At 38.7% G+C, this 72089-nt stretch overlaps 3 protein-coding genes across 7 annotated transcripts in view; all 3 read right to left on the reverse strand.

Annotated features, from left to right (window-relative positions):
* Positions 1-7471: 7471 nt before the first annotated feature.
* Positions 7472-48015, reverse strand: LOC149820503 (VIN3-like protein 1). Its single transcript, XM_089982742.1, has 5 exons — positions 47775-48015; positions 31927-31991; positions 10714-11347; positions 9081-9391; positions 7472-8979 (listed from the first exon to the last, which is right to left on the reverse strand). Exons 2-5 carry the CDS (start codon positions 31955-31957, stop codon positions 7814-7816), a joined length of 2142 nt encoding a protein of 713 aa, XP_089838868.1. The 5' UTR covers positions 31958-31991; positions 47775-48015; the 3' UTR covers positions 7472-7813.
* LOC149820504 (uncharacterized) lies at positions 41951-42544 on the reverse strand. Its single transcript, XM_089981813.1, has one exon. The coding sequence runs from the start codon at positions 42542-42544 to the stop codon at positions 41951-41953; it is 594 nt and encodes a 197-aa protein (XP_089837939.1).
* Positions 48016-71940: 23925 nt separating the features above from the next.
* The window catches only part of LOC149820505 (protein MLN51 homolog), an 8457-nt gene continuing 8308 nt past the window's right edge, over positions 71941-72089 (reverse strand). For all 5 annotated transcript variants that reach the window (XM_089983026.1, XM_089983025.1, XM_089983024.1 and 2 more), the window contains one exon: positions 71941-72089. This exon is cut by the window's right edge and continues 72 nt beyond it. The gene's annotated coding sequence lies outside the window, so the exon portion shown is untranslated.

Genomic DNA, 72089 nt, shown 5'->3' on the forward strand with positions numbered 1-72089 from the left:
ATGTTCCAAAGCTATAATCTCATCTTCATGAGCCCTTCTTGTATAATCGCAATCTATTTCAATGTTCTTAGTTTGCTCATGTAACTCTGGATTCTTTGCAATATGAATAACGCTCATATTGTCACAATATAGTTGAATTTTCTTTTCACATGAAATTCTCAATTCCTTTAATAACCATCAAATCCAAATAATCTCAGCTACAACTTGAGTTATCACTTTGTATTTAACTTCTGCAATGGACAATGCAACCTTTTGTTATTTCTTGCTCTTTCACAAGATTAGGGAGCTTCTAAGGAAAATATAAAACCCTGTAGTGGAAAGTCGATCTCTAGTGGAGCCTCCAAAATCAACATCACAGAAAGCGCTCAAATATTTATCAAACGAATATGAGAAAAGCATGTCATAGTGCATAGAATCCCTAACATACTTGATGATTCTGAGTACAACTACCCAGTGAACTGATTTGGGAGCACTCATAAATTGACTTACTACATAAACTATATGAGTTATATCTAGTCTAGATATAGTCAAATATATAAGGCTCTCAACTAATTATCCGTATACTATAGGATCCTCTAGCTCAACACCATCAATTGCCGTCATCTTCAAATTTGCCTCCATAGGAGAATTTACTTGTTTGGAGTCATCTGTCAATCTTTCTTTCACAACCAATTCTATGGCATACTTATGTTGGGACAAGTATAGTCCTCTGGGGGAGTGGGCTATCTCAAGCCCAAGAAAATACTTTATACACCCTGAGTCTTTCATCTAGAACATATTAGCCAGCTTTTTTTTTGTCTCTTCAATCTTTTTTTATGTTATCTCCAATGAGAACCATATCATCTGCATAAAGAAGCAATATGCATCTTCCAAGAGTAGGGGAAGACAGAAACAAACTAGGATCATGACTGCTCTGCTCAAAACCAAGTGACCTCACTAATGAACTGAACTTCTCAAACCAAGCTCGAGGTGCTTGTTTGAGACCATATAGAGCCATGTAAAGCCTGCATACTCTACATTCTGGAACTGAGTATCTTTGAGGTAATTCCATATACACTTCCTCTTGTAAAGCTCTATTCAAGAATGTGTTTTTGACATCCAACTACTAAGGATCTCACTATTACATAGCAGTTGTTGCTAGCAGTATATGAATTATGGTCATATGAGCCACATGAGCAAAAGTTTTTGCATAACCAATTCTAAAATGTTGATTGTACCCCTTAGATATCAATCTGGCTTTATACTTTTCTACTGACCCATCTGCCTTTGTCTTTACCTTATATACCTATTTGTTGCCAATGATATTTTTCTTGAGAAGACGCGAAACAAGAGGATGGCAACTCTAAGTTTTGTTGTTGTTGTCCCAAATCATTTGTCATAGGAATGGGATCAAGATTGACCTCTTCACTTTCATGTTCTTTCACTTGATCAAAAAATAAAATTCCAATCACACCTTTATGTCTCCTTGAATAGGTCTGACCAAAACTATCTTTTCTAACTAGAGCTTGCTCTCCTTGACTCTCCATCCTCTCTCTCCTACCTTCCCTTTCTTCAAAGGGACCAAAAAGGATAAGTCACTCTCATTTTTCAATTTTCTTCCATACTGACTAAAGTATAACACATTCTCTTGGAACATGACATGCATGTATACCTACACTCTCTTTCCAACCAAACTATAGCACATGTATCCTTTTTTACTCTTAGCAAAACCAAGAAAGCAACATTTGACAACTTTAGGATATAACTTGTCCATGTATCTTTCAGCTAGCAAAACAAAACATACACAACCAAACACCTTTAACATGTCATAGTTTGGAACTTTTTCATATAGTTTCTTAAAAGAGGATATGCCTATAAGTACTCAAGAAGGTATACGATTTATCTGATAAATGCATAGTTGAACTACATCTTTCGAAAACATTTTGGATACCTCTCCTCTAAACAAAAGAGCTCTTGTTGTTTCTAAGATATGCTTGTTTTTTCTCTCAGCTACATCATCTTGCTCAGGAGTGTAAGGACAAGAATTTTAATGAACCACACCTCTCTCTTGCAAAAATTATTCAAACACATAGCCAATGTATTCACCACTAGAGTCACAACGTAGAGTTTTGATATTAGAAAGTCATAAAATAGGATGATTTTACTTTTGGTACAACTCGAGAAGAACCCCATACATCTGAATGTACCAAATCAAAATAACTTTCTAATTCTCCATCACTAGACTTAAATGGTAGAGCATGGATCTTAGCCAATCTATAACTCACACAATTTTTAACATGATTTGACACAACTAGCTTGGATTTTTTAAAACTTCCTTAGAACACTAAACTTTGCAACCTAGAATTGAAGCTCCATATCCAGTTTGAACTTCCTTTTGCTCCCTTATATCAATCCAATCTAGATAGTATGAATCTCAATCTTCTTCCCTGACAATTGATCCTGTACAACACAACCAACATACGAGAAGATGATATTATAATTAATTTTGGTAATTTGACCTACAAAAATAAGGTTCATGATAATAGATGGAACATAATAAACTTGAGAAAGATTGAATTTACTACCAAGATAAGAGTCACAAGTAATAAAGCCTACTTTTGAGACAAATATAGAAGAACCATCTGTAGTGTGAAAAATGCTATTGTAGTGACAACAGTTGACTAAGACAGACTCATAAGGTGTCATATGGCATGAAGCTTTAGAGTCTATTAGCCAACTAAATTAAGGACCTGAGATACCTGAGAAAACAATACCAAAAGAGGAGGTTGGAGTAGTAGATGAAGAAGGGTCAACAGTTAACTGAGGAAGAAGCTGCAATTTGCTAGAGATAGAGATGAAGCAAAATCCACTTATGATTATATATTTATGTTAAGAGGTGAGGCAATTGCATGGTCATGCAAGAAGAATGGGTGTGTGAAACAATATACCCACAAAGCTGAGTATATTACCTGTAACATGGCAGTCACCTTTGTTGTATAGATAAATAGCTTCTTATATGATTTGAAATTGCATATTTCAAGAGATTCGATTCAACTTTATCATGATAATAAAGTTGCTATAAGATTGATTCAAATAGGAGTATATAGCTTTAAGAGTAAACATATAAAAGTTAAATATCAATATATTCATAATATGCTTATAAAAAATGAAACAATAGTTGATTATGTTCCTTAAGGTGACATGATAACATATTCGTTAACCAAGACAATCAATGATGAGGATGTTTTTACTAGACATGTGAGTCAAATGAGACTCAAGTATGTATAAGTAGAGAGTGAATAAATATCACTCAAAGGTGCATGTGCAAGGTTCGTGTTGAGAACAAGCATGGAAACACAGGGTGTGCATGCAAGGTTTCTATTGAGAACAAGCATGGAAATACAGGATATCTCTTATGGCCAAGTGAGAGATATAAGGTCATGTGGTCATAAGAGAATCGTTGGGAGGTCATCCCAATGACCACTCTCTCACAATGGTTGTATATGTTCATACATGTAATAGTTATGGATAAAGCTATTTTAACTCAATTAATCAAATAATAATTTATATTAATATACAATTACATGTATATCAAGAGATGTATCTCTTGGGTTGAAGGGATTTTTTCCAGGGAATGTCCCAAAATCAATCCCTTACAGGATTATAAGAATAGCTAAGAAAAGTCTCAATTTTTTTGGTTTACAAAAAATCATAGTGTTTGTGTAAGAGTGTTGAAAAGTCTGACCATCCTCGCCAATTCTGAGTGTAATTGTGCATGCTTCAGTCCACTGAATTGACACTTCCATATCTTCAATTTCCAACACACCCCAGCTAAAGGCCAAAATGTTGAGTCACGTTAGCAGAAGTCTTCCAACTCAAATCAAGGGTTCACCTTTGATGTTTGCCACTCTAGGGCCCACAACTAGGGGTGGGCCTGATGGGCCAAGATTTTAGGCCCGGGCCAAAACCCATCCCATTATATATATGGGTCCGTGGGATGGGCTTGAGTTATTTATTAATTTTTTAATAATATAAAATTTTAAAAAATTAACTATTGCATAGTAACTTGGTAACTATTACTATTTACCTAATTAGGTGCATTAATTTTATGAAAACTAGAAAGATAATTAGTTGGGTACATGGAAAGTTGAGAACTTGTTAATTATTACTATTTATAAATGGATTTGGGTCAGGGCAAAAACGAACTCAGCTGTCTTCACATTGACCTGTTGGGCCAATGGTCCGGGTCATGAGCTGCTCTTAAAACCAGAGTCCGTTAAGAACCGAGCCAAAACCAAGCCCGTTAGTGGTAACACAATGCAGGAAAGGGACCATTTTGCACCAAGTTATCAGCATAGTGGTTCCACCATGAGATATCCATTTGGATCAAGTTGCCAGCATAGTGGTACCTTAGGAATGGACCCCTTTTCACCATATGATCATCAGCCTAGTTTTCTTAAAGGTGAGAGATCTAATTGTGTCTAATAGCCAGGCTGGTGGTACCATAATGTCAATGCCCCAGTTGAGCAGTTTTGCACCAACTAATCAGCTTAATGGTCCAATAATGCCGAACCGAGTTTGATCCAACCATCAGCTGAGCGGTTCGATAATGGCGGAGCGACCTGCACCAGATCCGGCAATCTGGAGCGGCCTACAACCTGCACAGCCTGTATCAACAACCATTGAGCTCCCCAGGCTGGTTGACCCTGCAACAACTATGCCGAAGTTGGAGTTGTGTTCTGATGATGGTTTGTATTGATGCCTTAGAAGCATCTGTCAGTCATTTCAACTGGGGTGATCCTTAAATGTTTTCTTGCTTCCTTTACTACTCGAATATCACAAAGATTTATTTTAGCTCCTATTAGTTTATCTTATAGTAGTATTTAGCTCCTATTAGTTTCTCTTATATTATTATTCTCCTCTAGTCATGTAGTCCCATTAGTTTCTACTGTTCTTTTTTTGGTCTTGATGTAAGTTAGAGGACTTTGTGTTTACATTTGCTTCTTAGTTTCAACAGTTAACTAGGCCTTCCTAAACCAGGGTCTTCTTTTCTAGGTTTCCACCCCTCTTGGGTCTTATGCTCGGAGTTACCATGGCATAATTCATAGTCGTGATTAACGGGAGCCCCGGCAGCTGTTTTGACAGCTAGAGGGGATTAAGGCAGGGTGACCCATTGTCTGTTTGTAGTTGTCATGGAGATGTTTGCATGTGCCGATTGAGAATAAGGATATGGAGGTCCCCCGACTGCACAATTTTCCAGAGGTAATCCCTTCATTGCTATATGCAAACGATGCGATCCTTTCACGAAGGCCTCTCTACTCGCTCTATATCCAATATATCAAAGTCATTCTTAAGAAAAATGAGGATAAAACCGGGCCTTAAAGTGAACCCCAGAAAATCCCAATAATCTGGCTGGAGAGAGAGAGAGAGAAGAGAGAGAGAGAGAGAGAGAGAGAGAGAGAGAGAGAGCTAATCATCTGCCTTCAAACCTTGCTTGGTCTAAGTATGAATTACCAACAAGGTATCTTGGGCTTCCACTGGTTCGGGGAAGACTCAAGTCCGAACATTGTCAGGAGATGGTGGCGAGTAGGGTGCAATCCAGCGTTGCTTGCTGGAAAGCCAAACTCATCTCATATGCAAGCAAACTCTTCTTACTTAATAAAAACATGTGTTGCAAAGTCTCCTGCTCTTTTGGATGCTCGACTTTAAATTACAGAAATCAATCATATGTTCCCTGGAAAAGCTGTTTAGATATTTTCTATGGGCTGGTAATAATGATAGAGGGACCCAGCTAGTCAAATGGGATGAGTTGTGCCTTCCTCAGGCAGGAGGAGTCGGTCTGCGGAAATTGGAAGAATGGAATAGGGTGGTTTTGGCGTTTCTTTGCTGTTCAGTGTTCTCAAGCAAATCTCTCTGGGCTGATTTCCTCCGGGTAACAAAATACCTGGCCAAGAAGTCCCTCTGGTCGTTCAAGGTGCGATCTAGAGATTCGTGGGCACGGAAAGGAATTACTTCTCAGTTGGAAGGCTGGTGATGGTCGAAGCTGCAAGTTTTGGGAGGACCCTTGGAGACACCCCCATCCATCAGCGTGATCAGTGAAGGCATGTTGGGAGAAGCTCTTTCCCAAAGAGGTGTTACAGTTGCGGAGGCCGCTTTGCTTTTCCACCATATCCAAACGCTTTCGGCTTCACCCTTCCTAACAGGTGCCACCTATGTAACAATTCGCACATTTTCTTATCCTGTTCTGCGGCTGATGCTATTTGGAAAAGTATTTGCAATCGGTTCCTAGTTCATATTATTCCTTACAGAGATATTGGCGGAGAATTGCAATGGTGGATGAAGCAAACCATGGGGCCCAAATGGATGTGCAGATGCTGGAAATTGGTTTTCAACACACTGCTGTGAAAGATTTGGTGCATAAGAAATAGGATCGCTCACGACTCTGACATCTATTCTTATGGTAAGATGGTCTCAGAGGTGTAGGCAGCCTGTGCATTGAAGATGACGAGTCTCCCATGGTCCAAGGAAGAAGCCGTAGTGGTCAAGGCTTGGATAAAGTTTGGCATTAGACCCGACACTTGCCCCCGAGACCAAGCTCAAGGCACAGACATTCAGCTTCCAATTTGAATGGGTGTTTGAAACTGTCGTTCTGTGTGAGCGATGCCTCAGGTAACTATATCTTAGCTGGTGTAACTTATGAGAGGATGGAGCTCCTTGTGCCAGATGTGCCGCTTCTAGAAGAAGTATTGGGCAGGTTGGAAGCCCCATTGGGAAACGTTTCCATCTCCTGCTCAAATATTGCCAGCAGAAGATGGCTCAAGGCCATCTCCATTAGGAGATGGCCCCCCAGCAGGGACCATACTGTTCTGGCGGCTCTTATGCCCAGATGCAGTCTTTAATGGAAACCCCATCGTTGGAAGTGTGTCTCCTGCATTTTGATGTAAATATTGGGGACCGGATTTTTTGGTAGAATAGCTGGCCCCCGTCCCCCCCACACCCACACACACACACTCACACAACCGGTTTTTGTTGTTTTGTATTGCTCATGTTTATACTTTCCAATAAAGGTAAGGGGCCTTCCCCAAACAATTTCCTATGAAAGAAAATTAAAGAGTTTCCTTAAAAAACAATGAGAAAAGCTATCATATGTGAAGGGTAACCACTTGCTCTTTGTAAAGCTCTTACTCATCAATCGCTTTTGCAGAGAGAGAGAGAGAGAGAGAGAGAGCTGAATCTGAAGTTAGCCTGCTATTACAGAAGGGAACTATATCTATACATATAATGGGGAAGGCATGCCAACCAACACCACCGTTTCTGAGTGAGATGGCATTCACCACATATTCATGAGTATTTCTGGGGCCAGCTACAGGAGAAACGCGCTGTTGTTGAGGCACCACAATATACAAATTGAAGCCACTCACTATTTGCTATCAGCACACCAATCTGTGTGATGCATTCAACAACATTTCACATGATCCACGTGCAAGTACACTTTCATGCAAATGCCAATTTGAATGAGAAAAGTATTAAGGAATATTAAGAATAATTCACAGCATAAACTATTTCAATGAGCCAAATGACAGTAAAAAAGCATGGACAAATCACTTGGGGTGGTACTGTCAATTTCAATTTCAGTGAACCACTCCAAGACATTGAATAATTGAGGAACCTTCTCCACAGGCAGCAAGCAGGGAAATCCAGTGAAATCATTAGCAATGCTTGTAGAGAGCAATAAGAAAAGCAGCTGGAAAATGAGGGGAGGAAAAAGAATCACCCTGCTGGGAAAAAGAATTGAAAGCTGGCAACTTTCTATCCAGCTCCGGTTTATCTGGTGTTAATGCCACAGCTTGCTGCAGAACCCATTACGGGCTCGCTTGTTAGAGATGATGTCTAAAAATGAGTCCATCAATTGACCAGCCAAGCTGCTAGGATCATCAATGAGAGTCTGAATAAATGTGCTAACCACCCTCCTTTCCTCTTCGGTCGACCTTAGGCTAAACCATGTCAAAAACTTCATTCTGAAATCCTTCTCGAGGTGACCTCCTCGTTCCAACCATCTAATAATTTTCACACAATACTCATAGTTCCCATCCAGAAATCCAGACCTACCAGCAAATCTCAACGGTGAACCGTTAATCAGAGTACTATCACAATCATACGCTTCTTCATTCCCATTAAGCATTTGTTTATTGCAAAACCTTGTCTGTAACTCAACAGCTGGAATTTCCTTCAGTGGCCTTATTAACCAGTGTGAATCACCACTTCCATTGGCTCCAGCCCGTGAATTCTTCTCCTTCCCATGAGAGAGATCATCTTCTTCAGCTTCAATCACCCGCTCTGAGCTGCCTTCATCCCTTGAACAATCCAATGGTGGAGACAGGTCAGCATTCAGATCTGGGACGCAGACAACATTTAGATCAAGGGTACAAGAACTAAGGTGTGGTTCCTCTGCAGTTTCTTGCTTCATCGAATCAATCCCATCATAAATTTCTGCACAGTCCTTATCTGCATCACAGAACTCATCATAGCAGCCCTGTTCTTGTGCCCATGCTACTCGCAAGATCTTGCCTAGGTCTCGGACCTTAAACCCGGAGGAAGCATTCATTGTCCTAGAGTCTCTTTTTGATCTGGTGGAACTACCACCAATCCCCAAATTGTCAGGGGCCACTGCAGGGTCAGAATACTTGTGGATTATCTCCACACTCTTGGTAAAGCACTTAGATTCAGAGTGGCCCAAGTCTCCAACCTCTGTGAACGAAATTATTCTAAATGTGTACTCTGTGCATGGCTGCAAGTTTGAGATTAGAATCCTTCTCTGAGATTTTGGGAAGATGCAGATGGGTTCTTTTTGGTGTGTCTGCTCTCGACTTTTGCAGTACCATAGCTTGTATCCGTGGATGTTATCCGATGAACCTGAGCATGGATCTTTAAGGATAATCACCAGAGACGATGATGTAACATCTTCAAACTGGATCCTGCAAGCCGCAGGAAGCGAATCTTCTGCAGTGCAAAGGGGAAAAGCCAAAATCAAGCTTCGCAGTCATGTTGATAAAGCATGAAAGTTGTTCATATAGACAAATCAGACAGAATAAAAGTATCACCGCTTTGATTTGGGCGAGAATGACAAGCAGAACTAAGCCAAGCTTCAGCTTTCTCAATAGCAACAGCACAGAGTTTCTGAACATCACCAGCAACTGATAGCCTGCTAACGATGCCACGAGCCATCCTAGCAGACATTCCATTCACAGGACCAACCTCAGTTTCGAGCTTGCTTTTTGCATCACTTGCAATGTCATGCAGGTCTTTGAAACAAGATGTTCCGTCAAGCAGCCTGTAACTTAAGGATATACGGTAGCAAAGAACATCAACACGACGTGCATCTTTTGCAATAGCCAATTGTTTCTTCCAACACCTTCACAGAAGCAAAGAGAAGACAAACAAATCACATTCTGTAGAACCTTAGTAAACAATAAATGAAAAAACGAGTAAAATTTGGCTCTTGGTGACCTAAACAATCAGTCTGGGTTCAAAATATACATATGGGATAAAGTTGAAAAAGCCAATGGACAAACCAGAATTTGCCAGAAATCTAAGGTTTGATGAAGAAAATGCAAAATGGATGCCCATCACATGGATACCACTAAAAAGGCATAGAACTGTTTTTGCATACTTTATCATTAAATAGATAAGGCGACACCTCACAAGAGCAAATTGGGTTCATATAAGGGAACAAATCACAGAAGTAAACTGGAGCATTACTGTGACATAGATTAACATGCACGTGAGATTTTTCATTTTTGGCTCCGCCCATTTTTTTACTTTTGTATGTTTTACATAAATTTATTATTTTCCTAGGGCAACATAGATATATTTGAAATGAGCAACATTCCCTCAAACTAAAAGACTACTGCATGGATGTTGCAATAGATGTAACAAGGAAGAAAAAAGAAAAACAGAAAACAAGACTGAGATAGACTCTGAATTACACTGCTTCCAAGACAAATCATTTAGATCTGCAAAAATTAATCTAAGCATTTTGACATGCCTAAACCCTCAGGACATCCAACTCACAAAAAGCTGATGAGGAATCAAAATGACATAATGACACAGCAAAACAAGACAGGTACATAGGCATCTTCTGTTCAGTTGAGAGAAAAACATATCTTAGTTCGAATGCAACTGAAATTCCAAGGATGCCTTTGTACTCTTGGTGGAAAATTTGAAGTGGAAGTTCCAAATATTTTTCAAATGACTCTGATTTCAAAACTAGGTTTAGCCTTCATATAGTGAGACAAGGAGGAGGTTACATTTAATATGAACAGTAACCACATGCAAAAGAGATGGGCTTGAAAGAGATTATTTGTTATTTCTCACATATGTAGTGCTTTTACATGTTCTGTGCAGCTAGGTGTTTCATGGGTCTTTGCTAGCGTAGGTAGCTTCCCAGTGTATTCAATGTTGCAGACAGTTTTCAATAATCCTTTATTCTATTAATTTACAAAAAATCAAAAAATCAGTGTAAAGGCATGAAACCAACTCTAAAAAGAAATGATCTTTAACTATGCATGGCTAATTAGTTAACCAGAGAATACAAACCGCACTGAAATGACACTAGTTCAAATTGGCTGATGAAGTAACAATGCTTTAATGTATAAGCAACTTCAATTAAGCGATGCAAAAGGAATTGCATAACACAGAAGGCATAAGGTCGCCATAAGGTACAAGAACAGTCACCCAATTATTCCCGAGACTTTTCCGCAGGATGGGCAACAATAACTACCATCCAGTTGCATCAATTGCCCAAGATCAACTATTCCTGCTTTTTGGTGCTGAAGAGCGCATTCAATGTGGCATGATAAACCGCATGAATCTCCTCCACTGGATTCAGATGAACAGACAAACCAAAGGCTTGGATCCTTGTTGTCATCAAACAAGTGGCAGATGCAACATGAGCACCTCTTACAAAATGTGTCATCTAAGCTTAAAGTTGCTCTGCAAGCAGAGTTTTTACAGACCCAACTACTGGTACCACTGACATCAGAGGACACATCTATTATGGATGGAAGGTGAACAGGATTTTCCCCTTTCCTCTGCTGTTTTTTTGAAGCAATCTGATTGCTGTTTGATATTGTCTGACTTGAAGTTTTCCGGTTTTCTTGATTCTTGCATCCTTTGGTACCCATTGATTTAGATGCAAGTTTTGAAATGCCTGAAATCTTCTTATCCTTTCCAGAGTGTGCAAGTTCCTTCTTGGTACAAGACTGGAGAAACCCTTGAATAGTTTCTTGACCTTTTGAAATTTCTTGCACATGTCCACTTTTCTCTGGTGTGCTCAGACCTCCCGAAGACAAACTCTCTAATTGCAAAGCTGAAACAGAATTGTTCATGAAAGATAAAGCACAATACATAGGAAACATATCAAGCTTACTAGACGAAGCAATAAGCACCTTGTATATGCATCTAGCATGGTTTTAACATCCACAAACATCAAACTTATGAGGAACAAATCAAATAGGTATCCATAAAATGCTTAGATACAAAGGAAAACTAAGATAGAACGAGATATTTGTATTTCAAGGCAAGGTTCAAGCTGTCCTGTAGTAATTCTTGTGATACGTCAACACATGCATCTAGACCCACCACCAATTCTGGTAATTCTGGGGTTTTATCATACTTGAACCACAATTGTTTTGTAAACAAGTTTGTTTCTTTACCACCTCAAGTGGACGAAATGTTTGAATCTTTGGTGTATGGATACCATGGTCATTTCTACTCACTAGTCATGATATCGGGGTGCTTAATGAGCCAAGCTTCTCATGAGAAGCTCCAGCTCAGCTCAGTAAAGTTCAGTTGGAGTTTTTTTGTTAGTAAACAAGCTGGCTCAATATAAAATAGATTTATTTATATAAACAAGATTTGAAGCCTAAGCTTAGGCCCACTAAAGCTCAATAAGCTCAACAATATTGGCTAGGGATTATTACAATAGCCACCACCATTTTGCCAGTGTTGCCTCCTACAAAGTGTGTGTTTTTAACACCCAGGCCTCCAAAATCAATAGGTGAGATGATTCAAATTCCACTTTACTTTTGGAACTGTCACTATTACTTAAAGGACCCTTCAATAAAAAGGCCTTCATGTGTTCTGAAATTTTCTTTACAATTATGTCAAGAATTTTGTAAATATCCATTAAAAATGATAGAATTGTTGCCAAAACATACTTGACGAGTGCGATACAACTCAAAAAGGATAGGTAATTAGCAATCCATCCTTGTTACTTTCTCACCATTCTTTCCTCTGCCAATAACCACCCTTGCACAATGCTCCATCAGAGACATCCTAAGGTAATGAAAATTGGATGAGATTTTTATTCAAACTGAGGTTAGAAAAGCCCTCTGGTCTTTAGCCAAAGGCAAAGCCGAAAGACCAAAAGTGTTGGCACTGAAAATTTTCAAGTTTTTTCTAGGACTGTTAAAAAGGACTTGCTGTAATTTGTGGAGTTCTACCCAAATGGCAAAATGCTTAAGGTGTTCCCACTCCGACTTTTTCACCATGTTTTAAGGCATTAAGTGGAAAATACAACAACAACAACAATGCCTTCATCCCAAACAATTGGGGTCGGCGATATGAACCAAAAAGAAAATCATTTTGGGTCCTCCACATGAATCCTTCTCCTCCAATCATTTCTATCCAATGTCATGTCCTCGGTGAGGTTCAAAGCATTCATATCCTTTCTTATCATCTCCATCCAAGTCTTCTTAGGCCTACCCCGACCTCTTTTAGCTAATAGATTTTCCCATTTCTCCATCCTTCTAACCGGAGCATCATTAGGCCTTCGCCAAATATGCCCAAACCATCGTAAACGATTCTCACTCATCTTATTTTCAATGGATGCAACGCCTACCTTCTTACGTATTTCCTCGTTCTGAATCTTATCTTTTAGTGTATTTCCACACATCCATCGAAGCATACGCATCTCAGTAACACTCATTTTTTGAAAATGATGTCTCTTGGCAGCCCAACAAAGAAGTGGACAATTTTGTTGCATTTGATGGCATGCATGTGACCCACATGAAAAGCAAAAGTTTATCCGCAGTGGAGAAATTTTCAGCACCATCAAATGCACCCTAATAGATACAGGCCAATTTCATCATTGGGGAGATTGTACAAATTGGTGACTACAATCCTAGCTCTAAGGCTTAACCAGTGATGAATGATAATATTTCACCATATCAGTGTGATCTCAGAGGTGGCAGTCAAGTATGGATAATTGCATTCCCTCAATCAAGATATCTAAAAGGCATGCATTCCTTCTCAAAGGTGATTAGTTAAAGCTTTTGACTCTATATGTTGGGAGTATTTGTTTTCCAACATGGTGATGGGGTTCAATGACACGGATTAGAAGGTGAAAAATCTGGTAACAAATGCCCCTATTGTGTTAATAGTGATGGCATTGGTGGCGAGTGTTTCAGAATTTTCAGACTGAGACAAGGATACCCTCTCCCATTTAATACTGCATTAGAAGGTTGGCCAACATTATTTAAGAAAGCTAGAGAGATTGGTTTCATAGAAGGACTAGACTATCAAGTACAAACCTGCAGACAGTCATCCAATTTGATGACAATATTCTTGTCTTCTGGACGGCTTTGATTCCAAAAAATATGCAAGACCTGGTTACATTGAAGGTCTTTGCAATAGTCTCACGGTTGGACATCAACAAAGAAAAGTGTGCAATTGTTGCATTTAATTCTGATCAGTAAGCTTGTTTTAGATGTGATTAATATGTGCACCATAAAATACATGTTAACATAGAAAGGATATAGAGCCTAATGGTTAGAAAGTATGGTTCCTCTGGCCACCTCTCCATAAAGTTACACATATACTTGCGCTTACATACATGTCTCTGGGTATGTGTGTGTGTTTGTTTTATAAACCTGGCAGATTATGTATTGAGCTTAGTTCCAAACAGCCCACACTTGAACTTAAGGGTGCACATGAGCCGAGCTCGAGCTGAGCTTTAGCTCTGTTGAGCCAGGCATGAATTTTAAGTGTACAAACTCGTCTTGGGTTCGAGCTCGGCTTGGCTCAAGCCGAATTGATTCACTTAAAAAAATAATTAAAACAAGGGATAGAAGGCGGTATTTGAACCTCAGACCTCCTACACAAATGACCAACACCCTACCCACTTGATAAAACCTCTTTTTATACTTATTATTCAACAAAAAATCTACATATCCTAGATCTAGCCTCTATATCACTCTATTAGCCAAGCTTAATCAGGCTAATTGAGCTTAATAGAACAAGAGTGATCATACTCGGCTTGTTTACTTACTCGGACGAGTCTGAGCCTGTTTAAACGAGTCGAGCCCGAGCTAGCTCGGCTCGTTGTGCAGCCCCACTTGGACTAAGCTGACATGCAACCCTAGTATTTGCAACTTCTCAATGAGGCATTCCACAAGAAAAAATTAAAACAGCTGCTTTTCTTTGCAAAAGAAATTCAGAATACTCTAAGTTTCTTTAAGAAAAAAAAAATCGAAAATAATACATTGTTATTGTAATTTCATGAAAAATTTAAAACGTAGTAAATATAAAAAATAGAGGATTCTTGAATCCTAGAAAGGAGTGTATTAAATTGGAAAAACTAAAGGTCCAAATAGTTTGATAGTTTTTTAATTTTTATCATACATTAATGATAATATTAAAATATACTGAAAAGGACTTTTTGAAATATCATGATGAGTTATCATCAATCTTGCTTACTGAAAATATCATGACATTATCACATTTCAAAATATAGTAGATATTTGTGACCGGTCATAGTGTGTCATTGTTAAATTATGTAAATCAAGCTTGTAATTTCATATATATATTTTATATATATAAGGTAATACATATACATATATTATATATATGTATATGTATTTACCGATGATATATATATAATATATATATTCCTATCTTTAGTCTTAGGGGTAGTTTAGGTATTTTACACATTATTTTTACGAATATGTTTTGTATTTTCCTTTTCTTTTTCTTTATTTCCTTTTTTTCTTTTTATTAAAGCATTGTACTTACCTTGGGAGGGGCCCAACACACTAGTCGTTGGACCCCCTCCAACGGTCACATTTGTGACCGTTGGAGGGGCTCCAACGACTATGTGGAGCCCCCTCCAAGGTCTCCTAATGCCCTATAAATATGGGCACTCCCTCTTGTATTTCTCTAAAGGGTGTTGGGGATTATTGCCCAACCTTTTTATTGTTTATGAAACTTATGAGTGCATTTGCACATTTGTGATTTCGTGATTTGTGCTTTTGAGCACAAGTGTTCCAAGTGTTCTTGGTGTGTGTATGTTCATACATTTATATCGTTCCATCGATTATAGTATCTTGTTAAAGATACTTTTACATGGTATCAGAGCCTCGTTGAAGAAGAAGAATTGTGATTTTCCTCCGTTTTGAGTATCTTGAAAAGTGTGCCTTTAAGCTTTTTGAGATTGAAGTGGATCATCTTCTTCGGGCAATATTTTAGAAGCCTCTTTTATCAAGAAAGACGCGGAAAATACTTAAGGTACGTATTGTTTCTTGTCTTCTTTCCTCTCTAATGGGCGAAAAAGACTCCCATTTCTCTCTTGGGTTTAAGCTTAATGGCTCAGACTATCATATTTGGGCCGGTAATATGGAAGCCCACATTAAAGGAAAGGGGCTTTGGGGTTACATTCATGGGTCAATACCGGAACCGGAACCCAAAATCACCATCATTGAAGGAGGAGATATTAAGATCCTTGAAGAGGATGAGAGACAAAAGGCTCTTGAAGAATATTCTAAAAGGCATGATGATTGAGAAATGAAGAACTTCAAGATCTTATCTTGGATTTTTTCATCCGTTGAGACCAAGATAAACGCCAATATCATCAAATTTAAAAAAGCTTTCGAAGCTTAGTTGTATCTTGAGAAAATGTACACTTCAAGAGACTTATCTCACAAATACTTTCTCCAAAAGAGGGCTTTAACCCTCCAACAAAATCATATGACCATTCGGGAGTACTTTGCCGAATTATCCTCTATTTGGGACGAGTTTGCCATCCTTGAACCAAAATGGAGTGGAGAAGCTATCGAATTAAGGCACAAACAACTTGAGGAAGACCGGTTCTTCAATTTTTTAAACGGTCTTAGACACGAATTTGAACAAGTTCGGTCCTCTCTTCTTTTCGCTTTTACATCTCCCTCCCTTGAAGATGTTATCACCAAGCTAAGTGGTGAAGAAACCCGTATGGGGATTAGCAAGAATAATCCTAGCATTCTTGTTACCTCTTCCACTCAAGAAGATGGTGAATTGGTTAATGTCGTGTCAAGACCCGGGAATAACATGAAGACCTATAGACCTCCTCATTTCAAGAATCAAGGAGGAAATGATCGGTATGGCAAAAGGGACTATAGCAAACTAACTTGCCACTTTTGTAAAGAACCAGGACATATCAAACCTATATGTCCTAAATGGAAAAAATTAATTGCAACGGCTATGGCATCCTAAGCAGAAGAACGACCATCATCAAGTGAGCCTCTTTCTCTTCAACAAATCGTAGATGCTTTGCAACCTCTTCTCAAGGGAGGCATTTCTGGAGCCACTATGTCCTCTTCTTCCCTCGGTAAGACATCTTGGCTTTTAGATTCCGGGGCATCCTTTCATATGACCCCAAGTACTTGCTCTCTTTCAAATTTTTCTAAAAATTCTCTTCCATCCTTTGTCTCAACCGCGGATGGAACACCTCTTGAGATTAAAGGAATAGGCAATTTTGAAAGACAAGATTTTTTTGTTCCAAAAATTCGTCTTACCCCAAAACTTAATTTAAATCTCATTTCCGTCTCCCAACTCTCGGACCATGGTTGCGATATAAAGTTTTCTTCTAATAAATGTTGGATACAGGATCGCCAGTCCGGGAGATTGATTGGGGAAGGCTCTAGAAGAGGAGACCTCTATTACGTTGATTTTCTTCAAGTTCCCAAGAGTCAATTTTGTAATGTTGTTCAAAACAAAGATATTCATGTATGGCATAAGAGATTGGGTCATCCCAATATTGTTAAAATCTCCTATTTGCCTTTTATTAAACATCTTTGTAAAAGTGATTTTATATGTAATGAATGTATTCTTGGGAAAATGAAGTGTTTGCCTTTTTCTCAAAGATCCATGTTTACGACAAAACCTTTTGAAATTGTTCATTCTGATGTATAAGGTCCGGCTCCTGTGATGTCCAAGGGAGGATTTTCATACTATGTGATTTTTGTGGATGACTACACTAGGTTTTGTTGGATTTATTTCCTTAAACATAAACATGAAGTTTTTTCAACTTTTAAAAGTTTTCATATGATGATTCTAAATCAATTCAATGGATCCCTAAAAATCCTTAGGTCTGACTCTGGAGGAGAATACCTCTCAAATGAATTCAAAAGTTATCTTGAAAATTTTGGTATTCTTCACCAAAAATCTTGTCCGAAAACCCCTCAACAAAATGGGTTAGCCGAACGAAAGCATAGGCACATCATTGAAACAACTAGGACCATACTCATTTCACAAAACATTCCAAAGAATCTCTGGGTTGAGGCAGCCCTTACCTCTGTCTATCTGATAAACAGACTTCCATCGAAAAATTTAGGCAAAATTTCTCCCTTTGTAAAATTATACAAGAAGGAACCTGATTATAGCAGGTTAAGGGTCTTTGGATGTAAATGTTTTGTTCTTACTAATAAGAATGACAAACTTTCTCCTAAGGTCATTCCTTGTGTCTTTCTTGGCTATTCTGAAACCCAAAAGGGTTTTCGTTGTTATGATGTCAAAAGTAATAAGCTATATGTTTCCAGAAATGTGAGTTTTTTGGAAAATCTTAGTGGATTCGAACGTTGTGAATCTCATAATGAGAATGTGGACTATTCTTTTCTATTTGATTTACTGAATAAAGACGATGATTCTAGTGATAATTAGTCAGATCAAGGTAACTTAAATGAATTTGAAACTGAGGAAAACATTCCCTTGCTCTCTTCATCACATCAACATATTGATGAAGGGTTACCTAGAGACCCTATCACCTATACTCATAGAGATCGAAACAACTTTAGAAGTGCTCTTAAAAGATATGATGATACTGGTCCAAGTGCTCCTCAGAACGAAGTAATCCCTCATACAACCGAAAGAAGTAGAAAGACTCCTTCTAGGTTTATTTCCTATGACTCTTTTTCACCTAAATATAGAGTGTGTCTTAGTGTCATTCATTCTTATATAGAACCTAGAAATTTTGAAGAAGCACAAAAGTACCCTGAGTGGATTAGTGCAATGGACAATGAACTTGAAGCTCTGAGAAAAGCTAAAACTTGGGAGTTTCAAAATCTTCCTAAAGGTAAGAAAACAATAGGGTGCAAATGGGTTTTCAAAGTAAAGACTAAAAGTGACGGATCCCTTGAAAGATATAAAGCTCGATTAGTCGCAAAATGATATAGTCAAGAGTATGGTATTGACTATGAAGAAACTTTTGCTCATGTAGCTCGTATGGTCACTGTCTGATGTCTTATAATCGTTGCTTCTATCAACAAATGGAGCATCTAACAAATGGATGTTAAAAATGCTTTTTTAAATGGTGATTTAAACGAAGAAGTTTATATGGATGCTCCACCTGGAATGGAGACTCCCAAGAGAAAAGTGCTTCGTATTCAAAAAGCACTTTATGGCCTAAAACAAGCCCCCAAGGCCTAGTATGATAGGTTTAACTCTGTAATGATCGAAAATGGATTTGTTTCTTGCTTTACTGACACCGCTCTATTTGTTAAAAAATCCAATGCAGGGATTGTGATTTTATTATTATATGTTGATGACATGCTCATCACTGGGAATGATTCTAAAGGGGTTAAAAGTATAAAATCTATCTTGAAAGATAAATTTGAAATGTCTGATTTGGGTTTCCTAACTTACTTTTTGGGGATTGAAGTAGCATACTCTCCTAGAGGATATTTCTTATCTCAAACTAAGCTTGCTTCTGAGATCATTGACAGGTCAGGTATTACAGATGAGAAGATTTGTGAAACTCCTGCAGTAGTAGGGGCAAAAATGAAAATTGATGATGGGGTTCCTCTTTCGGATCCTACACCCTACAGACAGCTTGTAGGATTTTTGATGTATCTGAGTATTACCAGACCAGATATATCTCATGCAGTCCATACTGCAAGTCAGTTTCAGCATGCGCCTACATTCGTTCACATAAGTGTCATCTTGTGAGTCGTAAGATACATAAAGGGTACTCTAAATAAGGGAGTTTTCTTGTCCTCTTCATCCGATTTAAAATTGATTCCTTATACTGACTCTGATTGGGGAGGTGACCCAAATAACCGTCACTCCACCACTGGTTTTTGTGTATTATTAGGAGACTCACTAATTTCGTGGAGATGCAAGAAGCAACAAAAGGTGTCGCTCTCCTCAACTGAAGCTGAATATCGTGCTATGGCAACTACTACCATGGAGATTGTTTGGATTCATCAACTGATGGAAGACATGGGGATCACAATTGAAGGGCCCACCAAGCTGTGTTGTGACAACAAGAGTGCAATCTACATTGCGAAAAATCACACCTTTCATGAGCGGACTAAACACATCGAAATGGACTGTCACTATGTTCGTGAAACATATCTCCAGGGAGTCATTGATCTCCCTTATGTCACCTCCGAATACCAGTTGGCAGATTTCTTTACTAAAGCCTTGTGCGCTCCGCGGTTCAACTTCCTTCTTGGCAAACTATCGGTCATCTTGCCCTAAGTTTGAGGGGGGGGTGTTAAATTATGTAAATCAAGCTTGTAATTTCATATATATATTTTATATATATAAGGTAATACATATACATATATTATATATATGTATATGTATTTACCGATTATATATATAAAATATATATATTCCTATCTTTAGTCTTAGGGGTAGTTTAGGTATTTTACACATATTCTTTTTACGAATATGTTTTGTATTTTCCTTTTCTTTTTCTTTATTTCCTTTTTTTCTTTTTATTAAAGCATTGTACTTACCTTGGGAGGGGCCCAACACACTAGTCGTTGGACCCCCTCCAACGGTCACAGCTCCAACGACTATGTGGAGCCCCCTCCAAGGTCTCCTAATGCCCTATAAATATGGGCACTCCCTCTTGTATTTCTCTAAAGGGTGTTGGGGATTATTGCCCAACCTTTTTATTGTTTATGAAACTTATGAGTGCATTTGCACATTTGTGATTTGGTGATTTGTGCTTTTGAGCACAAGTGTTCCAAGTGTTCTTGGTGTGTGTATGTTCATACATTTATATTGTTCCATCGATTATAGTATCTTGTTAAAGATACTTTTACATTCATGTGGTAAGAAATGAAGACCTTATTCATCACAGAATTTAATGGGAAAAAGCATTGAAGAGACTGAAATCTAAGTACTACATTTTATTTGATGCCAAGAACAGTGTCTTTTTCCAAGTATCTATCATAGAAAAAAAGAAAAAAAATAACTTACAAAAAATGAAAAGGCACTTCCAGAAAAGGATAGAGGAGAAAAATAACCCTTGTTTGCATGTATTTATAAATGGCTTCTTTTATATTTATTTTAAATAGCAACTTTTCATGCTTCGAAGTTATATTTTTACTTTTTTTAAGCAAGTTTAGAACTTTTGACAAATAAAAATAGAAACCACCCCTTTTATAGAACAAGAGGGACCTCTTTCTTTTCTATTTCTATGCATCTTCACCATTCCACCACCACCTTTTCTTCTTCACTGCCATCACCACCACCACCATCATAACTACCCCTTCTTCGCCACCACCATTACCACTCTTCATCATTGTTAGCATCACCACCACCACCATTGTTATTACCCTTTCTTCACCACCACCACAACCACTACCACTATTTTCCTTCTTCAATAACACCACCAACACTACTGCCACTACTACCCTTTCTTAAGTATTAAGACCACCATCACCAATCACCATCACCATCACCATCACCACCTTCAATACCAAAATCACCAACCTCAGAACTATGCAAGAGAGAAAAAGTAAAACTTTATGTACATGTATATTCTGTACAATATAATTTAACCTATGATGCTTTTAAATGTTGTGATGAAAATAAGGCACCTACATGAGAAAAACACAGAGATGGCCTTGAGGCCTCTATGAAAAGATCATGCCTCACCCCACAGTCTGAGAACAGTATATTGTGGCAAAGATCATGGGAGGGTCCAAAAACATGGCTTAAATTTATTTAACAAAAAAAAAAGAAACAATTTGTTGCACATGGAAAGGAAGATGTGTAGACTCACCAACTTTAGAGCACATTTTTTTCAAACCGAGTGAGTGTGGTATGTTAAAATGTACCTATTATATATATATATATATATATATATATATATATATATATATATATAAATTCTGTTTATTACATCAATACCCGATAGGGGTATTTTTGTAATTTCACAGTTGTTTTAGAAAACAACTATTTTTTCTTTTTTGAACAAATGTAATTTTTACTTTTTATTTTTTTCATTTCTTTTTTATTATTTTTGAGGACCTAGAGGGGCTCCAACATAGAAGTCGTTGGAGCCCCCAACGGTCACAAATGTGACCGTTGGGGGCTCCCAATGACTCTATGGGAGCCCCCTTTTGGCTCTCCTTTTGAGGCCCTTTGGCCCTCCTTTTTCCTCCTCCTCTTGTATAAATAGGGGTGATCCCCTTGTGTATTCTCATCTTGGAGAGCTCCTCTCTCTTTTCAATAAGAGGCTTTGTATATTGTTGCCTTCTTAAAGGCTTGTGCTTGTATTGTCCCTTCGTGGACTTGTGATATTTTCTCTTTTATTCATTGTTGTATGTGTTTGTATGCACTCTTTATATTTCCGCAATATCTCATTACATGGTATCAGAGCCACTCGATTCTTGAAGGAAAGGTGTGGTTTGTGTATCTCTTATTCTGGTGGACATCTTCTCACTTCTTGGCAACATCATGGAGACAAAGATTGATCTTTCTTTCAAACTCAATGGAAAGAACTATATGATGTGGGCATCGGCAATGGAGAATAATCTCAAAGGGAAGAAGCTTTGGGGTTATGTCATGGGGACCGTTCCGGAACCTAAGCTTATGCTCACAAAAATGGAAGAAGATCAAGAAAAAGCTCTTGAGGGAGATGTTCGTCTCAAGGCCATTGAAAATCATCAAAAGGAAGTAGAAGATTGGGAAAGCAATCACGCAAAAATCCTTGCGTGGTTTATGAACAATGTGGAGCTTAAGGTATGTGCTAATATAGCTAAATTTCGTAGAGCCAATGAGACTTGGTCCTTTATGAGGGGTATGTATACCCAAAAGGATCTTGCAAGAGCATACTTCTTGCAAGAAAAAGTTAGAACCACCAAGCAAGGTGATTCTAGCATTCAAGACTACTATAGTGCCCTTAACCCACTATGGGATGAATTGGCTCTTTTAGAGCCAAAGTGGGTTTCTATGGAAGATGTTGATTTAAGACAAAAACAAATGGAACAAGAGCGATTGTTTCAATTTCTTTTTGGGCTACGCCCCGAATTTGAGCAAGTGAGATCCTCACTTCTCCATAGATCTATTTTTCCTCCTATTGAGGATGCTATTGCCGAAATCACTCAAGAGGAGACAAGGCTTGGCATGAGTAAGCATGTTGATGAAGTCCTTGCCGTATCCAAACCGGGTAACAATGTTAGAACCTATAAGCCTCCTCATTTTGGGAAACAAGGGAACTACAATGGAGGAAGAAAAATGATTGTTTGTCATTATTGCAATGAGCCGGGTCACATTAGACCCGTTTGTCCAAAGCTTATGGGAGCCTTCAAGCCTAAAGTAGCCTCTCTTGAAGAAACCACCTCCAAAGAAGATGAAGGCAAAAACAATGACATTAAAGAAACTCTTGGACAAATATCTATGGCTATCCAACAAATGCTTAAAGTTTCTTCCTCCACATCGGGTGCGGCCATTGCTTCAACATCATCACCCGGTACGTATTCTTGGATCCTTGATTCCGGAGCTTCTTTTCATATGACCCCTCATGAGAATGCACTTAGTGATGTTTGCATCAATTCAAAGGACTCTTGTGTCTCAACGGCCGATGGAACCTTTTTGAAAATTTCAAGTATTGGCTCTTTTAAAGATTCTCAAAATTTTTGTATTCCAAAAGTAAGAGTTGTTCCCAAATTAAATTTAAACCTTTTTTCGGTTTCTCAAATTGCCGACCATGGATGTGAAATATCTTTCTCATCTAATGGTTGCTTTGTGCAGGATCTCCGGTCCGGAAAGCGGATTGGGCAAGGCCATAGAAAGGGAGACCTCTATTATATAGACCATCTTGATCTCCCTACAAACTTTTTTTGTTCTTATGTCCAAAAAAAAAATATGGAAACTTGGCATAAAAGACTTGGTCATCCAAGTTATTCCAAAATGTATTTCTTTCCTTTTGGAAACAAATTTTGTAAGGAAAAAAAAATTAATTGCAAAGATTGCATTTTTGAAAAAATGAAGTCTATTCCTTTTCCAACTAGATCTTTTTTCTCATCAAGGCCTTTTGAATTGGTGCATTCGGATGTTTGGGGTCCTTCTCCGGTTATGTCTAAAGGGGGTTATTCATATTATGTTACGTTTATTGATGACTTTACTCGGTATGTTTGGATTTATTTCCTTAGTCATAAGTCGGAAGTATTTACTTTCTTTAAAGATTTTCATAAAAAGGTTCAAAATCAATTTCAAAGTAACATATCTATTTTAAGATCCGATTCCGGTGGTGAATACTTATCTCACGAATTCCAAAACTATTTAAACCAAAATGGCATTTGTCATCAAAAGTCATGTCCTAGGACTCCTCAACAAAATGGCCTAGCGGAAAGGAAACATAGGCATATTATAGAAACCGCTAGAACATTGCTTGTGTCTAGAAATATTCCAAAAAAAATTTGGGCGGAAGTCGTTCTTACCTCAACCTATCTAATCAATAGAATGCCCTCTTCTAAGTTAAAAAATGCTTCTCCCTATGAGAAACTCTTTAAGTTTTCACCCGATTTTAATCGACTTCGTATTTTTTGTTGCAAATGTTTTGTCCTACTACATAAAAGGGATAAGTTATCTCCCAAAGCAATTGAATGTGTATTTTTTGGATATGGTGAAAATCAAAAAGGGTATAGATGTTATGATTTTAAGAATGATAAATTATATGTTTCAAAAGATGTAACATTTCTCGAAGAAGTTTATATGGATCCACCACCCGGAATAAATATTAAGCAAGGTCAAACACTTCGGCTTTTAAAGGCATTATATGGTCTTAAACAAGCTCCTAAGGCTTGGTATAATCGTTTTAGTGATATCATGATAAAATTAGGATTTCATTCTTGTTATACTGACACTGCTCTTTTTGTTAAAAATGCAAGTTCTAGTATCGTAATTTTGTTGCTTTATGTTGATGATATGATTATCACTGGAAATGATCAAAGTAGTATTATTAATGTTAAAAATATGTTAAAAGATAATTTTGATATGTCTGATTTAGGTTTTCTCAGATATTTTCTTGGAATTGAGGTTGCATATTCTCCTAGAGAATATATTTTGTCACAGATGAAGCTTGCTGCAGATATATGTTCTAAGTCTGGGATTTCTGATGATAAGAAGGTAGAGACTCCCGAGGTTATTAATGCCAAGTTGCGGTTAGAGGATGGGGTTCTTCTGGAAGATCCTACACCGTACAGACAACTCATTGGGTTTCTTACATATTTAACCATCACCAGACTAGATATCACTCATGCGGTTCACTCAGTCAGTCAATTTCAGCATGCTCCTACAACCGTGCATATGAGTGCGGTTCTCCGAATCATCCGCTACATTCGGAATACCATCAATAAAGGGCTATTTCTATCCTCCTCTTCCCCTTTGAATCTTCTTGCTTATACTGATGCTGATTGGGGAGGTAATCCCAATGATCAAGTCTCAACTACTGGTTTTTGTGTCTTTTTAGGGGACTCATTGATTGTCTGGCGATGCAAGAAGCAGCAAAAAGTTTCACTATCATCCACTGAAGCTGAGTACCGGGCAATGGCAACCACAACAATGGAACTTGTATGGCTTCGCAGTTTGCTTAAAGATATGGGAGTTGATATTACTGAAGCCTCAAAGTTGTGTTGCGACAATAAGAGTGTCATCTATATTGCAAGCAATCATACTTTTCATGAACGTACGAAACATATCGAAATGGATTGCCACTATATTCGTGACGAATTTTTACGAGGAACAATTGCTCTGCCATATGTCACTTCAGAATATCAGTTGGCAGACTTCTTCACTAAAGCTCTTCCGGCTCCTCGGTTCATGTTTCTTCTCGGCAAACTTTCCGTCCTTCCCCCGTAAAGTTTGAGGGGGGGTGTTAAAATGTACCTATATATATATATATATATATATATATATATATATATATATATATATATATATATATATATATATATATATATATATATATATATACATATATATATATACATATATATATATATAAATTTTGTTTATTACATCAATACCCGATAGGGGTATTTTTGTAATTTCACAGTTGTTTTAGAAAACAACTATTTTTTCTTTTTTGAACAAATGTAATTTTTACTTTTTATTTTTTTCATTTCTTTTTTATTATTTTTGAGGACCTAAAGGGGCTCCAACATAGAAGTCGTTGGAGCCCCCAACGGGAGCCCCCAACGGTCACAAATGTGACCGTTGGGGGCTCCCAACGACTCTATGGGAGCCCCCTTTTGGCTCTCCTTTTGAGGCCCTTTGGCCCTCCTTTTTCCTCCTCCTTCTCTTGTATAAATAGGGGTGATCCCCTTGTGTATTCTCATCTTGGAGAGCTCCTCTCTCTTTTCAATAAGAGGCTTTGTATATTGTTGCCTTCTTAAAGGCTTGTGCTTGTATTGTCCCTTCGTGGACTTGTGATATTTTCTCTTTTATTCATTGTTGTATGTGCTTGTATGCACTCTTTATATTTCCGCAATATCTCATTACATGGTATAGGGAATAACTAAATAGCATACTCATTCACCAACAACACCATACATACACGTATGAGCCTGTGTGCGTGTGTGCATATTCTTTGCCCTAACTGTGTGGCTATATGCTATTCTTTGTCATACAGGGGAATAAAAGAGGTATGGTTATTCATCTGTAAGCTACACTTGCTTGAAAATGGTAGACTTGTTAAAATGTAGCTCCTAAAATCATTGTAAATATAAATATATATATTTATATACATAGAGATATATTTACATATAATATATTATATGTACATATATCTCTATATATATAAATATATATATTTATATATTTTTACCCGAAAGGGCATTTCTGTCATTTCCTGTTTTGCGCATATTCACTTTTAGAATATGCTGTAATTTTCTTTTTATTTTTTACTTTTGTAATTTCTTTTTTTTCTTTTTATTTTTTATTTCTTTTAAGTGCATTGGGGGTCCCCCAATAGAGTCGTTGGGGGCTCCCAACGACTCCTTTGGGAGCCCCCCCTTTGCACCTTCTAACATTTGTATAAATAGGGGTGTTCCCCCCTTGTATTTCCTAAGCTTGAGAGTCTCAAGCATTTGCTTTTATATATTGAAATACATGCATTATTGCATGTTTATTATTTATACACTTTTTGTGTATTTTGTTCAAGTGTTGTGAGAGTGTTTTCGTGCACTTCTTTTATAAGGTTTTTATGCTTGTTTATGTATTGTCTCTTCGTAGACAATTTCACATGGTATCAGAGCTCGGTTGGTGATTGGAGATCGTGAGATCCGCCTTTGTTCGAGTGCCTCGAAAACCGTGCCTTCAGATTTTTTGAGATTGAAGTGGTGGATCTTGCTTCTCAAATATTTTAGAAGGATCTTGTGCTAAGAAGAAGTTGAAACATCGTATTGGTACGTCTTCTTTCTTCTTCTCTCTACGTCTTAATGGGTGAGAAAGAGTCTCACTTTGCCCTTGGCTTCAAGTTGAATGGGTCCAACTATCATATTTGGGCCGGGAATATGGAGGCCCACATAAAAGGAAAAGGATTGTGGGGTTATGTGCAAGGAACAATTCCGGAGCCGGAACCCAAGATAACCATAATGGACGGAAGTGAAATCAAGATTCTTGAGGGAGAGGAAAGGATCAAAGCTCTTGAAGAATACTCAAAGAAACACGACGAATGGGAAATGAAGAACTTCAAGATTCTTTCTTGGTTCTTCGCATCCGTCGAAACGAAGATTAATGCCAACATTATCAAATTCAAAAAGGCATCGGAAGCTTGGCATTATCTCGAGAAGATGTATACATCAAGAGACCTATCTCATAAGTATTACCTTCAAAAGAAGGCCCTCTCCCTTACTCAAGGTGAAATGTCTATTAGAGAATATTTTGCCGATCTTTCCTCTATTTGGGATGAGCTCTCTATGCTTGAACCAAAATGGAGTGAAGAGGCAATTGAACTCCGCCACAAGCAACTTGAAGAAGATCGTTTCTTCAATTTTTTGAATGGGTTGAGACCGGAATTTGAGCAAATAAGGTCATCACTTCTATCCTCATTCACTCCTCCCTCTCTTGAAGATGTTCTCACCAAATTAAGTGGTGAGGAGACTCGTATGAATTTATGTAAACAAGGACCAAGTGTTCTTATGGTTCCTTGTAATTATGAAGAAAATAATGAGGTTAATGCCGTATCAAGACCCGGAAATAATGTAAAGACCTATCGTCCTCCTCACTTTAAATTCCAAAATCAAGGAGGAGATGGTGGACAAAGAGGGAAGCGGGACTATAGCAAGACTATATGTCACTTTTGTAAAGAACCAGGACATATCAAGCCAGTATGTCCCAAATGGAAGAAGCTTCTTGCTATGGCCACCACCGGCGCACCACAAAAGGAAGAGGCATCATCAAGTGGGTCACTCTCGTTGAACCAAATAATGGAAGCCCTTCAACCTCTTCTCAAGGGAGCTACATCCGGTGCCGCCGTGTCTACTTCTTCCATTCCAGGTAAAGTCCCTTGGCTTTTGGACTCAGGTGCATCCTTTCATATGTCCCCAAACATGTTTTCACTTTCCGATTATTCAAAAAATGCTTCTTTATCCTTTGTTTTCACTGCGGATGGAACTTCTCTTGAAATTAAAGGAATAGGTAATTTTGAAACTCAAGATTTTTTTATTCCAAAAATTAGATTTATACCTAAACTTAATTTAAATCTTCTTTTTGTTTCTCAACTCTCGGATCATGGTTGTGATATTAAATTTTCATGTGATAAATGTTTAATACAGGATCGTCTGTCCGGGAAATTGATTGGGGAAGGCTTTAGAAAAGGCGATTTATACTACATGGAATCTCTTCGAGTTCCAAAATCTTTTGTAATGTTGCCCGAAACAAAGATATAAACATGTGGCACAAAAGACTTGGTCATCCTAATATCACCAAGTTGTCTTACTTACATTTTGCAAAAGACCTATGTAAAAGTTCATTTTCTTGTAATGATTGTATTCTCGGAAAAATGAAAAGTTTACCTTTTGAGCAAAGAACTATGTTTTCATCAAAACCCTTTGAAATTGTTCATTCCGATGTTTGGGGATCAACACCTGTTGTCTCAAAAGGAGGTTTTTCTTATTATGTTATTTTTGTGGATGATTTCTCTAGATATTCATGGATCTTTTTTCTTAAATTTAAACATGAAGTCTTTTCATGCTTTAAAACTTTCCATTCGATGATCAAGAATCAATTTAATAGTAACATAAAGATTTTTAGAAGTGATTCTGGAGGAGAATATCTCTCCAACCAATTTAAAATATATCTTGAAGATCAAGGAATCATTCACCAAAGATCTTGTCCTAAAACCCCCCAACAGAATGGGTTGGCCGAAAGAAAACATAGACATATTATTGAGACCACTAGAACCCTTCTTATTTCTCAAAACATACCAAAAAAATTTTGGGCTGAAGCTGCTCTTGCTTCTGTTTATCTAATAAATCGTTTGCCTTCTAGAATATTAGGAAAAATATCCCCTTTTGAGATCTTGTATAAACTCGAACCAGATTATAATAGGTTACGGGTCTTCGGGTGTAAGTGTTTCATACTTACGGATAAGAATGACAAACTCTCTCCCAAGGCTATCCCCTGCGCTTTTCTTGGATATTCCGAAACTCAAAAGGGATTTCGATGCTATGATCTTCGAGAAGATAAATTATATGTTTCTAGAAATGTAACTTTTTTGGAAAATGAAAGTGGATTTGAAAAAAATGTTTCTCAACAAGAAAATTTTGATTATTCCTTCCTTTTTGACTTATTATCTAGTAATGATGATACATCCAGTGATGATGATATGTCATCAAACCTTGATGAGAACATTGAAAGTAATATCGAAGAGCATAACCAACAAGAAGACAGGATTTCTAGTGATCCTATAACATACTCTCGTAGAAACCAAGACACCTTTAGAAGTGCTATTGACCAATATAGTGAACTCATTCCTGTTCTCGATCACCGAAGGTCTGAGAGGAATAGGAGACCTCCCACTCGTTTTGTCTCCTTTGATTCCTTTTCGCCCCGATATAGGGCTTGTCTTAGTGCCATTCATTCTTATTTTGAACCAAGAAACTTTGAAGAAGCAAAGAAATGTATAGAATGGCAAGAAGCTATGCAAAATGAACTTAGTGCTCTTAAAAGGGCTGAAACGTGGGATTTTCAATCTCTACCTATAGGAAAGAAAACTATAGGTTGTCGATGGGTTTTTAAAGTTAAAACTAAGAGTGACGGATCACTTAAAAGGTATAAGGCTCGCTTAGTTGCAAAAGGGTATGGGCAAGAGTATGGGATTGATTATGAAGAAACTTTTGCTCCTGTAGCTCGAATGGTTACAGTTAGGTGTCTTATCACTATTGCATCTATCAAAAATTGGAATATCTTTCAAATGGATGTGAAAAATGCTTTTTTAAATGGTGATCTTAATGAAGAAGTGTATATGGATGCTCCACCTGGCATGGAGATCCCTAAAAATAAAGTCCTTCGTCTTCGAAAGGCCCTTTATGGTTTGAAACAGGCCCCCAAAGCCTGGTATGACAGATTTACCAGTGTAATGCTGGAAAATGGTTTCTCCTCATGTTATACTAATACTGCTCTATTTACTAGAAATCTAAAGCAGGGATTGTAATATTGTTATTATATGTTGATGACATGTTAATCACAGGTGATGATATACAAGGAGTCAAGGGTATTAAGTCCGTCTTGACTTCAAAATTTGAGATGTCAGACTTAGGCTTTCTGACATATTTTCTTGGAATTGAGGTTGCCTATTCGCAACGTGGTTATTTTCTATCTCAGTCTAAACTTGCTTGTGAGATTATTGACAGATCAGGGATTTCTGATGACAAAGTATGTGAAACTCCTGAAATTGTGGGAGCCAAAATGAAGATTGACGACGGTGTTCCTCTAACTGATCCTACTCCCTACCGACAGTTGGTAGGTTCTTTAATGTATCTTAGCATTACTCGACCCGATTTGTCACATGCTATACACATCGCCAGTCAATTTCAACATGCTCCTACAACCGTCCATATGGGTGTTGTACTTCGCATCATCAGATACTTGAAGGGAACAGTGAATAAGGGAGTATTCCTATCCTCTTCTTCTGAATTAAAATTGTTTGCTTATACTGACTCAGATTGGGGAGGTGACCCTAGTAACCGTCACTCCACCACTGGCTTTTGTATTTTTTTAGGAGAATCCTTGATCTCGTGGCGATGTAAAAAGCAACAGAAGGTTTCCTTATCATCCACTGAAGCCGAATACAGAGCCATGGCATCTACCACCATGGAAATAGTATGGATTCGACGTCTTTTGGAAGATATGGGAGTAGTTGTCAAAGAACCAACAAAGCTATGCTGTGACAATAAAAGTGCCATCTACATTGCCAAGAACCACACATTTCACGAGCGAACAAAGTATATAGATATGGATTGTCATTATGTCCGAGAGGAATACTTGAAGAAGGTCATTGATCTGCCATATGTGACATCTGAGTATCAACTTGCCGACTTCTTCACAAAAGCTCTATGTTCGCCCAGATTTCATTTCCTTCTTGACAAACTTGCGGTTATCACACCGTAAGTTTGAGGGGGGGTGTTAAAATGTAGCTCCTAAAATCATTGTAAATATAAATATATATATTTATATACATAGAGATATATTTACATATAATATATTATATGTACATATATCTCTATATATATAAATATATATATTTATATATTTTTACCCGAAAGGGCATTTCTGTCATTTCCTGTTTTGCGCATATTCACTTTTAGAATATGCTGTAATTTTCTTTTTATTTTTTACTTTTGTAATTTCTTTTTTTTTCTTTTTATTTTTGATTTCTTTTAAGTGCATTGGGGTCCCCCAATAGAGTCGTTGGGGCCCCCAACGGTCACAAATGTGACCGTTGGGGGCTCCCAACGACTCCTTTGGGAGCCCCCCCTTTGCACCTTCTAACATTTGTATAAATAGGGGTGTTCCCCCCTTGTATTTCCTAAGCTTGAGAGTCTCAAGCATTTGCTTTTATATATTGAAATACATGCATTATTGCATGTTTATTATTTATACACTTTTTGTGTATTTTGTTCAAGTGTTGTGAGAGTGCTTTCGTGCACTTCTTTTATAAGGTTTTTATGCTTGTTTATGTATTGTCTCTTCGTAGACAATTTCACAAGACTAACATAAATGAGACAAACAAGATCTGGGTTTCCCTTTCTCATATAAAACTACCAACATAAAGAAAATTTCTGTTGCAAGCTTTACAAATACAACCACAATCACTGAAGCAATTATTACTATTTATGTAATGCAATAAATAACAAATACAATAAGGAGAATGGAGGAATAGGTTCACACCTTCATCACATATTTTATCACGTAAATCCATCTCTCAAGTCTATGGAAGTACACAAGCATAATTCCTGGAAAAGTAAAATAACTAAATAAGCATTAACATCTTAACAGTCTTTCAAAGACACCAAACAGTTAATGCAAATTAATAAACTTGAAAAAACAGATGAACAAAGGATACCCCAAAAAGACAAGAAAAAACAAAATTAAGGTGAAAACCACAAGCCATAGTAAAACATAAAGAAGTCAATTTTGCTCATAAGCTCTTCTAACAAACAGAAGTACTTACATAACAATAATCTAAAGCACATCATCATGAATTCATAACAACTTCCACACAAAGCCAATGATGTATTCGCGATATCAATGGGTTAAATAGTAGACCAACCACACATAATGCAGTCTAACTGATTTATTCAGTGCACATAAACTATTTGACATTACAATCTCCATGATTTTTATCGATTCAAATTTCAAAGAATCTAGTAAATGATTGGTGAGCTAATCACATTCAAGATGTGAGGGAAGATTGATAAACCAATTTTCAGAAGAATCCAATAAGACCACCACAAATAGTAAACATCAAACTTGATTCATCACCTCCTCTAGGCCTCATCTGATGATAACTACTTTGTAATAGGGATTGGAAAAGATACTTATATTTCTGATATGAAAGAAACATTATCCAATTGTAGAAAAGTAAAGCGACAAGAAAAAGTTATCTTCTTGATGATCTACCACAAAATATTTAAATAAATGCCTCATAATAAAGACTTCTTAGGAGCAAAAATATCCAATCATGCGTCCTTAAGCTAGTTCCTTTATGCATTGTGCAAGAAGCTCTTCAATCTTGATGTGATTATATCACACATGTAAAATCAACATGATTGGGTGCCACCTTAAACGCGTTGCACGTGTAATAACCATTCGAATATTACTTCACAAAAACACCCATAGAGATGAGCATTAAATGTATTTTCAAGAGGTTCACAAATTCAATAATTTTTCCAAGAGAAACCGGAAAAACTTTTAGTTTCCCTTCCTACTATAGAACTAAAAAACACAAAAGAGAAAGAGAAAAGATGCCTAATAAAGAGTGTTGTTCCTACTTTGGGGATTAGTTCCTATCATTAAGATGATAGGGTTAATCTTCTCAGCTCTTAAAGACTCCAACATAGTTTTGTCATTCATGGACAAATTATTACCTTCAAACTACCATTTAAAAGCATGCAGGCATTCTTCTTCACATTGCAAACAACTGTTATGTTGCATTGTTGCAAAATCATGCCTGATCCACCATGACAGTCATATAAAAAGCATACACACATATACATTCATACAAATATGTCTGTGTGATGCATGTAAGAATGATTCTATATGTGCACTTGAGTGCATTAGGATAAGGCTTGATGATGGTGGCAATGAGAATGGTATATACATTTTTTATGACAAGGAACCCTCACCGAGCAATGGGTCACTTAGTGGGCCCGCCCTCCTCAAGGTAAACCTCAGGTGGGGTCACCGATACCCAATCCTAGGGCTGGTAAACGAACCGAGCAACTCGTGTCTTGGCTCGGTTCGGCTCATCCTAAACTCATTCATGTTCAGCCAGTGTTATTAAAAACGCGCCTCAAGGCGCAAAAAAACGCGCCTCACCTCAAGGCAAGGGGCTTTATGCCTTGAGGCGCATGTATAAAGCGCAAAAGCCCCGAGGCATGCGCTTCATAGGCCTTGAGGCGCACCTCAAAATGAGGCGCATATGCCTCGTTGCTTTTGGTCAAATGAGGGTCAAACCCCTCATTTGACCAAAATTTAGGGCTTAAACAAAGGGCCCCGACCCTAATTAGGATCGGGGCCCTTTTATTTTTTTGATAGCTCTCATTTTTTTCTCACGCCTCTCTCTTTCTCTGTTTTTTTTCTCACGCAGCCTCTCTCTCTCTCATCTCTCACGCAGCCTCTCTCTCTCTCTCTCTCTCTCTCTCTCTCTCTCTCTCTCTCTCTCTCGTCTCTCACGCAGCTTCTCTCTCTCTCGTCTCTCACAGCAGTCTCTCTCTCTCGTGGTGGAGCCCGAAAACAGGTACTGTTTGTTAAAATATGTAATCTCATAGACATGTAATGTTTTATCTCCTTTCTAGTTAGGATTTTTTGTTTAATTAATTCTAGTTAAAATACAACTAGAATTAGCCAAACCAGTCCATCATTGGACTGATTTGGCCTTTACCTTTTTGACGTCAAAAAGGTACCTTTTTGACGTCAAAAAGGTACCTTTTTGACCAAGTCAAAAAGGTAAATCCAAAAAGAGTTGTTGGACTCCCCAACAGCTCTATTAGAGCCGTTGGAGAGTCCAACAGCTCTCTTAAGGCTTCTCTCTACCTCTTTATAAATATGGGGCTATTCCCCTTGTAAATACTCACTCTTGTTTTGGGTTTTTATCTCAAATCAATAAAATTGTTTATTTTTCATTTTTATACCCGTTTCGGGTTGTGTGTATTCTTAAGTTCTCTTTGTGAACCTTTGTGGTTCTTATGATGTATTTGTGAGAACTTGTTGAGAGACATTTGTTGTAGCGTATTTTTTCACTTTCTTACATGGTATCAGAGCAAGGTCGGTGGACGTGTATTGGAAAGTGTGTCATGCAACTACTCTTCAAGAAAGTGAAGTCTCTTTGAAGGAGTGCTCGTGTGTAGCCTTGAAGGGCGTGGAAGGCTACTTATTTTCGATCTTTGTGGTTAAAATATTCCTCATCCCACTTGCTTTTCTTCTTCTCCTCTCATTCCCAAGCTTGTAAAATGGATGACAATGATAATGTCACCATTAAATCCATAAAACTCAACGATTCAAACTATGTAACATGGGCTTCAATCATGAAGCATCTTATTTGGGGAAAGGGTCTATGGGGCTTAGTTGATGGAACCGATAAGGAACCTAAACTAACGCTCACTAAAGAAGAAGGTGGAAGAGAAATACCTCTTTTGGAGGTGGAAAAAACTAAGGTCATCTCCACATATGAAAATGAATGGAAAGAATGGAGAATGGGTCACGCCAAGATCATGTCTTGGCTAATTTCTAGTGTAGAAATAAAGAAGTGTTCAAGTCTCGCAAAATTTGAACATGCTAATGATGCGTGGGAATATCTTAAGAGAATGTATTCTCTTAAAGATATTGCTCATATATGTAACTTACAAAAAAAGGTTCGGAATATGGTTCAAGGAGAGAGCAGTATTAGAGAATACTACAATAGCTTATCCGAACTATGGGAAGAGTTGGCTCTTCTTGAACCAAAGTAGCATTGTCCACAAGACATTGAGCTTCGCCAAAATCAAGTAAATGCGGAGCATTTTTTTCAATTTATAAATGGGTTGAGACCCGAATTTGAATCAACCAAGTCCGCTCTTCTACATCGGGGAAATGTTCCCTCTATTGAAGATACCATTGAAGAGCTAAGTATGGAAGAAAATAGACTCAAGAAACGAGTCGACAAAAGCGATGATGATACAGTTTTAGCTGTATCTAGACCAGGTAATCACATTCGCACATACAAACCTCCACATATTGGGAGAATAAACAATGAAAGGCAAGGAGGCGATTTTGAAAGGAGAAAAGTTATTTGTTATTACTGTCATGAACCCGGACATGTTACAACTTACTGTCCAAAGTTGAAAAAATCTTATGAGAAGAAGATAGCTGTTGTTGAATCAAAAGAATCAAATGAGACATCCATTGGAAACATGTCCCTGTCTCAGCTGGTGGAGGCTCTACAACCTCTTCTTAAAGGAACTTCTCCCTCAGCTGGAGTTGCGATCTCTTCTGTTGGCACCTCCGATCCAGGTAAACCCCTATGGCTTCTTGACTCTGGTGCTTCTTTTCACATGACACCAAATTTAAAATTATTGTCGCATTGTTATGACTTAAGTGGATCGAGTGTTTTTACTGCGGATGGAACATCCCTTCAGATAAAAGGAATAGGAAATTTCGAAAATAACTCTCAAAACTCAAAAGGATTTTGTGTTCCAAAGATTAGATATATTCCCAAACTTAATCTAAATCTCTTATCTGTTTCTCAATTAACTGATCATGGGTGTAATGTTTCCTTCTCTTCTCATGATTGTCAAGTACAGGATCACCAGTCAGGGAAGCTGATTGGGAAAGGCCATAGAGAAGGAGGCTTATATTACATGGATTTTTTGGAATTACCCAAGAAAACATTATGCTGCAATGTTCAAAAAGTAGGCTTGGATCTTTTACACCAAAGATTTGGTCACCCTTGTATATCCAAGTTTCAGTACTTTCCAAACATGGAAAAAAATTGTAATTTTGAAACTTTCACTTGTGAAAAATGTATTCTTGGAAAAATGAAACGACTAGCATTTCAAGAAAGAACTTTTGTCTCCACTCGACCACTTGAATTAATTCACTCTGATGTTTGGGGTCCTGCACCAGTTACGTCAAAAGGTGGGTTTTATACTATGTAATTTTTGTGGATGACTTTACACGATATACCTGGATTTACTTTCTCAAACACAAATTTGAAGTGTTCTCTTTTTTTTTCAAATATTTCATAATATGGTCAAAAATCAATTTAAGAATGATATTTCAATATTTCGCACTGATTCAGAGGGAGAATTTTTATCAACTAAATTTAAAGAATATTTGAACTCACATGGAATTTCACACCAAAAATCTTGTCCCTATACCCCTCAACAAAATGGGTTAGCTGAGAGAAAACACAGACACATTATAGAAACAACTAAAACACTACTTATCACACATCAAGTTCCTAAAGTTTTTTGGGCCGAAGCTATTTTAACTGTTGTGTATCTTATTAATAGGATGCCCTCATCCTCAATAAAGAATATTTCTCCTACTGAAAAGCTTTATAAACAAAAAATCCTAACTAGAAAGGAGATAAAACATTACATGTCTATGAGATTACATATTTTAACAAGATAAAACATTACATGTCTATGAGATTACATATTTTAACACTGTTTCTATCTCATCTCTCATTTTTTTCTTACAAGCAGTCTGTAGAAAACAGTTTCTCCTTGCCTAGACATTGCAGTTTGCATTTCCCATAGACAAAATAAGGAAAATGAAAATGGTGTACATGCATCTTTTCTTGAGAAAAAAAAGGTTTACGTGCATAGCCTAAAGTTAGTTTTTCTGCACCTTATTTCCAAAGCCAATAAAATATCATGAGTCCATAATAGGGAAAAACTATTGCTGACCTATTCAAATGAATTTGTGACAGTTGTCAAGTACTGAAGGGGTGATTTTAACAGCTTAATGTAAATTTTCTGAATTTTCTTAGAAGCCATCATATTCGGCCAGTTAAAGGAATTCTTAGCTTGGTATATTGGTCTCTCTAGGAATGTTCTATATCTATGGTGATGATGGATATATCATGTTTATCAACATCAACACATGTGAAACAGTTGTCTTTGCGTGCTCACAGATCAGTTTGATCTTCTGGATGTTTTATCGGCAACCTGTGATGGAATGCCAGTCCCTTCTTTTACACATAAGATTGATGACTAAATAGATTATCTAAACTACCTTTACTGCTGGTAAATATCTGTAAAATTTAAAAAAGTGTTTCCAGTACTTAATGTTTTCTGATAAAACACATACAGTCTCTCTCTCTCTCTCTCTCTCTCTCTCTCTCTCTCTCTCTCTCTCTCTCTCTCTCATGCTTAGAAGATTCCCCTTAAAGGGATTCACGTTTAGGAGTTGATTTGCATTTCTTGGATATGTGATGAAATGAATTGTCAATGCCCCTACAGAAGAGGGAAGGATTAGATGGTGAACATCTTCACCATAATTGAGAAACATGCAATTGTTTCTTTGCAAATCATAAACGATAACTTATATAGTTTGTGATGGTGAGTGTCATCTCACATATGTTTTCCATACTCCCTAACATTTTCTTTTCATAGGGGTGTTTCATTTGTAGTATTCATTCTATTGAAGCTGTTTCAGGTGCCTCTTGGCAACACATTATTGTAATTTATGACTCTTGGTTCCCTCTTCTGGAAGTATTGGAACTTTCTCATCGTTAAATTGGAACTTTCTCACCTTTGGCTGGCATTGGATTGCCTGGAAACAGGTAGGGTGTTCCTCGACATGACAGTCACCACCACCTTACTGATACTGGAATGTTCCTAGAAAATGCTTTAGTATAAAATCTTAATGCTTTAGGAAAAAATTAAATACTTGATACAAAATTTAAAAAATAAGATTAAGGTTTTATTTTTGTATAAATACTTGATATACAGGGAGGGAGTTTGTTGATGAATAAAAATTATTATTTTTCTTGAATTTATACAGAGATTTTATTTATTTCCAATGTTAATTTTAAGTATTTGCTTCATCAATAAAGCATTTTTTATTTATTTGTAATTTTAGATTTTTTTTATAGTTTTTTTAAGTTTAAATTTTTTTTTTGAGGCTTACGCCTTGCCTCAGATTTTGGTGGAGTGGCTCACTACGCCTCAACGCTTTTCACAACACTGTGTTCAGCTCATTTGAATGGCAAGCTGAACATGAGCTCGTTCGTTATACATTGCCGAGTCGAGCACGAACAAAGGGTGTTCGTCTCAGCTTGGCTCATATAAGCTCGTTTAGATAGCTTATGTAGAATTTGTTGTACTATATATCTAAAAAGCATGTTAGCTCAACTGGGTTGTTGGGCTTACTTGCATGTAACAGGTCGGGAGTTCCATTCCTGATATGCACCCTTTAAAAAAATATTTTTTTATTTAGGCGAGCCAGCTCAGACTCAGCTTGTTTGGCTCGGGCCTATACGAGCTGAGGTCGGATCGGCTCGCATAGAGTCATACAAGCTGAGTCCGAACACTATATGGCTGTAAACAAGCAGAGCCCGAACAGCCCCTGTTCGGTTCATTTGGCTCGTTAACCAGCCCTACCCAAGCCCTTACGGAGCTGATGCAGCCTTCAGCGGGTTTTGTTAATGGCAGCGAGGACACGGCCACCTGATGCGATCTCCAACCCTTGCGTGGCCTTGATGGAGGTTGGGAAGGCACGACTGTATACAGTCGTGAGCTGAACAGGCTAAAACAATAATGCTCACCCAGACGGTGATGCTTGAATTTATTTATTGAACAGGTTACTAATAAAAAAAATTGAAGGAAAAGGCAAACAACGAACAACAAAAGAAAAATGGAGAAAATGACGGAAACAAAAAGGGAGGCTGCTCAAAAGAAAACTGCGGTTATTCTTCCCAAAAAATTGTCCTTTACGCAACCCTAAACAGTGTTTTTAAAGATGGCCACAGGATCTGGGTCTCGGGTCTGAATCCAAACCCGGACCCGAGAAGGCTTCAATTCGGGACTGGATAGGTGTCGAGCCGGGTCTTCCCTTTTCTGGAGTAGGTGTGCGTTATCTTCCTGCATCGAGTCAACTCACCTGTGGTCGGATCCTGCTGCTGGATCCAATCGTCCATTCCAAATGGTGGGTCGGGTTCCCTGGCCTTGACAGGGTCACATGGTACTAGTACCGCCTCCTCTGCATCATTCTCCCCTGGTTGGGAAGAAGTCGGCTCCGACGACTTGTTGTCCCTACAGTAAGCATACAGATCAAACACATTGAAAATCGGGGAAATGTTTCAATCGTTGGGCAGTTCTAGGAGGTAGGCATTCAGACCTAATCGTTGTAGGACCTTGAATGAACCATATTTCTTAGGGCTCAGTTTACTATAAGTGCCCACGGGAAAACGCTCAGGACGCAGGTAAACCCAAACAAACTGACCAACTTGAAATTGAATGTCGCGACGACCTTGGTCAACGAAGGCTTTGTACGCTTTGTAACTCTCAATGAGTTTAGCCCGGACTTGCCTATGTATATCACACATGTATTCAATGGCATCAAAGGCGTCTAGGGCTGGGTTGTGGAGACTGGACACTGGAGCTAGATCGACGACATGAGTGGGCGACTGACCATAAACCACTTGAAAAGAAGACTTGCCCGTGGACCTATTGATGGAACTGTTATACGCAAACTCGGCTTGAGGCAAGACTAGATCCCAGGTTTTGACATTTTCCCCTACTAGGCTCCGTAACAAGTTTCCTAAGGTGCGGTTCACAACTTCGGTTTGGCCATCGGTCTGGGGGGTGGAACGCACTACTGAACTGAAGCTTGGTCTTCAATAAGGCCCATAACGATTTCCAAAAGTGACTCATAAAACACATGTCACGATCAGAAGTGATTGTGTGGGGTAGACCATGGAAGCGGGCGACGTCCTTGAAATAATAGGACGCTACTAAAGAGGCATCGGTGGTTCGCTTACACGGGACAAAATTAGCCATTTTGGAGAACCGGTCAACAACGACTAAAATTGAATCAAAACGACATAGCGTTCTGGGAAGGCCCACGATAAAATTCATGGATACGTGCTCCCACGGTCGTTCAGGAATGGGTAACGGAGTATACAGACCACTATTCTGACGATGACCCTTAGACACTTGACACACATGACAACCTTGAATGAACTTAACAACATCTTTGCGCATTTTGGGCCAAAAGTATCGTTCATCTAACAGAGTGAATGTCTTATCATGTCCGAAGTGCCCTGCTAACCCTCCCTCATGTAATTCAAAAATCAACTGAAGCCTAAGGGAGAAATCAGGCACACATAATTTGTTCCCACGAAAGAGGTAACCATTATGAACACTAAAACGGTGGTCCATGGTGCGATCTGAAGAGATGCATCCCTCCCAGACTTGCTGGAAATCAGGGTCTGTGTGGTATAATTCCTTGCACTGCTCGAACCCAATGACCTGCACTGACATAGTCATCAGGAGGTTGTTCTTCCTACTAAGAGCGCCAGCCACCTTGTTCAAAGTACTAGATTGATGGCGTATCGAGAAAGTGTACTCTTGCAAGAAGCTGACCCACTTGGCATGACGAGCACTCAACTTCTTTTGACTATTCAGATACTTCACTGCCTCATGGTCCGTGTACAAGACAAATTCCTTATAAATAAGATAATGGCTCCAATAACAAAGGGCTTGTATCATGGCATAAAACTCAACATCGTAAGTGGAATACTGGCACCTGGCCTGAGTCAGCTTCTCACTAAAGAAAGCAACAGGTTTACGATTCTGACTCAAGACTGCGCCAATTCCCACCTTGGAGGCATCGCACTCAACCTCAAAGACCGCACTAAAATCAGGAAGGGCTAAGACAAGAGCAATGGTCATTTTCTCTTTGATGATCGTAAAGGTCTTTCCCGCAGCAGGCGTCCAATGAAAACTAGTACCCTTGAGGCACTCCGTGATGGGGGCCATGAGGGTGTTGAAGTTTCTCACGAAACGTCGGTAAAAAGTGGTTAACCCATGAAAACTACGGATCTCTCCTATATTCTTTGGGATAGGCCAATCGACCATCGCACGAACTTTCGCGAGGTCTGCCTTAACTCCATCAGATGACACAATAAAGCCTAGGAATACAACACGGAACGTTATGAACTCACACTTTTTCGCATTGACATGCAATTTTTCTTTCCTCAAAATTTCTAAGACCTGACGCAAGTGACTCAAATGGTCAGATAAAGACGAATTATAAATCAAAATATCATCAAAATATACCACGACAAACTTTCCTATACAAGGGCGTAGCACTTGGGTCATCATATTCATGAAAGTACTTGGGGGCATTAGATAGCCCAAATGGCATGACTAACCACTCATACAACCCATCACGTGTCTTGAATGCAGTCTTTCACTCATCCCCTCCCGGATACGAATCTGGTGATACCCACTTTTTAAATCGATTTTGGAGAAAATGGAAGCACCATCCAACATATCAAACATATCATTCAAACGAGGGATAGGAAAACGGTATTTGACACTGAAGTGGTTTATGGCTTGACTATCTACACACATGCGCATGGACCCATCTTTCTTAAGGGTGAGCAGGGCGGGTACCGCGCAAGGGCTCACACTTTCACGAATAAAGCCCTTTTGTAGTAACTCCTGGACCTGCCTCAACAACTCGGCATGCTCGGAAGGGTTCATACGATACGCAGGGAGATTGGGAGACTCGACCCTGGCACAAAATCGATAGCATGCTGCACGACACGCATGGAAGGAAGACCATCTGGAAGGTCATCTGGCATAATGTCGCTAAACTCCTCAATAAGGGGGCCGATGTCCGTAGGAACTAGTAACGACGTACTCATCGACGGCTTAGCCACCACAGCATAACAATAACCATCCTCCTGACATTGGTTCAAGAAAGACCGGTAGGATAGCCTTGCCAGCCGGGGAACTCGCTCAGGCTTGTCTACCATGGGAAACCCCGTCTCCTTGATGGGGAGAAGGATTATCTTATGACCTTTAAATATAAATGAGTGTGTGTTTCTATGGCCATCATGAATGGTCTTGCGATCAAACTGCCAAGGACGACCCAACAGGATGTGACACGCACTCATAGGGGCTACATCACACCACACTTCATCGTGGTAGTGCTCCCCCATGGAGAACTGAACTAAACAACGTTGGGTGATGGGAACCTCGTTTCCTTTCTTGAACCACGCCATCTTGTATGGGTGAGACAATTTCTCTATTCTCAGATTCAAGGTAGACACAACGCTCTCGGACACCATGTTCTCACAAACACTAGTGTCGATAATAACATCACATGCATGACCCTCACAGCTGCATCGGGTTCTAAAGATGTTCCGTAGTCATTTTGCAGGGGTCGACTCACAGGGTGCGGTCAAGACATGACAGATGGATAATAAATTTTCGACGTTGTCGTCGAACTCTACGACTTCCCTCTCATCCTCATCCTCGACCAAAGACTCACTCTCACTCTCAGATGCTGACTCCACAATACCTTCGACGAGATGGGTGTTCTTGTCCACAGTGGGGCACCTAGACGCGACATGCCCTAACTCCTGACACCTAAAACAACGGATGGTAGAATCACTAGGTTTGGCTTTAGACCGGGTATTGAATGCGGGTCCGGACGGATCAGGTTTGCTAAGTTCTGCTCTAGGGGTAGACTTTGAGTCCTCCTTCCTAGGAGAGCTTGCTCCCCTAGTTGGGAAACTCGACTTGGGTCGACTGGATTGTTCACTACGGGAGGTACTCCTTGTAGGCTCTCTCGGCGTGATCTGAATGCACGAATTTTGACTGCATCAATCTCTATATCTCCTCCCACGACTGTACACGCTCTAGTCCATGCCGCTCTCTCGATCGTTGCAGCTCCACCCACCATGTCTGTACTAATCCTCTAAACCGAGTAGACGCTAGAGAGACACGACGGTGCTCAGCTATGGTGTGGTAGTCAAAGAAAAATTGTACGGCATAAGACCAGTCAAAGAACTGCTCCGCGTCGAACCGCCCCGCAAACTCCGAAAGATCCAGCTTCACCCCATAAGTGGAGGGATGCTCAAATGCTCTCTGCTGACGAGCCTCCACCATTCTTGCAGGATACTCGTTCCAGAAAGCGTCATCGTCTCACACTGCTTCATTGTCCTCTATGTGGTACTGCTCGCCTAGATGCTGGTGCTGACGAACTCCACCTAGGGGTGGTCGACGCTCAGGTCGCGCCGCTCTCTGTTGAAACTGTCGCGGTCTGGTTTGCCCGCGGGTGGGGGTCGTCTGTGGCTGTCGTTGTTGCACTGGTATGTAAGAGGGTCCTACTAAAGGTGGATGGTTGTGTTGGGTCTCTGGCTCTAAATGGGTAGGAAAGGGGTAGTACGGGTTTGGGTTATGATAATGGTGTAGGATCGGGCGAGGTACTCGGTTTTGGATCGGGAAGGGGTTATTGGGTTGGTTAGAGTTCGGGTATCGGGTTGGGTTGGTGTAAGACAGGGATGGTTCGCCCGAATGGGTATGGATCGGGCCTAATCCTAAACTACTCGTCGGACCCAGATTTGGATAGGTCGGATCGGGGATCGAGTTGCGGAGATAAAAGGTTTGGTTTGAACTCGATCCACGATTCATATGAATATGGGTCTGGTTTTGACCCAGCTCAAGATCAAGCTGGAGCTCCGTCCGGGTCTGATACAAGTTTGGTTCGGCATGGGATCCATTTTGGGGTTCAAAATTCACGGGTTGGGTCGGATTCGAAGCGAACTGCAAACCAAACCCAACTGGGTAGGCTGGGTATGGGGCTGCAAGACCCGGACCCGCTCCTGAGAACCCAAAGGGTGGTCCTCGGTAATCGGGTCTGACTCGATTAAAATAAGTTCCTGACCGGTCCCTGAGGGGTCAGGTACGGACCACAGGGGATCGATCCCCTTAGTCTTCGAGTTGCCTGCGACCACACCCCCTCGCGCGGGCACTGGGAGGGTTGACAAACCCATCCCTGCGCGAGCTGACGCTGGCACACCCACGGACTGATCCGGCGTCACACTCGGGCCATGCAGTCCGGGTCCAGCCTGCATTCCCAGGTGCGTGGGTTGATGCCAGGCATGCGGGTTCACGCCAGTGAGGGGAGGATCTCCAAGAGGCCCTGGGGTCAGCTGCATCGCAGTTGCACCAGAGTTCAGGGTTGGCGTACCTTGCTGAAGCATCTCTCGATAGGTAGTCCTGCGCAAACCTTCCCCAAAACCCTCCAGAGATACCGCAGGCTGAGGACCCAGTTGGGCTGGGTCGATCGATGCAGCTGTGACAATGCTTACTGTGCCATCGCCCACGGTGGTACCCACTGGTTGGGCTGTCGCTAGGTTCGATCCTGCAGTCGATTCGATGGCGACGAGTCGACAGTCAATCCCATCCAGCCACTTTGTGATCCCAGCCATTTCTTTGTTCATGCGCAGCATATTCTCTTGCATCTTTGTCATCATCTCCATCATGCGCATCATTGGGTCTTCGGTATCGACTTCTTCCTGTTCCTTGTCGCGTGTCGGATCATTCCTCGCCTGTTGAGCCATGTGGCTGCCGAAGGAGGATGTCTGGGCTCTGATACCAAGTTGATGCAGCCTTCAACGGGTTTTGTTAATGGCAGCGAGGACACGCCCACCTGATGCGATCTCCAACCCTCGCGTGGCCTTGATGGAGGTTGGGAAGGCACGACTGTATACAGTCGTGAGCTGAACAGGCTAAAACAATAATGCTCACCCAGACGGTGATGCTTGAATTTATTTATATCAATGCCAAATGTCAATGAACAGGTTACTGATAAAAAAATTGAAGGAAAAGGCAAACAACGAACAGTAAAAGAAAAATGGAGAAAATGACAGGGAAACAAAAAGGGAGGCTGCTCAAAAGAAAACTGTGATTATTCTTCCCAAATTGTCCTTCACGCAACCCTAAACAGTGTTTTTAAAGATGGCCACTGGATCCAGGTCTCGGGTCTAAATCCGGACCCGAACCCAAGAAGGCTTTAATTCGGGACTGGATCAGTGTCGAGCCGGGTCTTCCCTTTTCAGGAGTAGGTGCGCGTTATCTTCCTGCATCGAGTCAACTCACCTGTGGTCGGATCCTGCTGCTGGATCCGATCGTCCATTCCAAATGGTGGATCGGGTTCCCTGGCCGTGCCAGGGTCACATGGTACTGGTACCGCCTGCTCTGCATCAGGAGCCCAGCAGTTAAAGGCACCCGCACACCCAGTGGGAGTCGAACCTGGGAAGAAGGGTTAACACCTTCTCCTCAGACTTGTTGCCGCTCAGGCAACCAGGCGGGTGAATGGTATATACATTTTAATATATATTAATAGTATACACAAAAACATGCATGCATACACATACACATCTATGTACATACATTAATACCTACATGCATGTGTGCATGCATAAACCTTTTGTATCAATGTGTGTTCAACTAGCACAGAATTACTCCAGAATGTTCAGTTAGAATAAGAAATCTTCATTCACTTGTAATGCTGGATTATGGATTTCTGCTCAGGATGCAAATAGAGCACCCTACAGCTGTTTCACACCAACATAACCTCCATCTTCGCCTTCACTACCGCACAACAAGACCCACATTTCCATTTCCATAACTACCTTTATTCACCACTTTAACCATCAGCACCCACTATGGACAGACACCAGACCGGCTAGCACTAATGGGTTTTGGCACCTGACGACTGGTTGAGCTTCAGCCCAAGTCAACAACAGATCCAAGTAGCCAACTGACCAAGATGCAGATAATCAGGCTAGGCTCGAGTCAGGGTTGAAAATACTTTTTGGATCATTCCCGCAAATTCAATATAGCATCAAGCCTGAAAGGAACTAAGCCTAAGCACAGGCCAACCATACTCGCAAATATAAGTCTCAGCTCGGCTATATATCCGCAAGGCAAATTCTTGCGATAATATAGGTTTAGTTGATAAATCTCGGGAAAATCTTGGTGCTTAAATTTTTTTAAATATATAAATATATATTGTAGACATAAGTAATAAAATAAAATGTTTAGATAATAAAATATACATATAATAAAAGAAATAAAAATATAAAACAAAGAGGAAAAAACATATTTAAGATATAAACAAAAATAAAAAGTAAAAGTAACTAAAAATATCATGATATTATAGCAATAATATCTCTGTAAAATTATTTCTGAAAACATCACAATATTTTCCTTTTAAATAATTAACAGAAAAAACCATATATCGGCGATATTTTCAATATAGCGGCTATATCTGTGACCATGCCAATAACTTAACATGTCAGGGTCAGTTTAGTCCTAGTTCTTTTCCAGGATTGCATGTCCAACCACACCCTGGCCTAGCCTCATGGTATGCCACCCCTCTCACAACAAACACGTCACTCATGAACACCTTGTCCCTAGGTACCATCCCATTACTAATCCCTATCAACACAAACCTCACATCTGTAACCAACATATTGCATGCTCAACAATGCAGTATCAACGGCAACAGCACATTAATTGATGGTCAATGCAGTCAGTGCCTGGACAGTGATTGCTCCAACACCTTCTCCCATCTTTACCAGACCCACCCGTTTGTGCCCTCTCTTTTGTCATCCTTCCTTCCAAAAAAAAAAGAACTCTTATAACATAACAAGAAAAGAGCATACCCCAAACTCTTTTCTGGGTGATCCTTTTTTTCTGAACCTCCTTGGTTACCCTAGTCGCTCCGCTAATTACAGACCAATATGTACATGACCCTCCTGCAGATGACATGCGAATTCAACATGTATCATGGTCCTAATAACAGATCGATCCATCCATCTTTGAACAAATCTCCCTACCGCAAATGAATTAATCTCCAATAAATTCAATTAACAGAAACAAGTCTCCCTACCATATACAAATAAAATCTCTAACAAACTCAATCAAAAGCATGAAACCCACCGCTCCTCTTTTACCAGAAGATCAAAGAAAAACATAGATGCCCACATAAAAGAAAACGGACATAAAATCATACAATAATAATAAAAAGAGGCATCCCGAAAAGGAAAGCACTGCTCATTCATGGTAATAAATTCAAATCCGCTTCAAGAATGCTAAGGAGGAACAACATAAACAGAGGAAACAAAATGCAAATGAAGCAGAGTGAACAACCTTAAAAATTCACATAGCCCCAAATAAAAAACCGAAACAAAATAGGATTTTTCAAAGTTAAATATTCACAAAATCAGCTTATAACCCAGAAAGAAAGCACATATCAACTACCACCAACCAACCAACATTGAAAAGAAAAACAAATTCACATAACAAAAAACCCGATTTCCGACAACAAAAGAAGAAACCAAATATTCCCAACTTCAAAACTCACGATAAAAGAAGAAAAAACACAAATTTTCATAAAAAACAAACACAAAAAATCAAATAAACGAAAAATCTTCCGTCAGATTCACCGCAACTAATGCGCCAAAAAGCCAGACAAAGAAAGAGAGAAAGGGTTTCCCCACATACCCCGAACAGAAGCGTGCCAAAGGGAACTCCATGCTAGGGCCGAAAACTGAGACACCCACCAACTCACAGCCTGAAAAACCCTACTAATCGAAGAACCCAACTACAAAAAAACGTGCTACAACCAGCCAGGTCGATCCCCCAGCCCCGAATCGCCACCAACAAGAAGAAAAGTCGCAACTTGGTGGAGAGAGAGAGAAGGAAGAGGAGGGTGGTAACATGGGGGAATCGATGTGACCGCCAGATATCGCTATCGGACTCTCCCTCTTCGGCGAATGGTCGTATTACAACGACACCAATGTTAGTTGCAATCAATTTTGTTTCTCTCTCTCTCTTCTCATGTCGTTTCTCTCTCTCTCCTCTTGTTGTTTCTCTCCTCTCGTCTCTCTCTCCGCTCTCCGTCCTCGCTCACCCTTGATGCTATGGTTTTTTTTTTTTGAAAGAACACCCTTCAAAATACCAACAAGCATTTGAAACACCCTTGTCTCGACTCGATTCGAGTCAACATAGTCCGAGACACCCTGGCTGGACTCGGTCAGAGTCAAAGCTGGCCCAGCCTGATGGAGAATCACTCAACCTTGGTTAAGACCATTGTTAGCAGATTGTCAACCTTAGTCATGACCATGTAGCAGGCTGACCTAGCTTCCTGAGTCTAGATTGTGGGCTCAGCCTTGCACTTACGTTTTGAGTTCACTTAATGACTTGGTGAAGCTCAATGCTGCTTTAGCATAAGCCAGGATGTGATTATGCTATGCAAAGCTGGTCATCCAATCAAAGTCCCTTTAACCGGTCCGTTTTGAGTCATTTTATAAGATAAACATGAGATTTACTATGTTTACATTGCGGGGTACTGGAATCTCGAGGAGGTTCAAGGGAAATATGGTCGACGTATTTAGGATAAGGACCAAGACAAGTAAGTTCATAATTTGGATCTTATAGCCTAGTGATTTTAATGGAGATATAGGCGTAATCTTCAATTTGAATTATTAAACACGGAAATTTGACTGGGTTGTTGGACCCATGATCATTAACCAAGATGGACTGAAGCTGGTTTCTAGGCTGGCCAACATCATCCGAATCAAGTAAATGGGTCTAGAATTCCTAGTTGCCTTAAGGCGTAGTTTCAAATCAACCTTTCGATTAGCCCCCGAAGATTGTGAAACCCGGCCCCCTCGAACAAGATAGTGCAACTCCATTGATCTAGTTATCGCGTTTGACTAAGCTCCACTGAGTTAGTTGAGTTATATTGGTCTTCAAAATGTAGTTATTGCTTGTTAAAACTCGAACAATTGACCACACTCTAAACCAAGCCAGTTCACTCTAAAGCTTGCAACATGCCCCACCTATCAAGTCAGACTCAATGCACCAAGTTGCAGCCAAGCCTGGCCATATATGGTCAATGGGCCAATCAAACCAAAGAGGATTTTGCACAAACAACACAAGTGAGGTGCTAAAGTTGGCACCAACTCAAGTCGATCGAACCGGTTCGTGTAGTGTGTAATATGGTGATTGAGACGGTTCTCATTCACCGGTCCATAATTCTGAGTCTCTTGGAGCCGAGTCTATAACACAGCGTGGAATGCCGTTGAGAGGGTTGTGTATGTTCGCCCCCGATGATTCACTGAATCCCACGTCCGTGTTCGGGGGATCGAATGAGCGCCACGTATTCATGCACATGGGGCTCGTATTCCCGTGTATGTTGACATAACTTTGCATCGGACTCTGGTGCTGTTGCAAAGACTTAATCACCCTTACTTGCTTTTCTTGCCCTGAAATGACGGTTCGAGGAAATGACAAAAATATCCTCCATTCAAAAGTTGTGAAACGACGAGTGGGGAAAAGGACAAAAAAGTCCTCCTTCCAGAAAGTTTGATGTTAACCATTTAAAGTGGAGACGTTCGCCTGCGCCATCTGCTGTAACAGTGCTCCCATTATCAACGTTCCAGTGTTATAAAACATTCCAGTGTCTTCTCTTCATTACTGTTGTCGTTAGGCATCATGGAAGAAATCAATGATTCACAAACATTCCAACCAGTGCCATCAAGGCACAGTGAGTAGCTTTTCATCTCATCATGCTATCGATGAAGAAGGCATGTCGTCTTGTGTGTCATTAAGGCATTGTTTGGTTATTGCAGGTAGATCTTGTTATTACGAAGGTTGGAAACTTATCGATATTTGTAAGACGCTGGGACCTGTTGACAAGAACGCTTGTTTGCAGATGCTAGGAAGGGCCTCTACCCCATCAGGTATCTTACAGTCACTCATCATATGCATTGTATCTCAAACCGCTGTATTAGTAACAGACTCTCGTTTTTTGTGAGATACATTTTTGTTAGTTAATATCGATTTGTTTGCTATTATGTTCAAGTTCTTTCTTAGCGATTTGTAATTTATTGTGCGATATATTTATCGACCTTTTAGATAGTATGTTTTTGTATCGTCGAGTTATAAGTTATAAAAACTGAACTGCCGTATCGATTTTCAATATCTGACAAATCGTTATACATATCGTTTTGTAAGATATTATATGTTTTGTAATATGTATTTGTAAGATATTTGTACACAGACTTTGAAAACGTTTGGGTGCAGAAACACATCTTGACACGCATGGCGGGGCGATTTTCGCATGCATATCGTTGCTCTCTCAGCGACTTCTATTGAACTCGCTTTAGAGCTTCGTGGATATTATGAGAGCGTTATCGTCAACACACATGTACGACATGTTTATTTTATTGGCATGATAAGCGACACGTTGATGCTCAGCACAAGCAAACATCAAACCGCACTTGCTTTGATACTTTCATTCATTAAATCGCTGCTTTGACTTGCGTAACCCTAGTGGTATCCGTTCTTATATGCATCCTGATTAAATCGTAGTAAACATATGCCGCTTGCTAACGGAAATTGATATATTGCTTACAAAACATTTCACTGTCTTCTTTTATTTGTCGTTGTTGTTAGGCATTAAGGAAGAAAGCAATGATGCACAAACATTCCAACCAGTTCCATCAAGGCGGCGTGAGTAGCTTCCCAGCATCATGCTATCGATGAAGAAGGCATGTCGTCTTGTGTGTCATTAAGGCTTTGTTTGGTTATTGCAGGTAGATCTTGTTCTTACGAAGGTTGAAAACTTATCGATATTTGTAAGACGCTGAGACCTGTTGACAGGAATGCTTGTTTGCAGATGCTAGGAAGGGCCTCTACCCCATCAGGTATCCTACATTCACTCATCATATGCATTGTATCTCAAACCGCTGTATTAGTAACAGACTCTCGTTTTTGTGAGATAATATCGACTTGTTTGCCATGTTACTGCAAACACAAATTGATATATTGCTTAAAACATTATTGAGCTTATCATCAGGTTGTAATAAAGACGATGTAGCTCAATCAATAGAAAGATCTGGAGAATTGAATATCTATACTTATGACCCAACTGAAGAATTGAACATCTGCACTAACGATGCACATGAAAAGAAGGTTGCAGGCATTAGACCCACTATTGACTTGAATGTTCCAGTGGAAAAAATGCAATTCAATGATGAGGTAGACTACCATGACAGCGCACATAATAAAAGTGTATGCACCGGGAATGTACACGGAAGTACACATGACTTCAATGTTCCAGGAGAAGAAATGCAATTCAATAATGATCCTGATTTTGATGTCAGTACACTTAATAAAATCGTAGGAACTGGGAATGTACATGGAATTGCACTTGACTATGTTCCTGTAGAAGGAATGCATTTTAATAACGAAGAAGATGAATATAAATTTTACAATGATTATGCCTTAAAAGTTGGCTTCAGTGTGAGAAGGTTTTCTTGGTCAAAAAATGCACAGGGTGTCTTGGTTAGAAAGACATATGTCTGTTCCAAGCAAGGTTGAAAGAAATCAATAGGAAATCCAACTAGGAGCACGCCAGAATCAAGATGTGGATGTCAGGCGAGATTGGTTTTGAGAAGACATCCGAATGGGAAATTTGTCGTGCGTACTTTAATCAGTGATCATAATCATGATTTATCTGCATCATTTATGACTCCTATGCTAAGGTCACATCGTAAAGTAACTGTAGCTCATGCTGCAATGGCTGAAATAGCCGATAGCGCCGGCATTGCACCAAGGAAGACATACAATTTGTTTACCCGCATAGATGGTGGTCGCGAAAATGTGTCATTCACACCTTTGGATCTTAGAAACCACTTGAGCAGGAAGAGGACAGATAACATGAAGAACAGAGAAATATGTTGTTTGGTTCGTTACTTACAAAATAAATCAAGCAATGAACATGGTTTCTTTAGTGCAATGCAAGTGGACGCAGATGGATATGCCGTGAATATGTTTTGGTCAGATTCAAGGTCTAGATTAGATTATGAATGCTTCAATGATGTGCTTGTGTTTGATACTACATTAAAGATTAACACTGAACAGTGGCCATTTGCGCAGTTTGTGGGAGTGAATCATCACGCACAGAGTTGTATATTAGGCGGTGCTTTTGTGTATGACCAAACCAAGGAAACCTTTGAGTGGTTGTTCAGAGTATTTACACAGGCAATGAACGAGAAGCATCCTGAAACTGTACTCACAGATGGTGATCACGCAATTGCGGCTGCAGTGCTTCATGTGTGGCCAGATGCACATCATCGCCTGTGTTTGTGGCATATCTTTCAAAATGCAGCAAAGAACATAGGACACATATTTAATCAGAATACAGGGTTTGACAAACATTTTACAAGGTGTGTACTTCATAGCGTAGACGAGGTCACCTTTAAGTCAGATTGGGACAAAATGATTAAGACATACGACCTTGTTGACTGTCTGTGGTTACAAAATTTATATACAGAAAAAGAGAAGTGGGCATTGGCATATGGAAGACAATACTTTTGTGCAGGTATGATAAGCACACGAGGAGTTGGCAAAACCCGAGCAGGACAAGTAGCAAGCGCATTAGAAACACTGATACTAAACTCCTTCGCATATTTGTCATTATTATAATCATTTGAAGAAACAACCTGCAAATGTAAAGAGTTAGCAGCAAGAAGGACTACGGATCTTACTGGTGGAATCTCAACCCTCTAACTGTCTCTCTCTCCCTTCTATTTCTGCTTCTGTGCACATCCATCAGAAGATCCTACATTGCTCCATCAAGCACCGACTGACCTGCACATTGACTGTTGTGGGTCCTTACTGATGAGCTGCCTCTAAATTTATTCGACTCTGGGTCCTTACTGCACTTGAAGTTGAGTCGTTGTATTTTTTGTTATTCGATTGGTGGTGAGGCCCTCATCTACTCTCTCAAGACTCTTAGCTTGGGCAATCTTTCTTTTGATGATTACAACCACAATCATCAAAAGAAAGATTGCCCAAGCTAAGAGTCTTGAGAGAGTAGAGGAGGGCCTCACCACCCACCGAATAACAAAAAATACAACGACTCAACTTCAAGTGCAGTAAGGACCCAGAGTCGAATAAATTTAGAGGCAGCTCATCAGTAAGGACCCACAACAGTCAATGTGCAGGTCAGTCGGTGCTTGATGGAGTAATGTAGGATCTTCTGATGGATGTGCACAGAAGCAGAAATAGAAGGGAGAGAGAGAGAGTTAGAGGGTTGATGAGTCCCCGGACCCCCCCTCTTGTAAGGGCAAAAGGCCATGAACACGCTGGGAGGAGCCCTCAGACCCCCCTTCTGTAAGGGTAAAAGCTCTGAATCAGACTCCATAACTCTTCAAGTTGAATGATGCTACCCACACTGGGAGGAGCTCTCAGACCCCCCTTTCTGTAAGGGTAAAAACTCTAAATCAGACTCCACAACTCTTCAAGTTGAATGATGCTACCGACGCTGAGAGGAGCCCCCAGACCCTCCTCCTGTAAGGGTAAAAACTCTGAATCAGGCTCCACAACAGTAAATGTGCAGGTCAGTCGGTGCTTGATGGAGCAATGTATGATCTTCTAATGGACAAAAGCAGAAATAGAAGGGAGAGAGAGAGAGTGAGAGTTGAATGATGCTACCCACGCTGGGATGAGCCCCCAAACCCTCCTCCTGTAAGGGTAAAAACTTTGAATCAGGCTCCATAACAGTCAATGTGCAGGTCAGTCGGTGCTTGATGGAGCAATGTATGATCTTCTAATGGACAAAAGCAGAAATAGAAGGGAGAGAGAGAGTGAGAGGGTTGATGTTCATGGCCTCCTCCAGGGCCCTCCTCCAGGGGAGATTTTTTTCTCGGATAATCCTGCAGTGCAGAGACTGGGTCTTAAATAATCATCTTCAGGGCACTTAAGTCTTTACAACCACTCCTTTTCAAGAACCGTCATTTTTTTTTGCACCAATGGAGGAGAGGGTACTTAAGTCTTTGCAATCGCATCAAACTCCAACGCTAATTAATGGTGACAAACATGGGGATACGAAACGCACATGCTTACATACGTGGTGCTCTTTGGGACCCCCGATCATGAGATGTAGCTAACTGCCCTGTTCGGGGGGGGAACATATAACCTGATTCGTCATTTGGGGCCTTGCCACGATGACTTGAGGGGTAGGGATGGCAGTGGACCGTGCACCCCCACCCCGTCTCAAAATCCAAACCTCCATCCCCGCACAAGAATTGATTTTAACCTCCTCCCCCTCCCCCCAATCCCTGTTTCAAGTCCTCCATCCCCGGTCCAAACGAGGGTGGGGCGGGGCAAGGCGGGGATTGGGGCGGGGTGGGGATGGCAGTGGACCGTGCACCCCCACCCCGTCTCAAAATCCAAACCTCCATCCCCGCACAGGAATTGATTTTAACCTCCTCCCCCCTCCCCCAATCCCTGTTTCAAGTCCTCCATCCCCGGTCCAAACGAGGGTGGGGCGGGGCAAGGCGGGGATTGGGACGGAGATGGGGCGGGGTGGGGAAAAGCATAAGTCCATCCCGGTGATAGATTTTAACCTCATCTCCGTCTCCATCCCCGTTTCATGCTCTTCATCCAGGTCCAAACGGGGCAAGGCGGGGCAGGGGCCCGTTGTCCCCCGGTCCACTGCCATCCTTATTCAGGGGACGACACTTACGTTAAAATGATGAAAATACCCCTGCTGGTGCTCTAGGGCTGATCCCAAACCCAGAGTGTTGACCTTTTAATGACTATAATGGCTTTGGAAGAATAGGGCTAAGACTAGTCAAAACCTTGTATGGCTGTAAATTGGTCAGACTTTGAGTGGGCCCTGGTGGATATGGGTCACAAATCTGGTACTGAAGGATCCAGTTCAGATTAGTATACCGAAGGTCAACACAATCCCGCGTTCTTCCTCATCTACACCGTGAAATGGATCTGATACGACCTTTTTTGGTGGGTTTTGGATCCAGTTGAAGCCTGCTACGCTAAAAGCAAGAGAAACCTCTCCTTTTCCTTTTTAGATTGGACCTTGGTATTCTCAAAGGAGGTCCGGATCTTGGGAATGTTCAACGCCCTCCACTCTCCTTGCAAATGATTCACAAGAGGTCTTCCTTTTTTTTTGATAATTCAAAGGAAAAAACCCGCATCATCCATCGAACATTGGTTGACTTTAAACCTTGAAGCTCCCTCTGCCCACCGGTGAGCTTTGACGCCACTTATGGGTTTCGAACTTCTGACATCCAATCAACTTGGTGACATTCATAAGTCGCCCCTACCAGATGAGTGAGCCCTTGTGGGCCCTTTGTAAAATTAAACCCGTTAAGTGTCAGATCTAACCCAGTCCAATCGGGCAAGATTGTTCTAACAAGAAAAAAGAAAAGAAAATGAGCAAGATTCCCAAAAAGGGTCACACTTCAATCATGACCAGGTTTCAAAGAGCTTTATCAGACATGATCCAAATCTGACCCTATGCTGTTGTTCAGGCATTGGAACCTTGGATGTTATTTTTTGATGTTACAATATAATTTTTTGAGGGTTAAAAATTTAGTATGTTGTAGGTAGTTGATGCTTCAACTATCAAAAAAATTGACATACATATCAGAAAAACATGATCCAAGGGTCGGTCTTGGATTATCTCTCCCATTGGCAGTTGCCACACGACCATGGACTCGGAGGCCTTCCTCTCTGGAAGAGAAGACATGATTACTTGTTAGTGGTGGTAGACAGAAAAAGTCGTGTGTTCTTATATATCATGATCCAAGACCCTCACTGCGCAAGGAGTTGCAGAGCTGTTCTTCGATCATGTTTGAGCGCACTTGGGACTCCCACCGCCATCATTTACAACTGTGATTCGAGGGGTTTGGGATATTTCTACTAAATCAAATATATAATTTGCATCCAGATGATTAGATATGCCATAAAAGTAGTCTTTGATAGGGGGTTTCTAACTCATGAGGGTAGAAAACACTAAAACTACTAACCCCTCCCCACCCCCCCACCCCCCGAAAAAAAAAACAAGAAAAGAAAAGTGCAGTTTTGAGAAACCAGCTAGTTTTCTTCTTATGGAAAAGTACATGGCAGTAACAATTGCTGGTTGATTTCATGCACCATGGAAAATCGTCATTTTCATAATGAATGGTGATCATGTGGTCCACCTAACCAGCCATTTTACAAGGTGACAGAAATAGACAAGAGAAGGCTGTCAATAGGTTGAGTACCTATTCCAACCAACATGTGGGTCAGGTTTGAGCTATGATTTTTGCAAGATATTCAACTCAACTAACCGATTTGAGTGTTTTTTTATATATTTTTATTAAAAAAATATTAAAAATGCCCTCTAAATTATTTGGGTCTGAGTTTGGGATATCATTTTTCTCAACCCTACATATCAGGAGCCTGAGTGCTTGTTACTTGGGCAGGTTTTGTGCACCCTGATAGGTTGGATACTCAACCGGTTGACAACCCAACATATCAATCATTTTGACCTAATAGTTATTACGTAGTCCCATAACAAAGGCGTTCAAATGCGTTCTTACACTACAAGAAACATGTGGATTAGCGACGACCTAAATCCATCGCTAAACAACTTAGCAACGGATTAGAGACGAATAGCTTCCATCATGAATTTTTTGACGTTAATTAACGACGGAATATATATGTCGCCCATTCCGTCGCTAAGTAGCGACGGAATGTATCTGTCGCCAGTTCCATCGCTAAGTTGTAATGGAATAACGAATGCCAACATCTGTCACAAGGTTGTCGTTACTATACGACGATTTTGGTGTTGCGACAGATTTATAGTCGTCGTTAATCCGTTGCTACATTCAACGCTAATAGTAATTAGCGACGGATATATCCATCGCTAATCTGTCGCAAACAAGGAAAAAAAATTCTCGTGATACAATTTATATTTCTTGTACAATTTATATTTTCTATGAATAAAAAACAAAGTACACATCAAAATACATATAAAAGGAAATTAAAACAATTAATCGATCCACTGTAAAATTCGCAAGTTCTAATTATTTACAATTCAACATTTACATTTTTGAAACAAAAAGAAGGTAGAACAAATTCAACACATGAATCTAATCATCGCCAAGATTTTGTGTGTCCTCTTGTTCATTGTCTTGATCTGTCCCTTCAACTCCACTACGCTGATTATCGCCAACAACCTACCCGAGAAAAGAAAGGTCAGTATTGATAAACAAAATATATTGAAATAAATTATACTTTATATGTGATTCTATCATGCTCATATGTGTTCTAAAGAAGTAAAAAAACTGTATATGTGATTCTATCATGCTCATATGTGTTCTAAGGCAGTAAAAAAATTGTATATGTGATTCTATCATGCTCATATGTGTTCTTAAGGCAGTAAAAAAAACTCATATGTGATTCTATCATGCTCATATATGTTCTTAAAGCAGTCAAAAATATATATATGAGATTCTACCATGCTCATATGTGTTCTAAAGCAGTAAAAAAACTTTATATGTGATTCAATCATGCTCATATATGTTCTAAAGAAAGTAAAAAATTTGTTTTTGTGATTCTATCGTACTCATATATATGTGCTCTAAGGCAGTAAAAAAATTGTATATGTGATTCTATCATGCTCATATGTGTTCTAAGGCAGGCAAAAAACTATATATGTGATTATATCATGCTCATATGTGTTCTAAGACAGTTAAAAAACTTTATATGTGATTCAATCATGCTCATATGTGTTCTAAAGGCAGTAAAAAAACTTTATATGTGATTCTATCATGCTCATATGTGCTCAAGGTAGTAAAAAAACTGTATATGTGATTCTACCATGCTCATATGTGTTCTAAGGCAGTAAAAAAACTTTATATGTGATTCTATCATGTTCATATGTGTTCTAAGGCAAGTAAAAAACTGTATATGTGATTATATCATGTTCATATGTGTTCTAAAGCAGTCAAAAAAATTGTATATGTGATTCAATCATGCTTATATGTGCTCTAAGGCAGTCAAAAAACTTTATATGTGATTCTATCATGCTCATATGTGTTTTAAGGCTGACAAAAAATTGTATATGTGATTATATCATGCTCATATGTGTTCTAAGGCAGTCAAAAAAATTATATATGTGATTCTACCTCGCTTATATGTGCTCTAAGGCAGTCAAAAAATTATATATGTGATTCTACCTCGCTTATATATGCTCTAAGACAGTCAAAAAATTGTATATGTGATTCTATCATACTCATATGTGTTCTAAGGCAGACAAAAAATTGTATATATGATTATATCATGCTTATATGTGCTCTAAGGCAGTCAAAAAAACTTTATATGTGATTCTATCATGCTCATATGTGCTCTAAGGCAGTCAAAAACTTTATATGTGATTCTATCATGCTCATATGTGTTCTAAGGCAGACAAAAAACTGTATATGTGATTATATTATGCTCATATGTGTTTTAAGGCAGTAAAAAAAAATTATATATGTGATTCTATCATGCTCATATGTGCTCTAAGGCAGTCAAAAAAATGTATATGTGATTCTATCATGCTCATATATGTTCTAAGGCAGACAAAAAACTGTATATGTGATTATATCATGCTCATATGTGCTCTAAGGCAGTCAAAAAACCTATATATATGATTCTACCATGCTCATGTGTGCTCTAAGGCAGTCAAAAAACTGCATATGTGATTCTACCATGCTCATATGTGATCTAAGGCAGTAAAAAAATTGTATATGTGATTTTATTATGCTCATATGTGTTCAAAGGCAGTAAAAAAATTGTATATGTGATTCTATCATGCTCATATGTCTTCTAATGAAGTAAAAATATTATACTGAAATATTATATAAAAGGTCAGTATTGATAAAAAAAAATACTAAAATAAATTATATGCAATGCACCTAAGTTAAGGCAATCAAAGTTATGTGAAATCTAACGACATGTAATACATCACATGAAACTTTCATACCTGAGAGGCACCTGCAAACGAAGCTTCCCTGTTCTGCAAAAAACTGTTGAACTCATTCCGAAGAACGTCAACAATTGTTTCATGGAAGTAGTCAAGCATTGTGTCCTTAACGATCTGACGTACATCATCCCAAGAATCAGTCGGATGCTTGAAGCTGATGTTGACGGGAGAAGTCTCTGAGCCGTGACTGGAGGAAGCAACGACTGGTGAGGTGTTCATATTACTCTCAAACCCGAACACACGATTCTTTTTGGGTTCATCTGCTACAGTCACCCATGCTGCAGGATCAAATGATGGATGCTGAGTAGAGTCGTCGCCATATCGCTCTACCATCTATTGCTCATATGACTCCTACAAAATAATGTTTATAATATGAATTAATAATTGCAATGTTTATGATAACTTGTATATTACAATGATTATTAATACAATAAATACAGACCGTTGTCGTTCTCCCCTTCTCTGATACAAGCTCTCCCATGGTTTTACATTTATGTGTTTGAATAAACGCATTCTTGTATGGCACAATGCCTCCTTTTTTTGCTTCATACAAAGTGAAATGATAAAAGATTTAGTTAACAGGTTTGCAACAATATTTATAAAATTGATTTATTTATATATTGATGAGTTACCATTTTTTTTCAGATGGATCCCAAAAGTCCTAGATCCACCTGTGTGTAGATGGGCTTCGGGCATTTTTGCTCGATTTTGTGCAGCCTTCGCTGAGCGGTTTCGAAATGCATCCCCAGCCCACTTGTCACACATTGCATCCCAAACATCTGACTTGATAGTAGAAGGTCCATGGCCCTTCCACTGTAGTGGATCATCTATTCCGCCAGATGTTTTTCTTGCTGCAGTTTTCATTTTGTGCATCATGTTTGCAAATCGATTGGCAATCACCTTCTGCCACATCTTCCTTGCATCACGTTTCTCCATCGTAGTCGTGAAGCGATTCGAAGCCTACAAATATTTTTAAAAAGTTAGTAGACATGACTATAACAAATAATTAAATATGAAACCATTAACTATGACAAACAAATGTATACCATGAATGAGGACCATAATCTATCTATCACATCTTTTGGATACTCTTTCCATTAAGTGATCGATCCTGGTAGATGTTGAAGTAGTGAATTTCTAATATCACGTACTACTTGTGGCTCGAACCTCGTGTTGCACATGAATTGGTACACAGTAAATATCAATATACAATATTTATAAGATATGCAATAAGTGAAAACAAAATACTTATGGTCGATTATCGATATACACTTTTCGAATGAGTCTTCTTGTGCTAGACTGAGAAGACCCTGCATCTTGTGTTGGTTCCTGACTTGTATGATCAACTGGTGTAGGTGGGTCATGTACAGACGAAACATCATCTGTAAAAAAATACGTTAGAAATTCTCAGAATGCGCATTTCAACTAATCAAGCATCCAATTAGTTAAATGATATACATATCAAAGAAGCCCGTGAAGATGAAGGCTGAGACTGGCTACTACTGGATGAACAACCACTGTAAGCTCTACGAACCATAGTCTAACAAAAAAAATGTCATGCAATACCTTCAAATCATTGGAATATCTGCAAATCATTACAATACATTTCAATATATTCAAATAATTCAAATCAAGAATTGCAATACATTCAAATCATTAGAATACCTGTAAATCATTCAAATCATTGCAATACATTTAAATCATTCACATCAAGTATTGCAATACATTCAAATCATTCACATCAAGTATTGCAATACATTCAAATAATTCAAATCATTCATGTCAAGTATTGCAATACATTTAAATCATTGTCACACATTTCTATACATTTAAATAATTCAAATCATTCACATCAAGTATTACAATACATTCAAAACATTGGAATACATTCAAATAGAGGTTTGTATTACAAGATTTTGCTCACTAGCTTAAGAATTATTCCTCATCACTTGTTTGACTTTTATATTCTTCTTCTTCTTCATTGTTTGCCCATCCACTTGGTATATCATTTGGATCACATTCTTCTATGAATGTTTCATCGACCAATAGAGATATGACATGCATATCATGCGCAACATCGTGGCCATAAGAGAAGTCATAGATATCATCTAACTGATCATACTCAGGGTATAGTTTGGACTTCACCTTGCAAACTGTCCACCATTAATTTTTATCTTACTTTTTTGTACTCGGATATGAAGTATAATAAACTTGTTAAGCTTGTGAGGCTAATATGAATGGTTTATATGTTCCAAACCTTGATTTATGAATCACCTCCACAATGCATGAGGCTTTGTCGACTCTTGTTGCAGTTGGATCAAACCAATGACACTTGAATAAGGTTACCCTATTATTTATGCCTAAGTAAGTCAACTTCATTATTTCCTCTATAACATTGTAGTAATCATGTTTATTTTCACCATAGCAGCTACCCTTGACACACACGCCACTATTCATCATTATTTGTTTATACTGTAATCTTTTGTATGAAATCAATAACCATTTATGATGTACTGACACTTGCCGTTGTAAATTCAATAAAATTTTCAACATCATCCATATATTCATGCGATAACTCATTGTCAACTATCCTACAGTACATCCATTCACGGTTTGCAGTCATTTTGTCGTATGATGTTACGAATAGTATCATAACCAGTTAAAAGAGAATCATCAGAATGCTATGATGAAGAAAATATCAAATTTATCATACAATATTTGATGTCATACAATCACAAGAATTATGATGCATGCATTGCTAACTTAATATTTTCATGTGCAAACTATTCATAACATGATACATTCATTTGAAGCATGCTTTCATTATATAATTTCAGATGTAAGTCATAATCAAATTGAAAGTAATTATATGCAAGCATGGATACAATCACATCAAACATTGCAATACATAAAAAATATTCATATAAAAAAAATGTCAAACATGTACCTGCAGCAAATACACTCCAATATCCCGCTAACTACTACCATTCCTAGTATGGAATCCGTACTCCAAAAATAAAAACACTTTTATTCTCATACATTAAAATCATGTTCAACATGATCTCTAAACTCCAACAGAGCAGTACTAGATATCAATAACTAAGTGAGTGTGTGAACAGTAAAGTGTTGCATCCAATAAATTAAATAACATATGATGCGCTTGCATCACTTACTCACCACGAGTATTTACCTGATTTGCATTATTTTTGTCACTTACTACGGGTGACGGGGCACAAGCAAGATCCGTTGAGAATTTTGCAAGAGACACTGTGTTAAAATGAAGTCACCATCTGCCGAAAGGAAAAAATTTAGAATAAATATCGAAGTCGGACGGGATTTCGACGAGGCGGAATGCCTCCCAACAGGTTTTCGAGTTTGGTCAGCCAGTCAGTATGCCAGCGATGTATGATAGCGGCACGAAGTCTCCGAAGGCAGTGATCATCCTCCAGAGTGGCAGGCACAAGGTGATGTCATGGTTCAAAAACTCGGCGATCATCGGGCGCCCCCCCTGCCGAAAAAAAATGAGGCAGGAGGGGCGACCCCCCTCTACCAGAAATAAAAAATGAGGCAGGGGGTTGCCCCTCTGTCCAAAAAAAAAAAGAGGCAGGGGGGTGACCCTCTGCTCGAATAAAAAAATGAGGCAAGGGGGGCGCCCCCTTGCCGAAAAAAAGAGAGGCAAGGGGTCCCCCTGCCTCATTTTTTTATTTATGGCAGGGGGTCGCCCCCCTGCTTTTTCGGTAGGGGGTCGCCCCTCTGCCTCTTTTTTTTTTCAGCAAGAGGGAGCGACCCCCTGCCTCATTTTTTTTCTGGCATTTTTTTATTCAGGCAGAGGGTCGCCCCCCTGCCTCGTTTTTCTTTTTTTTTTGGCAGAGGGGGCAACCCCCTACCTCATTTTTTTTCGACAGGGGGTCGCCAACTAGCTTTTCGGGCAGAGGGTTGCCCTTCTGCCTCATTTTTTTTTTGGCAGGGAGGGGAGGGGGACCCTCTGCATCTTTTTTTTTTTCGACAGGGGGTCGCCCCCCTTGCCTTATTTTTTTATTCAAGCAGAGGGTCGCCCCTTTGCCTCTTTTTTTTCGGGCAGGGGGGCGACCCTTTGCCTGCCTCGTTTTTTATTTTCGGCTGGGGGGCGCCCCCCTGCCTGGTTTTTTTATTCGGGTAGGGGGTCATTTTCTTTTTTGACAGGGGGTGGGGGTCGACCCCCTGCCTCATTTTTTTTTCCGGCAGGGGGGGGACCCCTTGCCTCTTTTTTTTCGGCAGGGGGGTGCCCCCCTTACCTCATTTTTTTATTCGGGCAGGGGGTCACCCCCTGCCTCATTTTTTATTTCTGGTAGAGGGGGGTCGCCCCTCTTGCCTCATTTTTTTTTTCGGCAGGGGGGGCGCCCGATGATCGCGGGGTTTTTGAACCATGGCATGACCTTGTGCCTGCCACTCTGAAGGATGATCACTGCCTTCGGAGACTTCAAGTTTGAAGAAGAACATCACGGGGTAATCTTTCATTCGATCATTTATTGTTACCAAGATTGTGTTGTTAACTGTGCGAACAAACCTAAATTGTTGGATTACTCGGCTGGTCATTTGGCACTCAACTTCATTCATGTTGTGCAACCAAATGCCCATTCTCACAATGTCCTTCGCTTGCATAATTTCATCCTAGTTCTCTTTGTCATCCTTCATGTCTTCGTAGGGACACAACTTTACCTACATAATAAAGTTTCTCGCTGCAAATCTTGCAGTCATAATTTATTTTACTGGAATTAGTCAAATTAATCATTGAATTATACACACAAATATAATTACTTAATTACAATGATTCAAACTAGTTATCCTAAACCATACTTTACACATACACACATATATATGATTAATTAATTAATGTATTTATTGAAACTAGTTATCCTATAAACATGTTGCAAATATATACCTCAAATTAATCAATGAATTATAATACTCAACGTAGTTTTCTAACAAACAAACTTCACACACACACATATGATAAATTAATGAATGTATATATTTAAACTAGTTATCTTATAAACATACTGTAACTTATATCTCAAATTAATCAATGAATTGCAATACTCAATGTAGTTATCTTACAAACATGTTTCACACACACACATACACATACACATACACATACACACACACACACACACACATATATATATATATATCATTTTATATATTGAACTACAAGAATCAAACTAGTTATCCTAAAAATATGCTTCACACACACATATATAAGGCAATTTAATCAATATTGAATATCAAATTGACAATTATTACAAACATCTTACAAATATGTATATACAAAACAACACTTGTGTACAAAGTACCTCTCCACAGGCACTGGAGCTTGTTCTCCACTGCAATCTCTTCCTCATAGTAGGAAGTATCACCCAAATCATAATTTTTTTCCTTTGGCATTTTTTGTTGTGTTCTAACACTAGTAGATGATGTGGGTGTAGACTCCTCCAAGACTCTCTTCTTAATCATCATATTGTAACAAAAAAATAGATTTTTCTATAATAACAAAATATGAAATATAGGTAAACAGGCGGGCAACAAGGACAAGCCATAGACTATTAAAAAATATTGCAAAAAATAAACATAATATCCTATTAACAATGTTGAAACTCGAATGGTTAAGAAAATAAACAAACAATATCCCCTAATTATGTTTAGAATACAAGATATGCAACATATAAACAACCAAACTAGATAATAGAGGCATACAAATCATTAATGAACTAGTTAGACAAACAGACACACATAAATGATTTCATCAATAAAAAATATATAATAGGCTATTGAACATAAAAATATAACTTGAACAACATGCAATTCTTTCATAAAATAACTAACTCATGCCAATGTTTCAAAAAAGATAACTAATTCAAAATGTTGTTTCAAAAAAATAATTGTTTCAACCGTTAAACATGTGCTTGAAGAAAAAACTCATCATCGATGATTCTGAAAAGCTTGACGATTAAATGTTGATGACTCATCGATAATAGTGGCTAAAAATTATTCTTGGGGGTAAGCACGTTGCGGAGCATTGGTTGAGACCATAAAAAACTCTAGTTTATGCAAAAATAGCCCTAGGTTATGAACAATCATTTTTAAACAATCAAGGGTCGCATTTAACGATCGTACAAAACTCTACAAAAAGAAGAAACTTAACATTTTATTCATCCCTAATATTTGTGATATTTCTAAAAATTCATAAATTTATCAAAAAATATGCATATAAAGAGCATATCCATAATGACCTTATTTGTAAAGTTAGTACCCTATTTGCGATAGCCATTTCAGAGTGCGAACTTCATAGAACTTTTCAATGTGTTATATGCACGGATCTCCTTAAGGATCGATTACTTAAAGGAGATCCACATGATTCTGTGTGAACTTCGTACCATATATGTGAATTTAATAAAATATTTATGAAGTTTCAACATGTTTTACTTACAAAAAGTTTACAGATTTGGTTATGCAAACTTTGTACTATATATGTGAATTTCGGAAAATATTTGTGAAGTTTTGATAGATTTGAGTTACAAGAAGTGTACAAATTTGGTTGTGAACTTTGTACTATATTTGTTAATTTGGTTGAGTATTTAAGAAGTTACGACATGTTTTAGTTATAGAAAGTTTATAGATTTGGTTATGCGAACTTTATACTATATATGCAAATTTAGTGGAATATTTGTGAAGTTTCAACAAATTTTAGTCAGAGAAAGTTTGTTAATTTGGTTATCTGGATTTTGTGAGGCACACCTAAAAATGTGTGAATCTACCTTTTAGTGAGAGTTTGTGATACCCGAAGAGTGTACTGATATATCACGTGAATTTTAGGAGGTTTGTCATAAGAAAGGTAAAACGGTCATAAAAAAATAAATATTTGTGAATTTGGACATGGGGCAGATTTAAAAAATTATGGAGCATTTAAGGAAAAGTGTCATTTTGTGGTACAATACGGTTATTTTTAAAAAAAAAAAGCCATGAAAATCTCAATTCATACTCCTATTCACATATTTTCAGTTAACATATTCTATTGGCACATGCTTTTAATGTACTTTTGTCACTCTTTCTATCTCTCTATCTTCCACTCACTTTTCTTATTCAATGGGATCTCAGATCCCACAATTTGATACCTTAGGATCTCAAATCACCTTGTTTTTTAGATCGAAGGTAATTACATGCTTAGGGTGCATTTGATTTGGATTTCCTTAGAGGTCCATAGACACATGGATCAAAGTGTGTGGGTCACACCTTGATCTGACCTCCATTACAATATTTTGGGCTAAAGGCCCCCAATTCCATGGATTTAAAGTCTAAATGTAGGGGTACTTATTAGAGATCCTTGTATCTCTAGTAGAAATCTGGATTTATACACACCCTTCTTTGTTTGGAAGCCAGAGATGAGAGTGGAGATGATATTTAATGATGGTGTAATTAATACCACTTACCTCTATAGGTGTTTGGAAACCCCGTTTTGGGAGATGAGGTTGGTGTTGGGAATGAAGGTAGACTATTTTCATCTGCATCCTCACAAGAATGTAGTTGGCAACTACAGGCTCTTTATCTCCTTACAAACACAGTGTCCCAAATAGAGGGTTGGAGTACTATGGAGGGTTGGAGTTAGGTTGAATGCATGTAAATGTTGTGTTTTGCGGGGTTGTATATGTGAACATTGAAGTTATGACGGGTTGAATGTATGTGAATGTTGTGTTTATGTATGTGAATAGTGTGTTTTTTATCATAGTTATGCAAATTCATGGGTATGCTAAATATATGCAAATGTTATTTTTTACGGGATTGAATGTATGTGAATCTTGTGCTTATGCATGTTTGGAGTTATGGAAGGTTGAAGTTAGGGTGAATCAATGTAAATGTTTTGTTTTTTGTAAGGTTGAATATGTAAATGTTGGAGTTATGGAGGGTTGAATATATGTAAATGTATGGGTAAATGTTGTATTTTTTGTAGGGTTGAATTTGTGAATGCTGAAATTAGAAAGGGTTGAATGTATATAAATGTTGTCTTTACGCAAAGTTGAATGTAAGTGAATGTTGTCTTTTTTAGTAATAGTTATGTATGTGAATGTTGTGCTTATATAAGGTTGAATAAATGTACGTGAATATTATGCTTATGCAGGGTTGAATAATGAATATGATTGTCAAATTTTGTAAAAAAAAAGTATATTAATAAAATGTAATAACTATTAAAAATATAATAAGATATTTATTGGCGCACTCAAGCAATGCGCCAGTAAAAAGTTTGTTTTATTGGCCAAGGAAAATTTTCTTGGCGCTATTTTTGTGCTAGTGAATATTTTTTATGGGATTTTCTTTTCACCAGTAAAAAGGTTTTTATCGGCACTAAAATAGCATCAGAAAAAACTATATTTATTGGCGCACAACATCTGCTCCAATAAAATTTTTAGTGACGTAACTATCAGTGGTGAAATTAGTGATGTAAATGGTGCGGCAGTAAAAATCTTTAGTGGCGCACCAAGAACTTTTACTAGCACTAAAAGTGCATTCTTGTAGTGCATCCTCATAAACGAGAGAAGGTAGGATATTCTATTATAGATGGTAATGTAATTCCCAAACTTATGTCATTTATCTGAATAAGGGGGTGCACTCATACACCCCCTTAAGGTTTTAAGATCTCTTGCCAATGCAAAGCCCATGGATCCTGGCTGGGGTCTTAGTTTTCTAAGATAAGAAACTTGGGATTCTCCAATCACTAATTATACGTGGGTTTATTAAAAAATGAAAGATTTACTGAAGAAGGATGCTGCCAAAAAATTCAGTTCAAATAATTCCCCAATTTTGAGTAATTTTATAAGAACAAGCACACCTTATTAGCTATTTAGAAGAAGCAGCTTGATTTTCTCCTTATTACATTAGGCAGCCTACCTTTTTCATTTATGTTTCAAAGGCATGTTTGGTCCTAAAATGATTGACTTGACCTTATAAGAGTAACTGAAACGCTCTCATTATTAATTCGTTTAATAAAAAAGTCATGTTTGGTTATTTCATCAAAAAGGACCGATGTGTTATTTTACATTTCGGGTGAATATTTGAAATGCATTCAAAATAAAGGAGGCCGTAAGATGTAATAGCTAAAACAGTGAGCTATTTTTGTAAATAGTTGATAAGTTAGGTGGCTTTTTGTAACTTGCCCCCTAATTTTACTACTGTGGAATCTTCAACCCAAAGGGGTCCGACTATTCACCCCGATAAGTCTTCTGTTAACTATTTCTCGATGCTGTCAAACGCCTCATAAAGGTGTATATGTCTTCATGGAATTTGGTGCAATTGAATCTAATTTCACTAAGTTCCTTCATGGTGGAAAAATGACCAATAGATTTTGTAGATACTAGATTCCAATTCCACTAAATTCCTTGAATCCAAACACATCATAAAGGACTCTCGTGATCGCCCCTTAAACAAGAGAAAGTCTTGCCACAGACAAAAGTGATTTTTTTTTGACAGGTCAGACAAAAATAATTTGCATCTAAGAAAATATTAAGAAATTCTCAAAATATGTATAATTAAAAAATTAAGTTAGAAATATAAAATATCAAAATATTAATATCATTAAAAACGTTAGGAAAATGCAATATGTTCGAACTGGGAAAGCTTGTGTATTTCATGATCTTATTTTCATGACCTTTGAAGTCCCCATGAAAAAATCAGTGTCTTCGTGATAGCTGAGAGTATGGCTCACACCTGTTTGGGCAGACCAACTTGAATCTGCTTTAATGAGGTTTTGCAAGGATTGCATGATCAATTAGTTAGTGAATCAGATAAAAAAAAGAATAAGAACATAATTTTGAAGTTATGTAAAAAAAGGATTTGAACCGTAGTTGGAATCTAATAATTGATTCCAACTACTGCACCTCACCTAACCGTAGTTGCAACGTCCCAACACAAGGTGAGGTGCAGGAGCAGTTACTGCACCTCACCTTGTGTTGGGACGTTGCAAGTTAGAACCCCAAATGGTATGGCTGTATAAATGGTAGGGGTCTGCCTAACCCCAGCTTTCTCTGTAGAAAAAAGAAAAACAATTAGTAGATTTTGGTTTGATTGAAGTCTGTTTAGAAACACATTTACTTTTGGTTCTTAAATTCAAGATCAACATCAAATATGATAAGGAACTAGGCGTTTCATACTTTATCACAACTATGTCCAGGCAGAAAAGCAAACGTGTAATTTTTAAGCAAAACCAGAAAAATTACTCTTGGTTTTCCTCTTTTTTTTTGGCTATGCCAAGACAGTCCCCCTCTCCCCGCCCAACCAATCACCTATAGCACATCAGTAGACCTTTGCTTGGTAGAAACCCTTGAAGTCCCCACCATGGTTACCAAGAAGCAAAGCGTGAAACAAAAGTGAGGAAGAGTGTTAAAAAGTAGTATGAAGCATGAAGCATGAAGCAGTTGTGGAAGTGTGTGATAAGCGAAAAAGAAAACATGAAGAAAATGAGGGAAAACAAGTGAAAAACGGAGAAGAAGAAAAATAAATAAATAATAACATGAAAAACATAAAAAAAGGAAAAAGCAAGAACGAAATAAAGAGGAAGCAAGGAAAAAACCAGTGAAAAACGAAAAGGATACAATAAAGATGTAAGATGAGAAGCTAGTTGAAAGCACGCTTCTCCCAAATGGGAAGAGAGTTTCCCCCTTTCATGCGAAGTGTGGGGCTTCTCATTTTGGAAGTGCAATTCCCCTTTAAAGAGGCACATCTAGTAACTATGGTCATCGTTATCCACCAAAAAGTACACCCTTTTGCAGTAAAGGATGGCCCTCCATGGGTTTCGAACCATGGCGTCCCTTGTTAGATGACATACAATGATTGCCCCTAGCCAAGAAGGTGGAGCCTTCCTGACCCGATCTGTTTGAGCATATGGATGAAATGCTACCAAGTTCATCAGCACCAAAGAAGTATGAGAATCAACGCACATGCACCCCGACCCCCCCCCCCCCCACACACACACAGAGGAATTAAAGTCCGACGAAAGGTGGCGTGGATTCGAATACCATGAAATTCCTTTGACTATTTTAGTTTGTTCTACTATAGACTTGGGATACCAAATCTCATGTTTGATTTGAACTTGCCGTTACATGAGAGTACTCATTTTCGTACAAAAATGAATCTGCTTCCTCACATTCCAAACACGGCCTTAAAAATCACAGATTCAAGGTTTTATCCATCGTTCATCAATAGGGATGGCAGTGGACCCCCGTTTCAAAATTTTAACCTTTATCCCCGGTCCATCCCCGTGGCGGGGGAGACTTTGGACCTCCATTCCCACCCCATCTCAAAATAATAATCCTCATCCCGGTCCACATGAAGATTGCATTTTCCTTTCCATTTAAAAAAAATATGCAATGTTCAAAAATATTTGCTTCTCTATTTGATCAAGTCCATCATAACTTATTTTTAAACTTTTTTAAACTCTGGTGAATATCTTGATGTTGATTCTTTAAGGTCTTCAAGATGCTTTCCCATTCCTCTATATTGTTCTTATAAAAAAAAGAGTGAGCCTAATACTTCAAATGTTAATGGTAGCCCACCGATACTCTGCACAACTTTCTCAGGTCATTTTTTCAAAAAAGTTGAGTTTATTTTTAATCAAACGCTACAATATTTGTTAATTGAGAGTAGAAAACAAATTTTAAATAATGTGATCATGACTTTATGAAAGCTTTTTAAGATTTTCAGTGAAAAACAACCCACAAAATACCAGAATTTCATTACTTGAAAATTTGTATATTTATGTCAAGAAAAAAACGATCTAACAAACTATGCAGATTTGGTTGAAGCAATTAACGAGAAAAGCAAAATACTAGTAGTTACACCGTATAATCTGAACCTAGAATAGATAAAAATCAGATAAAAAAAAAGAATTTTTATGTGCAACCTCAACCAAAAGATGGTGAATGGTTAATAAATAATCATTGTCACGCTTAATAACAAAATTCGATATCATCATTGATTACACCAACATAAAAAAATCAGACAAGAAAACTTTAGGTCGCAGTTGGTTGCACACATTTATCGTACCGACAAATAGAAATCTTGATCCAATGCAATTTTAAAGAAAATGGGCGCACCCATATAGACCTTTCAAAATCCCACAGAAGCAACAAAAATAAATTAACGCAAAAAGAGAGAGATCAGATGGTAATGCATGTTATAGATTCATCACTCTGTTACAAATTTGATTGGGTTTAACCATATCACGTCTCCCCAATTCAGTACCCCAAATTGAAAAAAGATTTAACGTACGAAACGAAGAAACTCGCACAAAGAAATAGAAAAGGGCGAAACAAAAAAAGAATGAGATACGATAATCCTTTCAAATGTACAAAACTCAGGACTAGATTTTTTACTTCTACAGAACAAAAAGGGAGAAGAAAACAAAATTTTACCTTCTCTCTCCTTTGGGCGGCGACGATGAGTAGGGATGATACAATATTTTGTCTAATAAGATTTAGGGTTAGTAAGTTAGTAGTATATATAAGCATGGTTGTTTTGTAATTTTATTACTTAACTTAGGGTATTTTAGTAATATTATTAATGGGGGCGGGGATGGGATGGGGCAGGGGAAAGTGTAAGTCCATCCCCGCACGGGGATGAATTTTAACCTTCATCCTCGCCTCCATCCCCGTTTCATTCCCTTCATCCCCGATCCAAACAGGGCAAGGCGGGGCGGAGCCCCGTTGTCCCCCGGTCCACTGTCATCCCTATTCAACAAGGTTTTAGTGGTAATTTATGAACTCCATTGTGAACTAGTCAAACTAAAAAATCATAAAAAAGACAGATGGAAAATTTAGGGAAAAAAAAGCACCAACAAACATCTCTTCCAATCAACACGCCAGATAGTAAGCTCAAATGCTTGCATTATTGGACACAGACCCGATCGTGGTAATAAGCCTAACCGCATTATCTATAGTACTTTGGACAGATGATTAAAACAA

Source organism: Nuphar pumila, chromosome 12 (genome assembly GCF_984573655.1).
Source record: "Nuphar pumila chromosome 12, dmNupPumi1.hap1.1, whole genome shotgun sequence".
Lineage (NCBI taxonomy): Eukaryota > Viridiplantae > Streptophyta > Magnoliopsida > Nymphaeales > Nymphaeaceae > Nuphar > Nuphar pumila.

Bases quoted from the DNA above. Each gene is read 5' to 3' on its own strand.
- LOC149820504 (XM_089981813.1), bottom strand. From the start codon at position 42,544: ATGGTGTCCGAGAGCGTTGTGTCTACCTTGAATCTGAGAATAGAGAAA.
- LOC149820503 (XM_089982742.1), bottom strand. From the start codon at position 31,957: ATGGATTTACGTGATAAAATATGTGATGAAG. The intron at 11,348-31,926 runs GTGTGAACCTAT...ATTCTGTTTCAG, and splicing joins TGATAAAATATGTGATGAAG to CTTTGCAATTAGAGAGTTTG. The intron at 9,392-10,713 runs GTGACTGTTCTT...GCTTCTGTGAAG, and splicing joins AAAGTCTCGGGAATAATTGG to GTGTTGGAAGAAACAATTGG.